Below are 67,055 nucleotides of genomic sequence, written 5' to 3' on the forward strand. Positions count from 1 at the left end.
TCCATAAATGCGTGAGCACTGCGGGTGAAGCACTTGCCCGGCTGCACCAGGAGGGTGTGAGAAGCCAGAAGCCTCCTGCCGGGAGAGGGGAGAACCCAGGTGTCGGGAAAGAGAAACAGAGCAGAGGGGTAAAGGCCGAGACGGAGAGATAACCAAGTGAAGTGAGTGAGAAAAGGAACAGGAGAGGCTATGTCGAAGAGAGATAAGGAGCCGGCTAGAGACGAGGAAAAAGCCTAGGGAGGTGAAGGAGTCCTGGCGAGAGGCGCAAGGCGAGGCTGGAGCACTGGCGGGGGAGCAGGCGAGCCGGAGAGGGGCGCACGAGCGGGCGGGACTCTGGGCGGGCCGCGCGGGCCCCAGGGCAGGAGGGGCCGAGGGGGCGCCACCCTGCCTCCCCGCCTTGGGGCGGGCGCCCGGCGGCCGGAGATTGGCTGCGGCGCGCGGCGAGGCCGGGGCTGGACCCCAAGGTGGGAGGCGCCAGGATCACTCGGTGCGCCCGGGAGCGGAGCGAGGCTGCCATCCACTCGGGCGACCTCAGCGGCAACGGAGTGTCGTGTCGGGGGCCTGCGCAGCCATGCGGGCGGCGGCGGGGGGCGCGCGGGCGGCCGCGCTGGCGCTGCTGCTGGGGGCGCTGCACGGGGCGCCGGCGCGGGCCGAGGAGTACGACTACTACGGCTGGCAGACCGAGCCGCTGCACGGGCGCTCGCACTCCAAGCCGCCCCAGTGCCTCGACATCCCCGCCGACCTGCCGCTCTGCCACACCGTGGGCTACAAGCGCATGCGGCTGCCCAACCTGCTGGAGCACGAGAGCCTGGCCGAGGTGAAGCAGCAGGCGAGCAGCTGGCTGCCGCTGCTGGCCAAGCGCTGCCACTCGGACACGCAGGTCTTCCTCTGCTCGCTCTTCGCGCCCGTCTGCCTCGACCGGCCCATCTACCCGTGCCGCTCGCTGTGCGAGGCGGTGCGCGCCGGCTGCGCGCCGCTCATGGAGGCCTATGGCTTCCCCTGGCCCGAGATGCTGCACTGTCACAAGTTCCCCCTGGACAACGACCTCTGCATCGCTGTGCAGTTCGGGCACCTGCCCGCCACCGCGCCTCCAGGTAGCGCTCCCGCCCCCGCCCCCTGCGCTCCGACTGCCCTTGGGTAGCCGTGAGCCGGACCCCAATGGATGCCACAGCCCTCTAGAGGTGCCACCTCCTCTAGACACACACACACACACACACACACACACACACACACACACACAGTCTTTGCTCAGCCCTGCATGTCCCCCCCGGAGCCTTCCAGCCTTCCCATCCCCCATGGCCTGCCAGAGTAGTGCCTCCTTGCGGCTCTGGACGTTCAAACTGGTTCTCTCCCATTAAAACGGTTCTGAAACCTCTCCTGGCTTTCCCTCGCAGCTTCCACCTTCCTAAACTTCTGGAATCCCAGGGGGTGGGGAGTGGGGAGTCCTGTCACCCCATCCTGAGGCTTCCGATAAATGCCTTATATCACTCTCTCAGCCCACAGATGCCCAGGGTTGCTAAAGATGCCTTTGGCCTCAGCAGCCCTGGACCCCCACCTGTGCTGGGATTTGGGGAGGGGCAGAGGCTAGGGGAAAAGATGTAGCCAAAGACTGGGGGCTAAATGCAACTCTGGCCTATGGTTTCCACCCTGCCCCTATTCTCTGAAGCTGGGAACCCTAAATTCTCCCACTCTTTCCCCAGTGCCCCAGGCAGGGAGACCGCAGAGCAGAATGGTGAGCAGGGTACCAGGCTCTGCCCCCAACAAGGAGCCCTTGGGCGAGTTGAGCCTCTGTCTCCTCACTGTAAAATAGGAAGCAATCTCAGGTTCCCCAAACTTCTAGACTCTTAAGTGGAACCTTCCTCCCCACCCCCATCCCATTACCCCTCATTCCCTGGTCTCAGCCTCCCCTTCACTGTGCACCCCCTTCATTCTTCTCCCCACTGGCTGCCAACCTCCTTTCAGACAGAGTAAGCCCCTGTTGGACACCAGACAGGAGAAGAAACAGTGGCACCAGGCAAGGAAGCTTCGCCTGGGTGGCTGATATGAGAATCTAGGACGCCCCTGGCTCTGGGACTCTTCCAGGGGGCAGCACTGCCCCTGTTTTCTATCTAACCCGGCCCCCCAAAAGCAACTGAACCCCACCACAGCCCACCCGCCCCTCAGAGCTAGCCTCACCCATGCTATCCCCAGTCCCACGCAACCACATGGGACCTGAGAGTCAAGGCTGGGTGGGGGTCTTGTGACCAGAGGGTGTTGAGAGAAGGGAAACTCCCTATTCTTGGGTTCGAAATGGGACCAGGAAGGGAGAGACACCCGCTCAAGCAGGAACAGCATGGCCCCAGCACGGATCCTGGCAGGGCTCTTTCATTCTGGTTTTCTTGGAGCTCAAACTTGGAAGGCAGGGAAATCCCATTCTTGGAATCCCACCTGGCTCTGCCCTCCCACTCCCACCCTCTTTGAGCCCCTCGCCCTGCCATGATGGGGCGGCCCACCAGGAGGCAGAGACACAGGGACAGGCCAGGCGCTATAGAAGAAGGCAGCACACATGATGGGCGCAGCTGCCAGGGTCACGGGGCAGCCGTGCCCACCTGGTCAGTTTCGTCCCTTCACAACCTCGTCTCTGGAATCTCACAACCACTCAGTGAGCATGATCATTACCGTCATCCCGACTCCTGATGGGGAAGTGGAGGCTTGGGCGGCAGAGGTGGCTGGTCAGTGGGGGAGCCTGAACCCTAAGTTTGGCTCTTTGGCCTCTGACCCCCTCACCCCACCCCTGCTTCTCTCTTCAGTGACCAAGATCTGTGCCCAGTGTGAGATGGAGCACAGCGCTGACGGACTCATGGAGCAGATGTGTTCCAGCGACTTTGGTGAGTGTAGAGCCCACATGGCCACTGCCCTCTCCCCAGAGAAATGCACTTTTTCTTTTTTTGGCATCCCAGGGACTTCAGAAGCCCCTCAAGGCCATGGTCCATCCCTGGCCAGGGCTCTTGCAGCCTTTCCTTGACACTGCCTACAGAAGGGCCTCCAGGGCTGGATTCTCTTTGTGGGAGGCAGGCTTGGTCCAGAGATGGATGCGGGCAGCAGAGGGGCGAGATGGGTTCCAGGACGGAGGAGCAGCCCCCCTGGTCCCCGGGCACCTCTGCCTAGTACCTGATGCATCTCTGGCTGGGGGTGCTGTGGTCCCCAGCCCCACAGCTTCATCCTGGAGCCTCCTCATTCCTGGGACAGTCAGGACCTGGCTGCTGTGCAGACCACACGGCCCAGCCTGTGGTCTTTGCCCGGTTGGTTCCCGTTTCGTGCCTTGGCCTCACTGTCTCTAAAAAAGAGAAAGCAACGAAACCCTTCCCGTAGCAGGTCTTTTATGTTGTCAGTCTGTTTGGGAAGAGAACATTATTACTGCAAGGTGTGTGTATGTCCAAGAGAGAAAAAGAGGGGGTGGGAGAGAAAGGAGATTTTTATAACAACGTCTCTCCCTGGGTGGCCAAAGGTACTCTCTGGCTTCTCCCAGAGATGGGGACCTAGAGGCCCGAAGGAGGAGGATGCTACCCTAAGTGACCACGCCCTGCTCTATTAGGCTCTTTAATCACCTCGCCCACTAGCCACACACTCCACAAACATCCTACAAACTCCTACACATACCACAGACATCCTCTTATACACAAAAACAGGCAGCACCGCACTACACAGTCACACACACGTTATAGAGGTGACTGCAGCGCTTCCCAACCCTGCGCATCACAGTGGGGAAATCAGCATGTGCTACAGAGCAGCCCCTCCCCAGAGCTGGCAGTCTAGCATTTGCCAGCCCACCCCTGCTCCAAACACCCTCCACACATATGCACACACACAGCCAGAAATCCTATTTGGAAGCATCCATCCCCAGGGTCACGAAGTCCAGCCTTCCTGCATTACAAGGACCCCCTCCACCAAACGCTCCCTCCAAGAGTTATCTCCACCCCCAATATTTTCCCTTCCCTGGGGAGCCCACGCCCAACTTCACTCCCCAAGGAGAGTTCTCCACCCTGCACCTGGTATCATGGAAAGGCACAGCCTGGATCTCAGTTCGAGCCAGGCTCTAGAATTCACGCCCATCACCACCTTTCCAAACCTCATTTCCCCACCACACCCATTCATGTCAGGATGAAAGCCGATAATGTCTGTACAAGTCCAGCACCTGGTGGGAGCTTTTTAAGTATACATGTGGAAGCCCCATCTCTCCAAGCCCCAGGCCTGGAGCTTCAGGCAGAGCACCAAGCATGGGGTCACCAGCATCCTAAGCAAGCCTGACGGTTCTCATGGCTGGCCCCCTGTCCACCCCCCACACACAGTGGTCAAAATGCGCATCAAAGAGATCAAGATAGAGAATGGGGACCGGAAGCTGATTGGAGCCCAGAAAAAGAAGAAGCTGCTCAAGCCAGGCCCCCTGAAGCGCAAGGACACCAAGAGGCTCGTGCTGCACATGAAGAATGGCGCTGGCTGCCCCTGCCCACAGCTGGACAGCCTGGCTGGCAGCTTCCTGGTCATGGGCCGCAAAGTAGACGGACAGCTGCTGCTCATGGCCGTCTACCGCTGGGACAAGAAGAACAAGGAGATGAAGTTCGCAGTCAAGTTCATGTTCTCCTACCCCTGCTCCCTTTACTACCCCTTCTTCTATGGGGCGGCAGAGCCCCACTGAAGGGCTCTCCTCCCTGCCCCACCCAGCCATGCCCTGTCCTCGGTCCCCATCCCTGGGGCACTCTCTCCTCTGCCCACCTGGCCTCCCCCTCCCCCAAGCTGACCCAGCCCCTGCTGCAGGGTGCTTCACAGAGAGCTGGGCAAACACGGGCACTAAGGGATGGACACGGAGCCAGGCTGTCCTTGACGGAGGGGTTCTGGGTCCTTGGAGGTTTGCTCCCAGAGAACCAGGCCTTTCTCAGTTCGGGGGAAGCCCCAGGGTCTCAGAAAGTAAGCCGAGAGGAGAGAGCGAGGGAACGGTGCAGGGGCTCGGAGCAGCTTGAGGAGGTGGCTTCCAGGGGAGCCGGTGGCGTCAGCCCCTCTGTTGGCGATGGGGCCTCGCCCGGGAGAGGGAAGTCTTGGCATTGGGCTGAGCTACTTGGGGGACAGTTCCCGGCCCCCATGCCCCTTCGTGTGTCATCATACCCCCAGAGGAAAGGGTCATGGTGCCCTCCAGCCACACTTTCCCACCTCCCCCATCTCTGCCTGTCTCCTTCCCCACTGGACTGGGGAGAAGCCCAGCCCAGCCCAGCCCCCTCCCAGAAGCTCGCTCCTCAGCCTCCGCGTGTCCCTATATCCTGATGACCATAAATTATTGCTTCTGCTGAGAGGCCATAGGTACTAGACTGATGCAGGTAGGATTTTGTTCTCTATTTTTTAAGTTTTTAATTAAATCAAAGAAAACAAACAGTTGATTTTGACCAGGTGACTTCTTTGTCAGCTAGTTCCAGGAGGGAGGGCCAGGGGCCATTCAGAAGGAACTTTGAGAAAGAGACCTTTTTGTAACCCACAGTCTGTCCACACAGACATACTTGGAATGCCTAAAAAGAGCAATTCCCATGTTTTTGCAGGATCCACTGAGAACACACAGCAAGGGTCACCCTTCTTATCCCCACAATGAGACTAAGTGAGCAATGGGGATGACTATCCTTTTGTCTCAGAGGAAGGACAGAGATGCCAAGTTCCCCAGCCTTCTCCCACACTCAGAAGGTTCCCGTGGTCCTGCAGCATCTCCCTGACATGGGTAGTGCCCGCTCCAAGGAGCCCCCAAGAGGCTGGGCCACAGGGAACTACTCTGAAGGGCCAGAGGCCTAAACTTGTCACTCCTACCCCTTCAGAGCTCAGACACCCCTGGACACTGGACGTGTAGGAGATGGTGGTGTGAACAGGTGCTACTCCAAGCTGGTCCCTGGAGCATCAGTATCGCCTGAGCTGGTGAGAACCGCAGAAGCTCAGACCTTTAACACTTTGAAGCACTTGGGGAGCTTTGACCAAATACTAGGCCCTACGCTAAAGCAATTAAACCTGAACCTCTGGAGGGTGCTCCGAAATCAGCATTTCCAGGTGCCCCCTGGGTGGTGTGCAGCCAGGGCTGAGAACTTCCATTCAGATAAGCCAATGGCTGAGGCCAGAGGAGGGTGAGGGGGACTGAGCTTCTTCAAGCTGGAGCAGTCCTGCAGGGAGGGGACCAGCTCTAATGCTTCCAGGGGCTTCTTTGGTGAGCTCAGAGAAAAGGGAGGCTGCTACCTTGAGCTGGATGAGGCAGCAAGGGGAGAAGCCTTGAAACGGAGGCGACAGGTTACTGTCACTCAAATGTCCAGAATACGGGAGGGATGATGCCAGGAAAGCATCCTGGGGTACCATCAGCAGATGCTGAGGGACAGGGCAGATGCACCGAGCAGGGGGGGCTGCAGACATCCCTAGACTGCTTTCCTCACCAACTGGGGTTCAGCTGGGATGCCAAGTCCAATCAAGACCTGCTGCTCCTCTGAAACAATGGAGCCACGTTCTCTCTCGAGATGAGGAAAAACCCTGGCTTGCTCCCGCAGCTCTCAAAGAAGCGAGAAACGAAGAGGACAGTGCCAGCTAACAGGTGGTCTGACAGCCAACCATAAATCACCTCCCTGGCAGTCAGGTGGCCCCACCACAGGTCAGGAGCGGCAGAGGCCCGCTTGTTTCTCCTTCCTCTGAGGACACCGCTGCCACCCACCCTCGCCCAAAGCCTGCCCAGCCCACCTGGCTCCCTGAATCCACCCCTTGTCTCCCAGCCTCCTACCCCGACCAAATATTTATGGACACTTCTATGGTCAACCAGGCCCAGGAATTATTTTTCCACTGAACACACAGGGCTTGGGCTGCCTCTGGCCGGAGTACAATACTGACCTCTGTCAGGTGCTGGCAGCCCGAGAGAGGAAGCGGCCAAGGAGGGGCTCCCTGAGCCCATCCTGGGAGGCCCTGGCAAGGCGCTCCTCACTCACCCCTACAAAGGCAGCAGGCTCCGCGCTGCACCTCACCTCTGTCCCCAACACCTGCTGTCAGAGCCCCCAGGACCCTCTTCCCTGGGACTGGACACCCAAGAGGCCCAGCAAGGCCTGAGCCCTTGCCCATTCTGTCCAGCCACAGAACACCCCCTCCTGGCCAGCCTGAGACAGGGGGTGGGGGCCGCCCCGCGACCATCTGCACTGCGTGTCGGTGACTGTGAGGAGCAGAAACCCCCAGAGACAGCGGGGCTTCCCCATGCAAGGGGGTCTGGAGCTGGGAGGTCCACGTCCCAGGCTCGTTCTGTGTTCCTGCTCTGCCTGGGGGGGCGGGGGAGGGGGTGCCTCCTCCTCCCAACTCCTCAGCCACATTCCAGGGAGCAAGGCAGGGAAGGGCTAAGAGCAAAAGCTGCCCGTCAGCTGCCTCTGGCCCTTTTGATCAGGAAAACAGTAATTTCCCAACAAGTCCCACCTGGTAGATTTCCACTTCTCGCTCACCAGCCAACACTCAAGTCACATGGCCAGCCCCAGTTGCAAGGGAGCAAAGAAGTCAAGTGTTTCAGCTGAGGACAAGAGGAGCGTTCTGACAGTGAACAGAAGGGATTCGGGGAAGGCCTCCAACACTCAGGATCTGGAGACAGAGGCGGCAGAGCCCAGCTCGGGTTCCAATGCTGTGACCTAACGACCATGTGACACTGGGACCACCACCCAGCCGGAAAATGGAGTAACTGTGTCTACTTCACAGGGTGGCTGAGCGTTAAGTGGAGAAATGCATGAAAAAGTGCCTGGAAACAAGGCCCAGCATTTAGAAAATGTTCATTAAATAGTCATTAGTACTTTTATTAACCAAAGGCCTTGACCTAGCACAGTGCTTGTGCAAAACAGTGCTTATTAAATTTCTAATTGATTTGTTAACCAACTAAGAAATGCTTCTGGCAGGAAGGCAGGAACATCTAAAGGCCACAACTGTTACTTCTAGAAAGGTGAGAGAGTCTACATTTGGGGTTTTGTATCAGAAAATACATACCCGGGTATGTAGGGCAGTAGAGCGGAGAAAACATATAACCACTACACTAGCACTCAATATATCAAGCCCATTAATATATAAATAACCAAGCACTTTGGCATTCTTACTTAAACGTCCCAGTGAAGGTACTATTATTATCCCCATTTGTTATTTTTTAATTAATTGTTGAATTTGGCTACACCGAGCAGCATGCAGAATCTTTAGTTCCTTGACCAGGCGCTGACCTTGTGCCCCCTGTGGTGGGAAAGTGCAGATCCTAACCACTGGACTCCTAGGGAATTCCTCGTCCCCACATTAACGATGAGGTGGCTCAGTGGTAAAGGACCCACTTGCAACACAGGAGACCTGGGTTCGATCCCTGGGTCAGGAAGATCCCCTGGAGGAAGAAACGGCAACCCACTCCAGTATTCTTGTCTGGGAAATCCCATGGACAGAGGAGCCTGGTGGGCTACAGTCCACAGCGTCACAAAAGAGTCAGATGCGACTTAGCAACTGAACAACAATTTTAATGATGAGGAGGCTGAGGTTCAGAGAAGTTAATGAACTTATTAAAGGACACACAGCTGCACTTAGCAGTGGGGTGAGGATTTGACCCCCACACTCTTAACCCTGGGGTCTACTGCCTACAGGGGGTAAAGCTGAAGACAGGCGGGCATGATCGGTGTGGAGGCAGCAGGGCTTCTGCTACCCTGCCTCACAGGAAGATTTCAGGGGGCCCCTGCTCAGATCCCACCCCAAGGGCCCTGTGAGCACCCCCCCTCATTCCTCCTCCCGTCTCAGCCCCGTCAGCATCCAGCCTCTTGGGTCCCACAAAGGAAGCTCACATCCCACAAGTGTTCAGTTGGCTGTAATCCTGGCTAAAGTTCACTCCTTGGGAAATCCAATGTCGGGGGTGGTTGTTGCCGGAATGTGTGTGGCTGGGACCCAGTGTCCCAGCCCAGACAGCAGGCTCTGCTGGGGCCAGGAGGACCCGGAATCCCCAGCCCCCAGCTGTGCCCGAGAATGCAATGTGCTGCTCTGGGTGTTGAAGAAGACTCAGCCAGGGAGGTAGGGCAGTGCTGGGAGCTGGGGGAGGAGCTCCTGCCACGAGACTGCCTCTGTTCCCCTGGAGGCTGAGCCCACTTCCCTAGGGCTGGTGGTGGGCAGGCCCCTTCCATTAGCTCAGCGTCTCAGAAACTCCTGGAGTTTGTGGGGGCAAGGCAGAAGAGAGGGTAGGTGACAGCCAGGACTGCTATGGTGACCCAGTTCTTCTCCGGTGCCCAGAAGCACCTGTGACACAGTTCTCACCAGGGCTCCAAGGTTTACTAGCTATGTGACCTTGGGCAGGTTACTTAACTCCACTTACTCATTGGTTAAGTTAATAACAGAACCTAGCTTTGAGGACTCTCATGAGGTTTAAATGAGATGACACACTCCGCACACTGCTCACTACAAGTGCTCAATAAACGTAGGTACTATGATCTTAAAGCCAACAGCTGCAGGAGAGATGCTGGAGCCAGAGCCCCTTGATGCCTCAAAGGGTCCACGGAGACAAAGGGATGATACTGGTGCTTCTCTTGGCTTCAGCTCTGAGGGCCAAGTGACCAATGACCACAAATCCGGAAGACCCCAGAAACCAGGGCCAGTTCAAGGTCTGCCAAGGATCACTGGAGACCGTTCCCCTCCATGAGCAGCCCACAAAAAATGATGGACAGAACCCTCAACCCAAGTCAGGCTGTGGGAGCTGGCTATCCATCCAGGTCTGCCCAGCAGGCCCCAGGGCCGTCCTAGACCTGGCTCCCGCCCCCTCACCGGGCCCCCGAGAACAAACCAGAAGGCATCTTTAAAGCCAGGCGTCCAGCTCTACAACAGACAACCTGCCTTCTAGGCTATGCCACCTTCGGTGCCGTCTACGCTGCAGACCCCAGAGAGCTGGAAGGTGCCATCCACTCCTCGTAAAGCCCTCCACGGCTCCATTCCCCATTTCCCAGTGGTACCTGCACTCTAAAGCTGTCCACTGCTGGCCTGCTCTGAGGCCCTCACATGCACCTCAAGGGGACAAGAAGGTACCCTTCCTTCTTCACTGACCCCAGATGAAAACCTTGTTGCTCATGCCCCTGAATCCTACGTCCTGAAAGCTCCTCAAGCTATAGTCTGGATTCCACCAACATTAGACATTGTTTTCATTTTCCCAACATAAAATATTGACTCTGCTTTTTCAAACTACAGTCTGGCCTCGTTCTTTCCTGAATAATAATCTATAATTATTCTCTGGTTTTAAGAAAATCGCTCTTCTAAGCCATGCGGGGCAGAGTTGTTTTGCTGTTCCTGAAGATTGCCAGGAAGAGAGAAAGAAGTTAGCGTTTATTGAGCATTTACTATGTGCCAGGCACCTAACTTCCCACCTAAAGTGGACTGTCTCATTTAATCCTCACAGCAACCATATGGGATAAGAGACCACTCTCCACTCACTTTACAGATGAGGAAAGCAGCACAGACAGGCTTGGGGGCAAGCCTCTCCCTGTAGCAACTCACTCCAGCTTGGGTGCAGTCACTGTAGACCAGGGCCAAGTATGGGGCTGGCCCATCCAGCACCGGCCTTTACTGCCGCTGGGATGCTCCCTGGCTAGGGCACACCGCTCCGGCTCTGAGCCAAGCCCTCTGGCTTCATCCTCCAACGTGGTGGGGACCGGATGCTCACGTGGATGCAGCGTGGCTCCCGCAGTGAGGGGCTGGACTGGATTAACTCTGAGCATCCCTCCAAGTGACCAACCAGGCCACATGCCCTCCACGAGAAGAACTTCCTTCCTGGGCCTGTGCTACCACTCTGCTCTTTTGCTCAAGGACCCTATTTTCCACTCCTCCAGCATTTCCTCTGGACTACCAAGCTGCTGAAGCCACTTTGGTACTGAGCACTGTGAACATGCTCTTCTGTAAAAACTGCCGGAGCAAGGTTCTGGCTGCTTCCCTGCCTCTTGGGGCTCCTCGGGAGCTGCTGGGGCTCTCCCATACTAGGGGGAGGTCCCAGACCAAGGCCTCAGTGCAAGGACTCCCCAAGCATCACAGTCCAAGGTGCACATGCATGGGGTCATGAGGATGTGGCTGCAACCTGACCTTGACCCCAAGGCAGAGTCCCTCTGCCCCCCTCTTTACTGCCTCAGGCCTACGGTCTGGCAGACACCACTCTGCAAGATTCCATGCCAAACCTTTTGCAGCCACTATCCCTGAGCCTCAGTTTCTTCCCCTGTAAAATGGGAAGAAAAACAGAACCTACCTCATAGGGCCATCTTGAGGATTAAATGAAATAATGTGTATGAAGTGCCACTCAAGGTGCCTGGTGACCAGCAAACAAACACCCCCCCCCCCAACCCCCTACCCTCAGAGCACTGCTCCCACTTCCCACCTCACAGCCAATCCTCTTTCTGGCTGGTTCTCAGCTTCCCCTGGAGCTGATCCTTTCCTGCTTTCTCAGAGGGATTAGCTAAAATCTTTCCATTCTAAACCCTGCGTGGCTTAGCATTTACTGAGTCCTGGTCCTAACCCCAAGCCCTGGCCCTCACAATGTGGTCACAAGACGGCGCCTCATGTCAATCCGACAGGCATCTCGCTGAGCGCCTCCTGCGCAAGGCACAGCTTTCCTCCAACCCCAGCTCACACACGACCTCAGCCTCCGTGGCCCCTCCGCCCAGTCCTGAAGACACAGCCCAGGTCTGCAAATCTGGCCAGCACTGTGGGGCACCTGGCTCTCTAGTCTCAGGGAGAAGGGGCAGGCAAGGACCAGAACAAAAACATAGGAAGCTTGAGGCCTTTTTATTGACAATTCTCCATATACAGACATCCTTGTAGTTCCTCTCCAATGTAAATAAAGCATGAGCACTTAACTCATATCTCAACAGGACCAAGGAACTTGAGGAAGGGGGTCTACCAAGGCCTGCCTGGCTCCCCAGGGACTTGCCCCTCTGGGCCTGGGGCAGGCCCCTGGCTCCTAGACTGGCTGGCCGGGAAAGAAAGCTGGCCTAGGATGAGCCCTGACCCCCAGCCTGCCTCCTCACGTCCCAGCTGAGAGTATAGAAATGTCTCCACCTCCCAAGCTCTGAGCTCCAGGCAGCCCATGAGTCCAGGGGAGCTCCCTAGGGCAGGGGAGAGGCCCCATCTTCCTGATCCCATTCCCTGTGCCCCATGTTCCCGGGAATCATGCAATAAATAAATAAATACTTCAAAAAGGCAGGGAAGTTCCTGGGGAAGGAAGGGGTGCCTGAGCCCGCTCATGGCTTAGGAAGAGACACTGAGCCCTTGAGAGTCCAGGGTGAACACAAAACTGTTGCCAACGGGATGCGCACCCCAGGTGGCCTTATCCCGTAACTGAGGCTGTCCTACTATAGATCAGCCCTGGAATCTGAGACCAGCCTAGCAAGACCCCACACTTCCCAGGCGCCCAGAGGTCAAGGGCTTCAGGACCTCTGCTGAGCTTACCTGGCCTCACACTCACTCCATGGGACGAGGGGCCAGTGAGGGAAGCTGTAGCTCTAGGCCAGAGGAGGGTGGCCAAGGCTCTGAACACGGGGAGCAAGAGTGACTGAGTGCCCAGCATCTTCCCGGCAGAGCTGAAAACACTAGGCTAACATGTGGGCTGAGAGTCTGTAAGCCAGGGTCCTGCAGGGTGGCGCTGAGAGTCTGTAAGCCAGGGTCCTACAGGCTGGGGCTGAGGCCCTCTGAGCTGCTGCGGCTCCCCGTGTTTTGCTCTGCTTAATACTGAAGGGTTCTGCCAGGCCCTCCTCTGAGAGAATCGGGGAACTCTGACCTTGTTTCTAGAAGTACTTTTGATCTTGATAGTCCTGGCCGTGCCCTCTGGCAGGGAAATGATGAGCTCCTGGCGCCTGCAGGAACACTCAAACAGCAGAACTGGGACACAGTGCAAGCCCTTCTGCAGGCTCTGGGAGGACAAGGGCCTGGCCCAGTACCCAGCGGGGGAAGAAGCGCTTTTTCTGATCTCTGACCTCCGGCCTCAGAGAACTCCCAGGCATGCAGAGATGCCCAGAAGACCAGTCCAGATCAGGCCTGGCTCACTGCTGCCCTCTAACTTCTATTTCCCGCCCAGCCCTGAGTTCCCTAACACCCAGATCAGAGCAGGGCAAACACGCCAGTCCTGGTCGGGACGCAACCACTACTGGCCATCCGCAGGAGTGGAGGACCGCTCCAGAACCCAGATGTAGACGGTGGGGGCAGGGAGGGGAAGCCTACCTAGCATTCAGACCACATCTGCCCAAGGCTAAGGATGGGGAGAGCAGGGTCCACTGGTGGCCCCGGGGACAGGCGGCCTCTTGGACCCTGGCCCCTCTTCTCACTTGCTCAAGGTCTGGTTACACGAGGCACACACAAACACAGTCTCTCTCTGGGCTTCGGGGGCTGAAAAGGAGGAAGAACTTGGTGAGATGCTTCCTCATGCCCTCTGGCTCATTGCCCCTCCAACTGGAACCACCTCCCCACCCCACCCCACCCCACCCCACCCCACCCCAAGCCACACACAGACCACCCTCCCCCAGCCTACAAGCTCACTGTCCCAGCTCACGCACTTGCCCTCAGAGACTTCTCTTTCCACGGGACCTGGGGGTTCCGGGAGTGACCATGCCAAAAGCAAGCCTCTCCCAGATGTTCTATGCGTTAAGACATTATTTTGGCACCAAAAGAATAACTTTTAAAATGCTTTTTAAAATAAAATACCAGGAGAAAATTTTCCAAAATGTTTTAACAGTGGTTATTATCTCTGGGTGGTAAGATTACAAGATTATTTTTCTCTTCCTTCTTCTTCTGTATAGTAATTTCCAAATCTTCTAGAATAAGCATATACTAGCATGACCAGAAGAATGAAAAAATAAAGACGTTCAATTTAACATTGTAACACAGTACAAAGCAGTCTGTAATACATGCTCCCTTTTTTTTAAGCACATGCATATGAATTTATCCCATGTGTGACGGCATTAATGACCCAGACGGGTCCACGCCTAACAATTCTTTTTGAGAGAGATTAGGCATGTCTTCCTTTCTTTGGTTTTTTTGTTTTGTTTACAATGAGTATGTATGGCTTTTATAGAAGGAAAAGAAACTATGCTTTTTATTTCATTAAAAACACTGCCAAGGCAATGGGAAAGAGACTGGGACTGAGGACTGTGGTCTCCCTGGGGAAGGCAGGCGTGGAGCTGGGGGGCCAGGGGAGGCTGCTCATGCTCTGTCTACTAACTGCAGTGAAGTGGTCACGGGCATTCACTACTGGACTTCATAATTCAGATACATTATATACATATGCTCTTGTCCATGCAGCAAATATTTCCATTTTTCCTTCTTTAATGGGAGATGGAGGAAACCCCGAGTTCCCTGGACCTCTCACTGACCCTGGCTCCTTCCCACATGCCGCACCCCTCTTAGAAGAGGGAGGCGGACCCCGACCCCCAGCCTGCACCACTCACCTGTGGCCCCCATGGAGGACCTGGGCACCTTGAAGGAGCAGCACCGAGAGCAGAAGCTGTTCCCACAGTTACTGCAGTTCCGCTGCGGATGAGAACCAAGGTCAGTCTCTGATTCCCACCCCCAGACACTGGGGACAACCACACGAGCAGGGCAGTGCCTGAGCAGGGCAGGACTGAGACCAGAAGGGACATCCCACAGGAAGGCTGGCGAAGGTGGGGACACAAGGGAGGGGAGACCTGCTCCTTCGAGTAACCGTCGTACCAGACCCCAGGCCTAACGTGGCCCAGGGAGTCAGACTTCATCTGTGACATGGCACTACGCCCCTGCATCTTGTCCCAAGTTCCCAGCAAACGCACCCTCGAGGAGACTTACCCTCTTCTTCAGCACTGAGAAGGTGGCCGAGCAGCCCGTACAGCTCCCTGAGAAACAGAGGCAGCAGCTCAGCTCTGACCCAGCCCAGACGTCTCAACTCTCACCTGCTCCAGGGTCCTCTACATGGGAACACCAAGGGCACCAGCCCAGCCCAGCTCCTTGGCTGGCAGCCGAGAGCAAAGTCCACAGCCAGAAGGAGAGGTTCAAACCAGGAAGGAAAAACCACTGTCCCAGACTACCCAGAGCTGCCGTCCCTGCTCCCACCCGGGGTTTAGAGACCTCCACCCCCACCTGCCGGTCCAGCCCAAATAGAAGAGCAGCCAGCAGAACCTCCCCCTGAAATGACACCAAGGTGGGAGGGACTCGACAACAGGCATCGCTCCGATGATCTCAGATGAAACTCGCCTGACACGACCCCTCCCAAAGTATCTCCTTACAAACACTCTGCCCACAGCTAGAGGGAGAAACGCCTCCTGAACACCAGACTCCTGCTTCCTGTCATCTGAAGATTCCAGGACAGAAGTTCAGAACCAAGTGCCAACCAAGAAGCCTCACAGGGCAAGAGGTGCAGGCATGTGTGTGGTGGGCAGGCCCGGGTGGATACCGCCAGGGGAAGAGATCCTGCCGAAGCTACCAGATACAACAGGACCACGAGGTTTCAGACCAGGTTTTAAACAGAAGAAGCAACCGCAGCTTAGAAAACAGCTGGGAGGAGGCAACGGGGCTGCAAGAAGAGATGAAGATGGGCAAGAGAGGACTGATCATTCTTTTTTCTTTTCCCCTTTCTTGGCCACATCACATGGCATGCAGGATCCTAGTTCCCTGTTCAGGAACTGAACCCGTGTCCCTGCAATGGAAGTGTGGGCCCTAACCACTGGACCATCAGGGAACTCCCCCGATCATTCCTTCAGATACTACATCAAGGCAAAGGGACTTAACAGAAGCTGTGCTTGCTACCCACCCATGCTTGCAGCAAAATTAAAGGGAAAGGTAGGCTGCGAAATGACACAGTCTGATGAGGGTGTACACACAGCCGAAAGAAAAAACCCAGAAGCACGGAGGAGAGGAAAGGCCATGCTGGGCCCTTGTGACTTCCAACAAGCTCCTGAAGCAGAAACTGATGAGAACAAGGAAGTCCCAAGGGTGCCGCCAGAAATACTGACCACGATTCAGCGCAGAAATCTCCGTGCAGATGGGGGTCACTGAGCCAGGGGAGAAAAGGCCGGGGTCCACACGAGGTGAGAGGGCGCTCACAAAAGGGCACCAGAGAGCCCAGCCAAAGGCTGTGGGAGGGAAGGGGGCTGGGCTGGGTCCGGGAAAGCCCTAACTGAAGGACATTTCTACAACTTGGGGCCTGAAGGCCCCCGATGATCCGATCAGAGCAATTACTAGGTTCAGGGCACAAGGCTGGGCTTCCAGGACTGTCTGGCCAGGTACAGAGCACCAAGCCTCACCTTCACACAAAGGCCCAAAGAGATATGGGCTGTCCAGCCAGAGTCCCCCATAGCTCCACTAAATGGGGACACACTGCCTACATTGGAGGACAGGGGACCCAGCTAGAGCAGGGAGAAAGCTGACACCAGTGGGTGTAAAGCAGATGCTGTTGCTGTCAGTCAGCTCACCACCGAGGCAGAGCAAAGGACACAGAAGAACACGGCACACCGCCAGCGGCTGGCGCCACCCCAGGAAACAGGCTGCTCTGGGACTCTGCTCCCAACACGAAAAATCAGGGCAAGGCAGCCCACCTCCGCCTCTCCTCAGCAAGCAGCATGGGCCGGGAGGAAAGCGCTGGGTCACAGACTGACACTCTGGCCCCTCTCAACTGTAAGGAGTACCAGGGCCAAGCACCCCAAGGCAGTCACGTGGGCTAACGAAACAGCCACGCACCACACGGGGCTGAGGCCAGGGCCGGTTCTGCGTGCTGACGCCGGCTCAGGCAGGCGTGTAGAGGAGAGCACCCCTATTCCTTGCCAAGACCTACCAGCTCTTCCTGCCTGCTTTCAGCAGAGGCCCTGACTCATCATGTGAGGATGCTGCAGGGGCAGAGAGAGCCTGAGACCACTGCCAGGGCGACGGCCACAGAGCCTCTAGGACAGAGGGGGCTCTTCCCGGTAGGACTGCCCCACTTGGAGGCCACAGAGCGGCTCACGAGCAGCCTGCCCTCCTCACTCCTCCCGTGGACCCCCTCCATCCACCGGCAGCCAAAAGAGAACGGCCCCCAGAGCAGCTCACTCACTCAGCCCTTCAGGACGCAGACCCCAGGACAGAGCTGCCGTACCTGCCCTCACAGCCAAGAGCCCGACGACGTCTCAAGGGAGGGCCAGCAAGCAGTCCTAAGAGTGGAGGGCTAAGGGGGCTTAGGAGAATAATTGTATGCTGGCTTCGCCACCCTCGTGGGAACCTGACAAGGCTTCACCCATCTCCGTAGGGATTATCTGAACCAAAAGCCAAATACAGAAATGGGATGGGCATAAAACTGGGGCACTTCAGACACCAGGGCCAAGGGAAGATGGCGAGCTAGAAAGAATGCGGGAGTGAGATCAGATAAGGTGGGTCTGAGTTACAGCTCAACCGTGTACTGGCTAAAGACTGGCCAAGCCACTCTTTTCAACCTCAGGTACCTCACCTATAAAATGGAAACATCTAAGGGGCTTTATTTAAAACTCACAAATATAAAAGTATAGTTTGCCAGAACAAGAGTATTAAGTCTGGGGCAATGTCATCTGGGACTTCTGAAACCTGGCTGCTTCTAAGGACTAAGTGAGACGGCGTATGTGAAAGCGCACTGGACGCAGAGCAATCGGCAGCATTCGGCAACAATCACAAATAAAAGGAAGGGATCCTGAAAGCCTGGAGGCATTCGCAGAGCAGAAAGAAACAGGGTGTCCCAGGATGTCTACCGCTCGGGAAACAACTGCCCTGGTCGCTGCGAGAGCAGGAAGGCAGGCCCTGGAGCGCCCAGGTCAAATACCTCACGATAAACCCCACGGGCTTCCTCAGGACTCTCTCCCACCAGATCTCATGGCACACCCAGCCCACCCTCCTCCCTGTCTGCTGACAGCAGGCAGAAGCCAGGCTCTGCTCCAGGACCAGGGAGAGCCCTGAGCCCCCGGTTCTCCAGGCTCTAGCTATAGCTTCATCCGGCTTGGCTCCCGCTCTCCTGATCAGAGCCAGGCTTCCAAGCTGGTTAATCAGCTCAGTTATGTCTGATTCTTTGCAACTTCATGGACCAGAGCCCTCCGGGCTCCTCTGTCCACAGGATTTCCCAGGCAAGAATCTTGGAGTGGGTTGCCACTTCCTTCTCCAGGGGACTCTCAAACCTGGGTCTCCTGCATTGCAGACAGATTCTTCACCATCTGTGCCACCAGGGAAGTCCCTCCAAACTGTGAGGACAATCAAGTCCACCTTTCTCCAAGGTCACATTCTTGGTGTGTATAAGGTCAGTATAATGAGGACTGGCCAATCTACGGACTTGGCTGGGGAGAAGGGGAGCCGGGGCTCTATCATCCCCAGAAGACAGTGTTTCCTTCCATTTGCTTCCAATCAGACTGGAAAGATCCAGACAAGTGCCTAGGCACCTGAGGGAAAGACCAGGGCCTCCCGTGATAACAGCGCCCCTTATGAAGCCCTTACTATGAACCAGCCAGCAATGTGCCAGCACTTCATAAGCATTATCTCTTTTGAGACCTACAGCAACCCTGTGAGGTAAGAACTTGTACTATTCTTTTCAGTCATTGTTTATTCGCTGTCACGTCCGACTCTTTGCAACCCCATGGACTACAGCATACCAGACTTCCCCGTCCTTCACCATTTCCCAGAGTTTGCTAACATTCATGTCCACTGAGTTGGTGATGCCACCCAACCATCTCATTCCCTGCCACCCCCTTCTTTTGCCTTCAACCTTTTCCAGCATCAGGGTCTTTTCTAATAAGTCGGCTCTTTGCATCAGGTGGCCAAAGTATTGGAGCTTCAGCGTCAGTCCCCTTTTACAGCAGGAAAGCTGAGGCATGGGGAAGTTAAATAATTTGCTTAAGGCCACCTGGCAGCACTGGGGTTTACCTAGACACTCAGACTCCTCACTCAACCAGCACGCTCCACAGCCCGCCGTGGCTCTACTGCCCCGTGGTCCCAGAGGAGCGCTTCCAGAACTGAACTCATCTTCCCACAAGAAGTAATGAGGACAGAGACACGAGAAGGAGCCCACGCTCCCTCCCTCGCAGCCCCGCTGTGCCTGTGCCACCTCCCTAGGGTGCCATGGACACAGCCCTACTCCTCAGAACACAGCACCTCTGCCCCGTGGCCAGGACACCTCCAACAAGCCCGCCCCCAGCCATACCAAAGTTGTTGGTCGGGTACCGCTTGCGGAGCCGCTCAGTGAGCCGCGACACCTTGCTGCGCAGCACCTCGTTCTTGCTCAGGAAGCCGTTGTCCTGCAGGACCAGCTCGTCCTCTGCCGGGCACGGGGCCCCCTCGTCATCCTCCTGCGGGAACAGCTCCTTCCAGTCCTGTCCCCTCGTGACAGGGCTCTGGGACCTGCATGTGTGGCGAACCCCGCGAGGCATGGCGACCTCGGCTCAGCCACCCATCCTCAACCCCCTCGGCCCCTGCCCACCTCACCAAGGCTCCTACTTACCAGCACCACCAAGTGGGTCTCCTGCCTCCCAAGGTGCAGGGGAGAAGAAAAGAAAACAGAGAGAAGATAGCAAGAAGGAAGCTGCCGGGAGGGGATCCCCAAGCGAGAGGAAGCACGGGAATGCTACTACACTGACTCTGGGCACGTACTGAAGGGCGATGTTAACAGAGACCCCGTCAAGGATCCCAACATCAGTCAGCTGGGGAGAAGCTGCGTACTCAAGAGTCACGACTTAGGAGTCCACAGTCGCACATTCAGGTTTTGGAGAAACCTCAGCAGTAGAAAATGGAAACGTCCACGCAGATGTGGCTACAGTAACAGCAGACAGCTGAAAACCGTAGGCCTGGAGCAAACTCCCGAGACCTCCATTTCCTGTATCCCCCACTTTACAAGAGTCATAAAAAGAAGTGAATTCCTACTGTTTAAGAAAAGCCATAGAGCAAACATGACACTAAATGGCAAACGCTGCCAGGACTCAGTGACCGGGGATGACAGGAACTGGTGGGGATAGTGTGACTTCTCTGAAGCAGACAGTGTCTCCTCAGCTACACTGACCGCTGCAGACTCAGGGCTCCCAGAGCTGCTGAGTTTTTAGAAAAACTGAAAAATCCAGAGTTTTTACTATAGTCTCTCCAATTTTTAAATATCGGCTAAAAAATTAAAGCTTTGCATGCCAAATAAAACACTTCTACAAACTACCAGTGTGAACCATTGTCCTAAAACCAGGCAGACTGTTGAACTTTCTCCAACCCAGCACTTGGCCATGCAACTGCTTTCTCCAGCCTCCCATTCTCACCCCTCAAAGGGACATCTGACGGACCTCATCCTTCAGAAGAGCAGGCAGAGACCGGGATGATGCCCTCCTCTAACTCTGCCTTCCCCACATCAAAGGCGCCAGGCCCACAGTCTCCAGTCAAGACAGTAAACGACCCACCTCCCCTAGCAGGGCGTTTCCCAGAGGCCTCCAGAGCCACCCCCGCCCTGGGCACCCAGGACAGACGCCAAGGTCAGCAAGAGGACGGGCAGAGGTTCAGTGGCATCCTTTCAACCAGTGAGTCTGAGCGCAGGGCACATTTTACCCTCTCACTTGGATACAAGAGAACTCTAAAAACCCAGACTTGGAATGTGAGAGGCCACATGGCTCCAGGACCACCCAACTTCTGACCTGGTCAGCTGGGGGTGCCGGGGAAGGCCACCCACCTCAATCGCATCTTTAAACTCCTCGTCGGGCTCGGCCTCCTCCGCCTCCTCCACACTGCCTGGCGTGAGGTCCTGGGAAGAGAGATCCTTCAACGGTCAGAGCAATGACAGCCCTGCCCCCAGGGGAGAGGCCGCCTCCCCAGAGCCAACACCCAGGTTTCTCAAAACAGCAGTTCATGCCTCAGAGGAAACGGCACACCTGCGGCAAGAAGGAAGTCAGGGGAAAGAGAGCGGTCTCCAACCGAGCGGGACAGAGAGGGACCACGGCCACGAAAGGACCGACGCTGGCTGCAGAGCATGGTGCTTCGGAGCAGGAGCTCTGGAGCCACGGGGCGGGGTCTAACTCCCGACCCCGCCGACTGCGGACAGCCACTCTGTGCCTCGGCCTTCTCTGCTGCAAGGAGAGTAACCTCATTCTCAGAAACATCCTGCACCTCCTGGGTCTATAAAGTATCTGAACAGCAGAGTAAACACTCAATAAAGCATAGCACAGCCCTTGTTACCACAGTTATTACTATTAAGCACTTCAGAGGAGGCGGGCCTGGGAAGGAGGAGGCCAGCCCAGGAGCTATACAGTATGAACAGGCTGGTAACAGGGAGGCCAGGCAGCCTGCCCACACCAGACTCTGCCCAGGCGGTTAGGGGTGCTCACCTCTGTGGGCGTGGGTGCAGGAGTGCAGTCCGCCAGAGCGCCCTTCCCCCCAGCATCTGACGGTGGCGGGCTCTCAAAGGCACTCTCTTCCTGCTTGGGGTTCATCCGCCGCTGCAGAGATGCCCTATACTCAGACACCACTGCCCAGGGTGAGGAGAATGGGGCGGGAGGCAGAAACAGGATAGAATGAGTGGTGTTCTGGGGATACCCACCACTGCACCCGGCTGCCTCCTCCGGCACCCACTCTCTGGTACAGGAAACAGTCACCCTCCGAAGTCTGAACGAGTTACCTAACCTAAGCCTCATAAACAAGACAGATGTACCAATAGCTACCCCAGGAGATTGTTAGAGAGATTAAATGCAGTAAGTGCCCGATAAATCATGGCTTCTATAATTAATTTCCAACCACAGGGAAGAGAACAAGCATAGCAATCACCCAAACATATGTACAGGCCCAGGCATCTGCGACTCAAGGCCTCTCCAGACTGCCTTACTGCTTCAGAAACCAGACGGCAGACGGGTACTCTGGGATCACACAGAGACGAGGCAGTGATTCCTAGGGGACTGCACCCTGGAGGTGGGTGGCAGCACTGGGAAAACATCCCTCCCTCGTCTCCCAAAAGCCACCATATCACATGGGCAGCGATTCATCTGCCTAGGGAAGGGAAAGGGACCCCTAGTAGCAGCCTCCCCTGGATCCCACCTCCCTCTCCAAGGCAGGACCCTGGTGTGGTGCTGCCCCCTGGTGGCAGGCACAGCAAACACATGATCAGCCCAGCCCCCATCTCTGCCCGGTTCTCCAGGGCTTACCTCGGAAGAACTCCACATTCCCCAGAAAGAGTGTGCTGTTTAAAAGGGCAAGGACCCAGCACAGAGGCAGCAGGTACAGCATGCAAACCGTGCCCAGAAGAGCCCCATAGAACCTGGACCAACAGAGAGGAACCACAGGATCAGAAATTCATAAGATCAGAAGGAAACTGGTTTAGGGCATACCCACAGGGGAGTCTGGGCAAGAAGTAGCTCTGGGAACAGTTAATATGCGGACAAGATCTGCTAGTCAAACGGGGGAACATAAAGTGAGGAGAAAGAATTAACAGCCACCAACAGACCACAACTGACACGTAGAGGCTGCAGTGGTGGCTGAGGATAGGGCCACCTAAGTAGGTTTAACACACGTCACTCTTCAGGATCTAGACTCTGAAGTCTGGAATAACACAGATATGGAGCCGGTACCATGGAGAGCACTGAGCACAGTGTCTGGCACCAGGAGAAGCTAAACAAGCACTAGTCGTCGTGAGTATCACACACGAAGGGCCTCAAAAACATTCATTTCACTTGATCCAACAGTTCCATCCTAGAATTTATTTTACGAAAAAAAGTTTCAAAAGACTAAAGTTAAACCCATAAAATGTGCACTACAGGGTTAGTAATTAAAAGTAGAAACTTGACTAAATACACAACAGGATGTATAATATATAATTTCATAAATTACAGTATAATCACTATCTATATCGGTGTGGTATTACAAGTAATTCCAAAAGCTATGTAGCACCATGGAAAACCAATTATATAGTACAATAAGTGGGAAAAAAAAAAAAGAGTCTCACCTACACTCTGAGCTATAGACAGCACGTGCCTATGACAAACTCTAGCAGGCAATCCAAACGTGAGATCAGCTGCTATACCAGGCTGGGAGATTACACGGTTAGTTATTTTTCTATTATTAAAATATTTTGAGCATACTGCGCAAAGAAGGTGTTAAACCAAAGCAGGGCGTTAAAGCCCACAAGCCTACGTGCTGATCTGCACACAAGAGCCTAGAGGGCTCTTTTCCTCTGAGCTAGGGCGACAGGGCGCCTCTTAAGGCAGCGGTCTTTGCCTGGGGTCCTTGGGGCAGGGGCGGTGGGGACAGAGGGGCACTCACTGTGAGGACACAGCGGGGTTCTCCCAGTGCAGCACGCGGTAGGCAGCTTCGCAGGTGCAGCACAGGCGGCTCAGGAGGGCCTCCAGCTGGATCAAGCTGCAGACACAACACAGGGGGCTCACGCAAGCTGTGTACCCTGCCTCACCCACCCAGGAGGCCTAACAGAGCTCCAGGGCAGCAGAGCCCAGGGCTTCGCAGGCACAGCCACCTAGGTTCAGTCAGTCCCTTCACACCCCTCGCAGGGGTCAGGGAGTTCAGGGAAACTTCATACATCTCAGGCCCCTTCTTGGAAAACTTGCTGAGGTTCCTGCTTTGGTCTCTTCCTAGCTGTTGGTGTTGGGCCAGTTACTTAACTTTTTCAAGGATACAATTTTCCACTATACCATGAGGAGCAGGGTGCCACCTCCCAGATGCACTGGAGCTGTGAAGATGGATGGCAGGATGTACAGCAATGTGTCTCCACCTAGGGTTTCAGGTAGACTGACCTGGAGAGTTTTTTAAAATGGATCCCCCACCCTCATTAAGAGCAAAGAGAGCACACCTGTGCAACAAGCACCCAGACCTTGGTTTCTGAAGGGCTCCTTGGAAAAATGGCTGATTCTAGAGCAAGGCAGGGAATGCGGAAGATGAATTTGAACATTCTACTGTATCATAGGGCTTCCCTCATAGCTCAGTTGGTAAAGAATCTGCCTGCAACGCAGGAAACCCAGGTTCGTTCCCTGGGTCGGGAAGATCCCCTGTAGAAGGAAATGGCAACCCACTCCAGTACTCTTACCTGGAGAATCTCAGGGACAGAGGAGCCTGGCAGGCTACAGTTCATAGGGTCGCAAGAGTTGGACATGACTTAGCAACTAAACCACCACCACCACCACTGTATCATAAAATTAAAAAAGTGAAAGTTGCTGTCATGTCCGACTCTTTTCAACCCCACAGACTATACGGTCCATGGCATTCTCCTGGCTAGAATACTGTAATGGGTAGCCTTTCCCTTCTCCAGGCTATCTTCCTAACCCAGGGATTGAACCCAGGTCTCCCTCATTGCGGGTAGATTCTTTACTAGCTGAGCCACAAGGGAAGCCCAGGAATACTGGAGTGGGTAGCCTATCCCTTTGCCAACAGATCTTCTCGACCCAGGAATCAAACCAGGGTCTCCTGCATTGCAGGTGGATTCTTTATCAATTGAGCTATCAGGAAAGCCCAAACTGAGGACAAAATAAGATCAAAATTAATAATCATAGTAATGGATTATAACCCATTGAATAAAATTTTAAAATCCTGCATTCATATAGATAATAAGAAGGAAAAGCTCTTTCTTACAGAATGTCAGGTAATAATGACACTTAGGAAATCACCTATGCAACTATCACAGTAATAAACTGACGAAAGCAAGACCCAACAGTGGATTTCAATGTAGTGGGTGAATGTTTGATGAGGAACAAGATACTTAACGAAGTCTCAAAGTACCCCCACTCAGATTACTAACTCTAGAGGGTAAAATAAATAGTCACTTTACAGTGGAGAAACTTTCACCAAGGTAATCGAAGTTACTATCTCCCGTAACAGACAGTGACATCATGTACCTCTTGATATGATACAATGACAACATCACGTTTCTGCCAAAGATGCAAAACCTGAATCCAATCATGAAGAACCAAATTACCAAAAGAGAAGGGAAGTTCTACAAAATAATAAACTTGTCCTATTTTAAAATGTCAAGGTCATAAGAAAGACTAAGGAACTGTTCCAGGTCACAGGAGACTAAATGTCACGTAAGAGTCTGGACTGGAGCCCAGATCAGGAGAAATTTATATAAAAGACCTTATTAGTACAACTGGCAAAATTTGATCATGAACAATTATTAGATAATGGCACTAATGCTAATGTTATCAATGTTAAACTCCCAAAATCTGATGACAGGACTGTGAATATAGAAGAGAATGTCCTTGTTCTTAGAAAATATATACTGAAGTGTTTGGGGTAAATTGACAGGATGTCTGTAATTTACTTTCAAATGGTTCAAGAAGAAAAAAATTATGTCTTAGTGTAGGGAGATGGATGAAGCCACTGTGGCAAAATGTTAATAACTGTTCTATTTGGGTGAAGGGCAGATGAGAGTTCTTTGCACCATTCCTAGAACTCTTCCATAAGTTTAAAATCATTTCTAAGGAAAAAGGTTTTTTGAAAAACTGCAGATATGCAGCACCCCCGCCCCCACGGATACTTGACTCAAAATTTTTTCAGAGGAGCCTAGCCCTCCACTTGTTTATAATCTTTTTTTTTTTTGAGCTCCACAGATGTCTCTGCTGCCCAGAAAGAGATGAGAACCCCTGCTGTGTGTCACGGGAGCCACTGAAGCTGCTACAGTTGTTGTTTGCCAACAGTCTGAAGGTGCTTCCTCAGGAGCTCCAGCTCTGCCACATTTAGGAAGTTCCTCCACAGTGGAGCGACGATGACTAATACTTAACTGAACACTTGCTGGGCACCAGACGCCCATTAGTCTTCACAACCACCTAGGAGGTAGGCCTATACTTCTCCCATTTAACAGATGACAAACCTGAGTAACTTGCCCAGAGTCACACTGGAGGAGCTGGGATTTGAACCCAGGCAGTGGCTCATGCGAGCATGTGCTCAGCCAAGACCCTAAACTGCGGAATCAGCTAGATCTGGCTTCCCATCCCAGCTTGGTCACTTGTCTTTTTCCTCCTTCATCAATGGAGGTCAATCATAGTAGCCATCGCCCAGAACTCTAACAAAGACCAAAGAGAATACCATCCACGTTTTGCCTTACACGATGTCTGGTGCCCAGCAAGCACCCAGTGTGGTGGCAGCTGGTACCGTCACCATCCCTTACCCCCTGGCCCCTCTCATACTCACAAGCTCTTCACCTCAGCCACGGCCTCGGGGCGAGACAGGCGAACTCTCTGCAGGTCCTCCTGCCTCACGCTGTGGTACTTCCTCCTCACCAGCTCAGACTCGGGCAGCCGTGCCCGGCAAACCTCCTGAAGGTAGCCCAGCAGGGCGGGCACTGAGATCATCAGGGCACCCACTGAGTACCAGGCCCCTGTGGGAGCGACAACACTGCAGCTCAGCGGGCAGCGGTGCCAGGAGCCGCCACCCACCCAGATGGTGCTCCCTTGCCGCCGCCAGGCCTCTGCCCAAAAGAGCCCGCCCCAGACCACCTGGTATGAAACAGCATCTCCCCACTCACCCTCCAGCCTCGTTTTCCTCACAGAACTTACCACCACGAGGCAGACTACAGGCATGGCTGTTGGCCTCTCCATGAAGGTAGGCCCCGAGGGCTAGGACTTTCCCCATCTGGTCACTGCCATAGTCCCAGACCCTTTCAAAAATATTAAAAACCCCTCTAATAGCACACAGCACACCGTAGGCAGCTCGTGCCTGGGGTCTGGCCATGGGGAGCTCCCGATGTCTGACATTCTGACCTTTGGGTCACAGGGGCTGACTGGAAGCCTTCCACTGGCATTTAGAACACCACTGACCACTTTGGATCGAGAAATGGTGAGGCTAAAATAAAATCCAAGGAAGGAACTTCTTCCGTGTTAACATGGAAGCAAGCTAACAGAGCACTGGGTACAAAGTAATGAAGCATCTGTCACCTGAACTAATTTACTGTGGAAATAGATTCAGAAAAATCTAACAGCTTGAGAAGGATATCTAAGTTTCAGTGAGGCGGAAAAGCATCCTACTAAGACACAGAAGATGAGGTCTTATGTGAAATGGGTTTATTTTTCAACTCACTGAAACCACAGGCAGCAAAGGAGACACTTGAGAAATGGGAATTCAATAGAACAAAGGTATGAAGATAGGACCCAGCTCCTCAGAACATTCTATCCCAGGCCCTTCACTCATTTCCCTTGACAGGCTTGGCTTTTTCTGCAGCCATCTGCCAGTTCTGACCAAAAGGGCTGGGTCACAGCATGCCTTTTCATAAAAGGTCCCCAGGAGACATCACTACCCAGGACCCCTCCAGCTACCTACCTGTCCACACACCGATCTCAAAGGCTGCACGCTACAAACCCCTCACTGCTGCTGACTGCCTGGCAGACCCCACCAGGCTCACTTGCTGAGCCAGAGAAAGTCAACAGGCAAAAATGCCTCATCAGTTCACCTTCCTAGTACCTTCACCCCAGGTCGTGTCCTCAGAAAGCAAACTGGGAAAAGTTCAATGCATTTAGTCCAGAGGAAACAATAATAATAGCTATAACGTACTGGCTGCTTATTTTAACTGTGTTAAGTGTTATACATAGATTATCTCATACTTCACAACTACTCTCTGAGGAAAGCACTTCTATTATCCCCCTTCAGAGAAAATGAAATTTAGTCACTCAGTCATGTCCAACTCTTTGTGACCCCATGGACTGTAGCCTGCCAGGCTCCTCTGTTCACGAAATTCACCAGGCAAGAATAATACTGGAGTGGGCTGCCATTTCCTTCTCCAGGGGATCTTCCCAACCCAGGGACTGAACCCAGATCTCCTGCATTGCAGGCAGACTCTTTACTATTTGAGCCACAGGGAAGCCCCATTCAGAGATGAGTATGATTAGGCCTTAAGAGACAGGCTAAAGAACTTCTGATGTCACACCAGTGGCCCAGTCGGGATTCTAGCCCCAGGTGGGTCTCTCAGGAGCCTGTGTCCTGACATTGAGCAGACACAGAGGGAGGCTGACCCCACAGCAGGACAGGCGGCTCCCTCATACAGGGCCGATTCTCAGAATTCCTCTCCACCTTCATTCACAAAAAGCCCTGGAAGCAGTTCTTACCCTCGTTCAAGGTGAGGAACAAGATGTTGAGGCCCAGGCAGGTCAGCAAGGAACACAATGGCATCTCCCACCTGCAACACAAGGCTGAATATTGTCACCCTGTTTAACTAACTTATGTGCAGAGTATATCATGCAAAATGCCAGGCTGGATGGAGCACAAGCTGGAATCAAGATTGCTGGGAGAAATATCAATAACCTCAGATACGCAGATGACACCCTTATGGCAAAAAGTGGAGAAGAACTAAAGAGCCTCTTGATGAAAGTGAAAGAAGAGAGTGAAAAAGCTGGCTTTAAAACTCAACATTCAAAAAACTAAGATCAGGGCATCTGGTCCCATCACTTCATGGCAAAAACATGGGGAAACAATGAAAACAGTGACAGACTTTATTTTCTTGGGCTCCAAACAGCTAAGTTGCAGATGGTGACTGCAGTCATGAAATTAAAAGACACTTGCTCCTTGGAAGAAAAGCTATGACCAACCTAGACAGCATATTAAAAAGCAGAGACATTACTTTGCTGACAAAGGACGGTCTACTCAAACCTATGGTTTTTTCCAATAGTCACATATGGATGTGAGAGTTGGACCATAAAGAAGGCTGAGCGCTGAAGAATTGATGCTTCTGAACCATGGTGTTGGAGAAGACTCTTGAGAGTTCCTTGGACTGCAAGAAGATCAAATCAGTCCATCCTAAAGGAAATCAGTCCTGAATATTCATTGGAAGGACTGATGCTGAAGCTCCAATCCTTTGATCACCTAATGCAAAGAACTGACTCCTTAGAAAAGACCCTGATGCTGGGAAAGACTGAAGGCAGGAAGAGAAGGGGATGATAGAAAATGAGATGGTTGGATGGCATCACCAACTCTATGAACATGAGCAAGCTCCAGGAGTAGGCGATGGACAGGGAAGCCTGACATGCTGCAGTCCATGGGGTTGCAAAGAGTCGGACACGACTGAGCGACTGAACTGAACTGAGCCTGCGATACAGAGCATCCTGGTCACTGAAGGCGGCTGGCCCTCCAGCCAGGTCTCCCAAACCAGGAGCAAGAGCAGGCCCCGGAGCTGAGAGGTAACTCAGACAGTCAGCAAGAAATGAGAAGTGGGCAGGCGACCGGGAGAGAGACCTGAGGTCACACCCCAGGCCCCAGGGTGAGAAAAGGCAGCCTCTGGAAACCACAGGAGGAGGAAGAATTTATAAAATTATCTCCTAATGTTATAACTTTGTTTAACCTGTGTTGTGTAAGGTTTTATTCTCTTTAAGAGGTGTCAATGACATTCTTCTTTAAAGGTTTCCTTTATTCTTTGTATTTACTGAGACAGAGTTGGTATGCAATATATATATTTTTTTAATTTTAAAGGAACATATACCTACTGCACAAGATTGATCTAACATGAAAATTGAGTGAACAAATGTGAAGGATTTCTTTGATCATATCTGTGATTTTCTTTTCTTTCTGTGAGTTTTAAACATACATTAATTCCAAAGGAATGAAAATTATAAAGATTTCAATATATAAAAAATGAAGACAAACCAGGGTTGGCATTCTCTCAGCAAACATGCCCACAGTGAACTGGAACTCTCAGAACCAAATACAGACCTGGCTTCCACCACCACCAAATGGCAACGCAGAAGCCCCCAAAGACAGAGGAAAGAAAATCAGAGTCAGGGTACTGAGTTCAAGCAAATGCCGGTTAGCCTTGATAAAGAACATTTAATAGGATAAAGGGAGCACAGATGTAATAACAAAGCCACTGACACCTACATTCTGAAGAGCAGTGTCAGTGTATATAAGGTGAGCCCTCAGAGGAGAAAGTCAAATATAAAAATCAACAGCTAAGTTGCAATGCATTCTGAACTTCAATGCATGTTCTTTTGCTCTAATTGGGGTATTTCACAGTTACAAACTGAGGTTAACTAATTCACGAGCTGCTTTTATTTTTTAATGAGAGTTATGAGTAAGGGAGTGAAATAATCTCTCTCTGCCTTTGTCTAAAATTGCAAACACTCCAACTTACACCACCCTAATTAGACCTCAGACCCATCTACTGGCTCTATCAGAGCCAAAGCAAATTAAAAGTCAGGTCTAATAAAGCTCAACATTCAGAAAACAAAAAAAATAAAATAAAATAAAATAAAAAAATAAAAACAACAACAAAAAAAATAAAATAAAAGTCAGGCCTAAGGCCAATCCCATCTCAGAAATAAAAACATTACACAGCCACTGAGGTCACTTTCATTGAAAGCCTTTTTTTTTTTTTAATTAAAATACAAAAAGATGTTTGTTTTTCTTTTGGCCACACCGAGCAACATGTGGGATCTTAATTCCTCCACCCCCAGGGATTGAACCCACGCCTTCTGCAGTAGAAGTGCAGAGTCTTAACCAATGGACCACCAGGGAATTCCCCACTTCTTCCATTCTATCTGATGTGTCTTTATTGACACTCTATTCATGGAGACCCACTTACTGGAATAGCCGATCCCAGAAGAGAGAAGTCTTAAAAATCAACTGTGGCTCCAGGCTTCAGACCTCAAAGAATCTCAAGATTAGGTCCTTCTTCAAAGTCAAATCCTCTTTACTGAGAAAGAACAACCAAACACACAAACGAACCTGACAGCCACTTTCACAGACCAGTGCTTCATCTCCTAGCGGCTCAGAGACCACAAGCTCTTGGGAGCTTTTTAGGCCCAGTGCTCCTCCCCCATCCAACTTTATCAATCCCACCACATTCTCAGACTTGTAATTTCATAAAATGGAAAAATCCTAACACAGTAGTGCCAAGAAGTGCTAATAGACCTGTGCCAGAAAAGGAAAAGGGCAGGATATATATATATATATTTTTTTTTTTTTTAAAGGATATATTTAACTTTTGCACTTGGCGACAAAAAGGCAAAACACACATACATACACATGCTTGCGTGCACAGGTGCACACACGTACACACAGTAGAAACCATGAGACAGCACAGCCCTGTGAAGCCCACACACTCCCCTGAGGAAGACCATGGTTCATCTCAGCTAGCTGGTCATGATGGAATTACAAAGCCAGCCCCTTCTGACACCAACTCCCTACCCCTCATGTTGACAGCACAGTCATCTAAAAGTAGAGAACGTTGCTCTGGAACCCTGACAGCTCATTTCTAGGGATAATGCCATAAATTAAAGGAGTTCTGGGGCAAACAAGAAAGACTGGGGGCCTTGGACAGAGTTAAAAATAAAGCTCCAATTATTTCCAGACTGAGGTTAAAAATGAATACTCTGTAGCACCTCGAGAAATTAACCCAACTCTACTCACCCTGTCTCCAACCTGTCTCTCTCAGGCATCTGAGCTGGTTGAAGGTCTTTATTAGAATCTGATGAACTTCTCCCTAGAAATACACACATGTGCCTGCACAGCTTTACAGGCAGGTTCAAGAAAGTCAATGACACCTACAACGCCACGCACTGGCTCTAGATGAAGAATGACCGCTCTTTAGGACAAGCTGGTTTTATGTGACTCCCATTACCATGCAATATTAAGAACACATGACCTTTGAAAAAAAAATAAAAAACTTTCTTTTTTTAACTTGAACCTAATCCAACTTTTAAATTTAACCTCCAGTCTGCACCAGGAAGAAACATCAACCAGACAGATCTAGGTAGGAAATTCTCCAGCACACTCAGCTGAGCCTCCAGCACATCAGTGTCATGAAGAAGACCATTTCAACGAGAAAGATCTAAGGTACATAATAACTGCACAGAATGCATGGCCCTGGATTGGAGCCTGACTGGGGCAAAACAATAGTAGATGACATTCTTGGGGCAACTGAGGAAATCTGAATATGAACTGGGTATAGGGTGATATCAAGGAATCACACTGTTAACTTTGTTCAGTATGATGTTATTTTTTTTTTTTTTGGATGTTATTTTTTTTTAAGTCATTATTATTTAGAGACAAACCGAAGTGTTTTGGGAGCAGAATTGTATGTATCTGTAATTTTAAATACTTCAACAGAAGAAATAAAGAGAGCTGAAAGGAGAAAAAACTTACTGAAGATGAAAATCAAAGCAGAATAGGAACAAAAAAATTTGAGAGCCGTAATCCTAAAGGATTAGTGAAAATAGTACCTGTTTATTCATAGATACTTGTTTGTATCCTAACTTTAATATAAATTATGCTAATATTGGGAGAGAAGGAAAAAGAAAAAAGCATGCTTCAGATAGAAGGCCCAATGGTCAAGGCTAGGTAGCAGTCCTGGGATACGAGCTTATTCAGCCACAAAGAAGAAACTCTGGTGAAAGACCAGATGGTTGCCAGTGCCTGCCTCTCCTGGGTTGGGTCTGAGATAGGGGGTGGACCAAGAATAAGCCCAGAGGGCCAATGGACCCCCCAGAACTACTCCTCACCAGGGCAGAAAGGACAGCCTAGCCACTGCCTAAGTGGCCAGTGCAACTTAGGAAGTTTTGCCTTCCTAAAAGCAGGAAGGCAAAAGGCCCAGCAGGCTAGAGTACCTCTGAATAAAATCTGTACCTGAGCAAATACCGGACCCCATCGCCGGCGTCCTTCAGGGGTTCCAGGTAGACCTCCAGCCTCTTGTAGGACAGAACCAAGTTGAAGAGATCAAATGCCGGCGACCTGGTAGCAACAGGTAGAGACTCCAGGGTAGCCTCGGGGACGGTGCTGGGGCTCACCTCCGGTCCACAGCCCTCTCGCTCTGAGGTCTGCATCCTGTAATCATAAGAATTCCTGACATTTGCACTGCATTTCTAACGCCCAACACATTTCTACCTGCATTATTTCATGTGGTGCCATAAAAAACCTATAAGGTAGGCAGGGCTACAGACGGAAAGCCCATTTCACAGAGAAAGACATTCAGCAAGGCGAAGTGAATTACCCAGATAGAGCTGACTCCTGAAAACTTGGGTTTGAACTGCACGGATCCACTTATATACAGATTTTTTTTTAACAGTAAATACTACAGTTCTAAATGATCTGCAGTTGGTTGAATGGTGGATACCGAGGAATGGCAGAAGGGCCTACTGTAAGTCATACTCTGGTTTTTGACTTCGCAGTCAGCACCCAACCCCTGCATTGTTCAAGGGTCTGCTGCTGCTGCTGCTGCTGCGTCGCTTCAGTCGTGTCCAACTCTGTGCAACCCCATAGACGGCAGCCCACCAGGCTCCCCCGTCCCTGGGATTCTCCAGGCAAGAACACTGGAGTGGGTTGCCATTTCCTTCTCCAATGTGTGAAAGTGAAAAGTGAAAGTGAAGTCGCTCAGTCGTGTCCGATTCTTAGCAACGCCATGGACTGCAGCCTTCCAGGCTCCTCCGTCCATGGGATTTTCCAGGCAAGAGTACTGGAGAGGAGTGCCATTGCCTTCTCCGTGTTCAAGGGTCAACTGTATAAAATCCTGCTCCTCTGACTCTCCATCTACAGTGCTTTTCCTTCACAGATCAATCAAAAGTATAAGCCATAAAGACCAAACACACGTGGCTACCGGTCGGAGGCAGCCTGGGGTCTCAAGAGAAACGATGTCCTGAAATAATTTTCTTCCACTTTTTACCAAGTTAATTCCTATTCATCCTTCAGGTATCAGCTTAAGCATCACTCTCTGGCTCTGAGAAGTCTTTGCCAACATCCCCAGTCTGGACTGGGAGACCCTACCATGCTCACAACAGATCATATACTCACCCCTAACAGCACTTATCACACCAAAGCAAAACTCCGTGCTTTCTTCAGTCATCCCTCTTAACCTTGAGTTCCACAAGGTCAGAGACTGTCTTCCATTCATCACTGTTTATGCACACAGTGGGCATACAATAAATGCTCGCGGAATGAAGGAATCAACTGCTTATCCTCCAGGAACCCAGAGCTTTCTTCCGCCCGGCTTCAACCTCTAACCTTTCCCCCGCTCCCTTTAGTTACCAACAACTTCCTGTCCCAACCCCGCCGGTTACCCTCCTCCCCTTTTCCCCTCTTGAACCCCACGCGGCCATCATCACCTTCCACAACACTCCATTCCCTTCTCCCTTCTCGGATGCGGAGAGCCACAGGCGCTCTCATTCTCTTTCCTAATTTCAAGCTCTACCCAAACGCTAAGTAGTAAGCAAGGAGGCAGAACCTTGGCGCACAGCAACAATAGGGAGTCCAAGGGTAGGGGCTTCGATCTGGGACGGCGGGGGGAAGCAGGTGTTTGAAGGGGAGCGTGACAAAGGGGCCATCAGGAACCTGAAGTCCCTGCAGGCGGAGCTAGGACGAAAGGACCCAGGGCGGGCGCGAGGTAGGAGCACAGGAGGAGGTGAAGCACGTCTGCCCCGGCAGGGGCCGGGCCATCATCTCTGCAGGCCAGGGAGCCTGAAGCGGCCCAGAGGACCAAACCAGGGAAGGCCACACCTAAGGTCCCTGGGCCAGCAGGTGGTGGCCCCCGTGGCGTTCTGGCGGACGCACCAGGGTGGGGAGGGGGTGGCACCTCACTTACCCGGTCACTGAGTTGGTGGGGAAGGGGCGGGGACGGCCAGGAGGCACTTGATAGGGCCACTAGACCCCGGAGCGTTTCCTCAGGCCCGCCCCACCCCGAGGACGAACCTCTTCCCAAGGCCGCTCTGAAGTCGTAGGACTGAGAACCTCCTCCGCCTCCCCCGCCGCCGCCACCACTTCCGGGACGCGATTGCTCTGCGACGCCGAGCCCTGACGTCATCGCGTCCGCCCCGCCTCCGGCTCCGCTACCAGTGTAGCTCCGCCCACTGTGGGACAGGTGAGCTCCGGCATCCGCACTGCGCCTGCGTACTTTTTCTTCCCCGCCCGGGGTCCTGGCTTAACTCGTCTTCCCCGAGGTTCGCTAAACCCTGGGAGCTTGAGCGAGGGGATTCTGCCCGTCGTGTCCCCCGCGTCGCTTTAGATTCTAGCAGGGAACAGTTGGAGTGAAGATAATCTGAAGAATTTATGTCTGCATCCTCTCCCCACCAACTTTGGACTCCCTGTTGACCATGAGCTTACAAACGGCAGAAACCATACTCCTGCTTGCCCGATGCCTAGCAGAGAATGCAATTCTGTTCAGTGTTTCCTGAGTAGCTACTGTGTACAAGGTCCTGGGTAAGCCCTTCCCAATTCAACCCACTTCTCACTGTGTTGCCCAGTTAATCGCCCTTAAAGCTGCCTTTGCATCAATAATAACATTAGCCTTTATTTACGGAGGACTAACCAGGCGCCGGGTACTGGACTAAGCTCTTTATGTGCGTGCTTGCTAAGTCACTTCAGTCGTATCGGACTCTATGCGACCCTATGGTCTTTAGCACGCTAGGCTCCTCTGTTTAAGGGATTCTCCAGGCAAGAATACTAGAGTACCTTGCTGTTTCCTTCTGCAGGGGATTTTCCCAACCCAGGGACTGAACCCGCATCTCCTGCATTACTGCTGCTGCTGCTGCTACTGCTGCTAAGTTGCTTCAGTCGTGTCCGACTCTGTGAGACCCCATAGACAGCAGCCCACCAGGCTCCACTGTCCCTGGGATTTTCCAGGCAAGAGTATTGGAGTGGGTTGCCATTTCCTTCTCCAATGTATGCATGCATGCTAAGTCACTGTGAGACCCTATGGACAGCAGCCCACCAGGCTTCTTGGTCCACAGAATTCTCTAGGCAAGAACACTGGAGTGGGTTGCCATTTCCTTCTCCAATCCTGCATTACAGGCAGATTCTTTACCACTGAGGCATTAGGGAAGGCCCAGTCTTATCTAGTTCTCTTCCAACAACCCAATTATTAGGGTTATTGCCATTTCATAGATGAGGAATCTGAGATTTGTCAAGGAACTTCAGTGTCTCTCAGCGAGTATGCAACTGTGAGCTGGAATTTTAACCTCACAGGTCATCTGATCCTGCCCATCCCCCAACTATACCATCACCTCCTTAGTCTGTATTCACTGGCCTCATCCCCTGCTACTCCCTTCCCAGGCCTCTTCACTTCATCAGACTGAATTCCTCCACTGTTACCTTCAAGTACCCCTTGCACTCTGATCTTACATTGCTTGTGCTGTGCACTCAGGGAGGAATGCCTTTCTCCCACTTTTGGTTGGGTCCCAATCCAACCCATTCATCTAAGTGAAAAGTGAAAGTGTTCATCACTCAGTCAGTGTGAGACTCTTCCTCATCCTGTGCACGGTAGCCCGCCAGGCTCCTCTGTCCATGGAATTCACCAGGCAAGAATACTGGAGTGGGTAGCCATTCACTTCTCCAGGGAGATCTTCCAGACCAATGGACAGAACCTTCGTCTCCTGCATTGGCAGATGGATTCTTTACCATCTAAGCCATCAGAGAAGCCCATTCATCTAAGCAGGAGTCAGATGCTGCACTCCTTCCCTGATTGCCTCAATCGGAAGTAATCACTTCCCCCTCCAAACAGCCAGAAGGTAGACGGATCTAAATGCCCCACTGACCACTAAGCTGTATTTAGCAATCTCTCTGCTCCTGCTTCTTAGAGGAATGGGCCAGGCTTTATGGCTGGGCCAGGCTTTTCTGCTGGACTCTGCTTGTCCTTCTTTAGAATGAGGCTAGGAAAAGCAGAGAAAAGAATATTGTTTATACAGTAACTTTACCTGAAATTCCACCATCAGTAATTTACTCCAAAGGTAGATTTCAGATTCTTTACAATCCCTCTTCCTTAGGTCTGTCTGGACCACTGGCCTGAAGCTGACTGTAGATAGTAGTTTTATTGGTTTTCTCTCTTGGCAGCTATGAAATTGAGGGGTATCATTCCAGAACTCCCAGACATTATTTGAGGAAAACATTGGAGGATTAAAAAAAGGCTCTAGAGATCAAAAAGGGAAAACAGCCACAGCCAACATCAGCAATCAAAGACTTCCCTTGGTCAACTGGATTCTGCTTTGGGAGCCTGATTCTCATTTTTCATAATCAAGTTCTCCAGGTTCCTTCTTTGCCTTCACCAGCATTCTGAGTCTTCACTTTTTGCCTCAAATCATGGTGCCATTGGTGTTTTCCCCTGGATAGCTGATAGGTGGAAGAGGCTAAAGGAGAAAATAAAATAGAAAAAGAGGTTAATTAATACCTTGTGTGTGTGTGTGCTAAGTTGCCTCAGTCATGTCCGACTCTTTGCAACCCCATGGACCATAGCCTGCTAGGCTCCTCTGTCCATGGGATTTCCCAGGCAAGCAGAGTGGAGTGGGTTGCCATGTCCTCCTCCAGGGAATCTTCCTGACCCAGGGATTGAACCCAGGAACTGTCTCTTACATCTCGTACATTGGCAGGTGGGTTCTTTACCACTAACACCACCTGGGAAGCCCAATTAATACTTAATGTGACATTTTTCAAAGGTTAGTCTTTGCATCTATAAGCAAAGGTGTATGTGATCCACATAATTGAACTTCACTGTGGCTCTTGGGCTTCCCTGATAGCTCAGCTGGTAAAGAATTCGCCTGCAATGCAGGAGGCCCCAGTTTGATTCCTAGGTAGGGAAGATCCCCTGGAGAAGGGGTAGGCTACCCACTCCAGTATTCTTGGGCTTCCCTGGTGGCTCAGATGATAAAGAATCCACCTGCAATGCAGGAGACCTGGATTCAATCCCTGGGTTGGGAAAATCCCTTGGAGGAGGGCATGGCAACCCACTCCAGTATTCTTGCCTGGAGAATCCTCATGGACAGAGGAGCTTGGCGGGCTGCAGTCCATGGGATCGCAAAGAGTGGGACACAGCTGAGCGACTAAGCACACACACGCCCATGGCCCTTGGAGAAATGTTAGGTAGAACTATTAATTGCTGGAAAAATAGAAGCTAAGAGAAAGGAATGGCTAAGCACAGCTTTCTCCACCAGGTGGCGCTCTCACCCACTCTTATACAGACGTTTCGGAAGCCTTTCTAAAACTGGGGTTTCTGGCGGTGGTCTCTCATGCCACCGTTTCCACATATACCAGATCTTCTCGTGCTCTTAGCCGCATTCGTTATCTCTCGTTGTGTCACAGATTATTTCAAAACTTAGTGGCTTAAAACAATACAGTGACAGTGAAGTCGCTCAGTCGTGTCCGACTCTTTGCGACCCCGTGGACTGTAGAGCCCACCAGGCTTCTCTATTCATGGGATTCTCCAGGCAAGAATACTGGAGTGGGTTGCCATTTCCTTCTCCAGGGGATCTTCCTGACCCAGGGATCGAACCCAGGTCTCCCGCATTGCAGACAGATGCTTTAACCTCTGAGCCACCAGGGAAGCCCCTAAAACAATAATAAATATTTATTATTTGGCTTTGGGGTGGTTTCGGCCTGGAAATTACCAGCATGTCGGTGAGTAGTTTTGGCTGGGGGGCTTTGTGAGGTTGTAGTCAGATGTTGGCCAGGGCTGCTGCCATCTGATGGCGCTGCCGGATTTCCCTTCACATGTGGTGCTGACAGGCTGGCAGGGGCTTCTGTTCCTCTTCACCTGGGACTCTGCAGAAGGCGTCTTGAGCATCCTCATGACATAGCAGCTGACTTCCCCCAGAGCAGGAAGCCACAAGGTCCCCTATGCCATATCCTCAGAAGTCACACACCGTCACTTTCACAGCATCCCACTGGCTTTACGGGTCAGAACTAGTCTATGTCCAGTGCCTAATGGGAGGAGTATATGAAAGCATACCCACCAGGAAGGGAGAATAATTGGGGCCATCCTCGCTGCCGTCTTGGAGGCTGGCTACTGTGTGCTGCTCCTCCTGCTTCAATTACACTCCCTTCCACCTCAACTCCTCAGGCTCACCTTTTAACATCCAGCTTGAATATCAGGTTCTGAGATTTGCCTGTATCATTTCTCACTTCCTTCTCTGTGTTTGCACAGACTCTTTCATCTCTAGAGAGCCCTATCACCTTACATTTCTTTTTTCTTTCCTTCTTTTTTTATTTTTTGACCACACGGCTTGTGGGAACTTCTTTCCCCGACCAGGGATCAAACCCAAGCCCCTGCAGTGGAAAGGCAGAGTCTTACCACAGGACAGCCTGTAGGAAGTCCTTCAGCTTGCATTTCAATATTTCTCTTGAACATGATTATCTCCCTCACTGTGCCCTGAGATCCTGAGAGCAAGGGAGACTGTGACTTAACATCTTGCCAGTCCCGCTTCCTGCCAAGTATGGAGCAGAGCCTTGGCGTAATAGGTACTCAACAAATGCTTGTTTTAAAAATAAATGAGTAAAACAGAAAACAAGTGTTCATGAGGATGTGGAGAAAGCAGAACCCTTGTGTGCTGTTGGTGGGAATGTAAATGGTGCAGACAGTATGGAAAACAATTTATGGCAGTTCATAAAAAATTAAGCATAGAATCACCATATGATCCAACAATGCCACTTTGTGTATATATGCAGGAGAGGAGGAAGCAGGGTCTCAAAGAGGTATATGTACACTCATGTTCATAACAGTTTTATTCACAAAAGCTAAAATGTGGAAGCAACCCAAGTGTCCATTAAGGGATAAATAGATAAACAAAATGCAGTATATATGTATACAATGGACTATTTTTCTTTAAAAAGTTAGGAAATTCTGACACATACTACAGTGAATAGACCTTGAAGATATTAATGCTGAGTGAAATAAGCCCCTCACAAAAAGACAAATACTATATGATTACACTTTCATGAGGTACCTAGAGCAGTCAAATTTATAGAGACAGAAGGTATTGAATAGTGGTTTTCAGAGGCTGAAGGAAGGAGGAATAAGGATTTATTATTTAATGTGCATGGACTTTCAATTTTGAAAGATAAGAAGAGCTCTGGAGATGGTTGCCCACTAGTATGAATGTATTTAAAACCAGTGAATTGTACATTTAAAAAGTGATTAAGATGTTATATTTATTTTGCCACAATTTAAAAAAAAATTAAATGAAAGAATAATCAAGTGTGACGTACCCTTCAGTGGACTATTATTTATATTTCTCATAAAACGTAACAAAATATTGATATGTGCTACAACATAGATGAGCCTTGGAAACATTATGCTATGTACACACAGAATATCACATACTCTTTAACTCCGTTTATATGAAATGTCTAGAATAGGAGAATCCATGGAGACAGAAGTGGATTGATTAGAGGTTGCCAGTGACTGGGTAGAAGAAGGGACTGGGTGGAAGGAAGTGGTGAGGGAAGGAACTGGTACAGTGTTTCTCTTTGGGGTGATGGTGATGGTGATGGAAATGTTTTGCAACTGGATAGTGGTAACAGTTTCGCAACTTAGTGAGTATCCTGGAACCACTGAATTCTACACTCTACTATGGACAATTTCTTTGTGAAATTTTACCTTAAAGGAACTGTTTCAATTTTTTAAATAAACAAATAAAGGAAAGAAATATTTGACTGGTATGTATTTTTAGATTCTCTTTACTATTTGGATTTTCTCTAGTATTTAAATTGATTATTTGGGTATATCTTTGGATTAATAGCTCACTGCCATTACTCTGAAAAGTGTTCAATAAATATATCTTTATGTTCTTGTACCTGGGAAAGAAGTCCTCATGAGTAATGAGTTTTCCAGCTGTGACACAGTGAGTTGTCAGACAAACACAGCAAGGAAATGAATGTCTGCTGATACACTCTTACTCAACAGCTCTTGGCAGCCATGAAAACAGCCATTCATCAAACATGGGCACAAAAAAAGTCTCACAGAGTAAGGCAGTGAAACCCTCAGCAATAAAACCTGTGGACTGTCCACCCAAAAGTTCCTTTCCCTCTTCCAGGGTATAGAGTTGGAGCTGAGCAGCTGATGCCCCACGAGGGACTACATTACATATAGATTAGGTCATGTGACTCCCCAAAAGAAGAGTGTAGTGATAAATGCCACTTCTAGTAAATTCAGAAATCTCCCAAATGCCAGCTCAATGCAGAAGTGATGGCTGGGCCACAAAGTGGGAGGAGCCTTAGTCCCTGAATCATCGCATGGTGGAAACCTCCCACTGGCCTGGAATAGCCATAATGGACAGCTAGGTGAGGAAGAAATAGAATTATATGTGAACAATAAATAGGCTTTTATTATAGTTTAGACACTGAAATGTTGCGGTATGAAATGTTTAAGTTGTTACAGCAACTTAAAACCAATATTCATTCATTCCACCAAATAACCACTTATCATGTGTCTTTCATGGGAATATAGAGAAGAATAGCCTAGAGTTCTTCCCTCAAAAAGTTCTCATTTTATCAGTAAACTGGAGAATTAGATGAGAGCATTAGTGGGAGAGACAACCTAAATTAAAATGCCACCAATGGAAGAGCAACAGATAACCCACAGAAAAACCTGCAAAGACCAGCTACCATTAAGACATCGAGAAAATTAACCAAGAACTTCCTCAAAGGGATTTCTCTGGTTTCCTAGTGATTAGAATTCCAGGCTTTCAATCCCCAGGTTGGGGAACTGAGATCCTGCAAGCCATGCAGCTCAGTCAAAATTAAACAACAAAAAACCCCCAAAGCTTTCTAAAAGGCACCAGGTTCAAGTTAATTTGTAGACAATTTTATTAAACCCATCAGTAAAATTATACAAACTATTCTGGAAAACAGAACAAGACAGAAAACTTTCCGATTTATTCTGAGTGTAGAATAACCATCCCTGATACAAATGTCAGGCAAGAGCACATACACACAAATAGACAAATCACGCCTGGAACAAGGCCAATAAAAATAACAGCAACGGCAAAAATACACCTACCACATAGCTGAGCCATTCCACTGCTAGGTATCTACCAAAGACAAAGCATATGTCCACACAAATATTCGTGCATGAATGTTCACAGTAGCTTTATCTGCAATAACCAAAAACTTGAAACAACGTAAATATACATCAACAGGTGAATGGATAAGCAAATTGTAGTATATCCATACAAAGGAATAATACTCAGTGGTAGCTAAAAATAAATGAACTAGCATTACAACAGTAACATGAATGAATCTCAAAATGATGGAGTATAAGAGGTCAGACTGCCCTCTCCACCGGAAAAGAAAAACACATATTGTACATTCCATTTATATAAACCAGTCTACCATCACAGGACACAGATGAGTAGGTGCGTGGGGTGGGGAGATGGGAAAGGGGAAAAGATATTACAAGGGGACACAAAAAAGCTTCGGGGCACTATGGATATGTTTATTGCCTTAATTGTGAAGGCTTCACAAGAATAGCCATGTCAAAACTCACCAAAATGTACATTTGAACCTTATATAGTTTAACGTACAAGTATACCCTAATAAATCTGTGTGCATATGTGTATATATATATATGTGTGTGTGTGCGCACGCACGCATGCGTGCACACGTGTGCACTAAATCACTTCAGTCATGTCCCACTCTTTTGTGACTACATGGATTGTAGCCTGCCAGGCTCCTCTGTCCATGGAATTCTCCAGGTAAGAATACTGGAGTGGACTGCCATGCCCTTCTCCAGGGGATCTTTTCCACCCAGGGATCAAACTCGCATCTCGTATGTCTCCCACGCTGGGAAGCAGGTTCTTTACCACTAGCACCACCTGGGAAGCCATATATATACACATATAGGCAACCACTTTACCTCTCTGAGCCTTATCTACAAAATGTGGTTATTCTTTATGCTATCTTTTTATATGAGCATGAGATATAAATAATGTAAGACATCTTTGCAAACTGTGAATATAAGAGATTGGGACATGTGCCATCTTTATAAATGCCATTGTCAGTAGCCATATCATCATTTTTATTGTCACGATCACAGTCACTACGAAAAAGACCCCATCCCCTCAGTCTTCTGGCCCACTATCTTAAGATCAATGACAGAGTTCATCAGTTTAACTTAAAAGGAAACACAAACTCAGCAAGTTCACTAGTTCCTACGGACGGCTGGGAGGAGACAGAAACAAGCTGGAAAATACAATAGAGTTGACCAGGATGTGAGAAAAGGTTGTGAAATGCCCAGATACGCAACAGCTAGGGCAGTCAAGCAAGTAACTGTTGCTGGAAACATCCCATGTTCCTGGGCTAATTTTGACTTGAATGCAATCATCGAAGAGCCTGCAGACACGTAATGAGAAGAGTGTGTGAATGTCCCATTACTGACACCTGAAAACTCATGGTCAGTTTGTCTCTCCAGATGGACTGGAACCCCAGAAAACAAGATGAGAACAGTGAGTCCTTTCAAACTGAGGAGTCAGCACTGCTTGCAGCATGGGGGCTCAGCCAGGAGACTGCCAAAAGGAATTAAAAGGAGAGCAAGAAGGATCTCAGATTCCATAGGAAAGAGGGCAGTATTAAACTTCAGGAAAGTAGCAATAATTTTTTAACACTTCAGTGCCATCTTTTCAAGAAAACTTAAATCTGCACACAAGAAAAAACAGGTAGAGGACTCAATCTACGGCTGGTGAGATTGTGAATTCCAACCCAGAATATAGGACAAGATTGTAAAAGATGGAGTTCAGTATCCAAAAGTTCAGGGTCGGGTCAGATGATCAAACCTATGGCACAAAGTTTTGAGAGGGAGAAGGGCTGGGTGGAGGAGCAGTTTTATAAATGCTTCTGACATCTGTCTGGCAGACAGAGGGACTGTCTCCAGGGCCTTAGGAGAGTGACCTCAGCCCAGTGAGCTGATCAAACCTGAAGGCCAGCATCCAACTTCATTTTAAAGCAGGAAGAGAGAAGATGAGATAATTCAGGTCTATAATAATATAGCTTTCCTTCCTGCCTTAGCTTAAGACAGAACTATTACAAAAGCTAGTGCCGCTCTGGGTGAAGTCTTTGGATGGCCAGGAGAAACAGTCTGCTGGGAAATTCTCTGAAACAGCAAAGCGTGGTAGCTTAGATCTGAGTTTGCCTCTTGTTTCTGTTACTTAGTCAAGTGCCCTGGGGAAATCAGTTTACCCTTCTGAGCTTGTCTCCATGTCTGTTAAATAGGAGCTTTTAATACCACACAGGCTGGTGAGAATGGTAAGGATGTTACATGAGGCATCCAACATGTTCCTGAAAAGTGATAGTGAAAGGGACTCAGTCCTGTCCGACTCTTTGTGACCCCATGGACTATTCCATGAAATTCTCCAGGTCAGAATACTGGAGTGGGTAGCCTTTCCTTTCTCCAGGGGATCTTCCCAACCCAGGGATCGAACCCAGGACACCCACATTGCATGCAGATTCTTTACCAGCTGAGCCGCAAGGGCTGCCCAAGAATACTGGAGTGGGCAGCCTATCCCTTCTCCAGCATGTTCTCGGCTCATTGCGAACACTTGGTAAAGTTAGTTCACTGTCTTCCCCCTTCTCATCTTTCTCAGAAGTGCTTTACCTGGGGCATCAGAGAGCCCCCTTCTGGACTCCTGGAAATAGCAGCAAGAACAGCCTGCACACCCATCCCTCCCCTCTGCCCCACCATGCTGGCATCAAGGGGCAGAGGGACTGCCTCTGGGAGCTGGCCCTCACCGCAGTGCTGGGGAAGAAACATCACAGCCTTGGTGCCTACAGGATCCCAAATAGCCCCCCAGTTCAAAAAGAATTGGGGTCATGGAACAGGGAGGGCAAAAGGGCTTACTGGAATTTCCACAGGCGGATGAAGTTGGTGTGGAGGCCCGCACCGTCCTGCGGGCTGTTTCCAGAGTGCTCCCCTGAGGTTCTGGCCACCTCCCCAGCATACCTCCCCTTTGCCATGTAGGGTCCAGAGAGGGCCAGGCCCTGCTCGCCTCTCTTCAGCTGCGCCTACTCACCCCAGTCCCTGGTGCTCCTTTCCCCAGGTCTGGCCGTGAAGTGGAATATGGCCATCCCTCTGCTCCCTCCCCCCCTTGCTACTCTTGGCACTCTGAGCACAAGGAACACAGAGCTGGGCAAGTCACGTCCCTCCCAAGTTTTTAATTTTTCATCAGTTTGAAAAACACGAAAGGACCCGTTTTTACTATGATATCCATGGAAAGCAGCCTAGGCAGTAACAGAGTTAGCCAATACTAGATACTACACTTGATCTTAGACAAAGGCTGAGAAGCAATAGCCAATATTAGAATGTCACAAAGGATCCTGAAAGCCCCCCAAATTCTTGCAGTTTCTGACTATTTAAACAGACATTTAAAAAGGGAAGAGTTGACTCATTGGAAAAGACTCTGATGCTGGGAGGGATTAGGGGCAGGAGGAGAAGGGGACGACCAAGGATGAGATGGCTGAATGGCATCACTGACTCAATGGACGAGAGTCTGGGTGAACTCCGGGAGTTGGTGATGGACAGGGAGGCCTGGCGTGCTGCAATTCATGGGGTCGCAAAGAGTCGGACACGACTGAGCGACTGAACTGAACTGAACTGAACTGAGGGCTTCTCAGGCAGCACTAGTGGTAAAGAACCCACCTGCCAATGGAGTTGTAAGAGACGCGGGTTCAATCCCTGGGTCAGGAAGATCCCCTGAAGGAGGGCAGAGCAACCCACTCCTGTATTCTTGCCTGGAGAATCTCATGGACAGAGGAGCCTGGCGGGATACAGTCCATCGGGTCAGAAAGAGTCAGACATGACTGAAGCGACTTAGCACATGCACAGAGCTACATTATTATATTTATAGAACATGTAGAAAGGGTTAGAACTTTATTATTGTTTAATTTTTAAAGCAAGCTGCGGAAGAGTCTAAACGTATGTGTATGTGTGTATGAGTAAGCATCCATATGTTTAATTAGTTATAAAAATTAAGGAAGAAGGCTTAATAGTGAACAATAGCTTATCTCTCAGATATGAGATTAGGATGATCGAATGACATTTACTTTGTATACATAAAAAAAATTAATAGGTATATATTGCTATTTTATTCTACAAATAGCAATTGTAACAAACAAAAACAATAAAAATACAAATACTGCTAACAAGACTTTTCTCTCATATCCCTGCTCCTTCCTTTTATGTCTGGAAAGAAATTCTTTTTTCTTTTTTTTAGAAAGAAATTCTTAATTCTTCGTCACCACTGGCCATCCCACTCCCTATCCCTAGAAAAGCAGGAAAAATAATAGGAATGAACAAATCCCTCAGATTCCCCAGACCCAAATAGTCTCAATTAAGTCCCCTAGGGGCAATGTCTTATTTAAAAGTGCCCCTGGCATTAAACAGGAAATATCAAATTAGGCCATTCCTGCACACCTGGTCTCCACAAGCGAAAACCAGACTCCCCCTCAAGCTCAGAGCCTGCCAGAGGCCCATGGGGCTTAGCAACTGGCTGCCTGCAGAGGGTAGTGAAACAACGTCTACCTTCCAGGCCCACTCTTGCCATTTCCAGCTGTGTGGCCATAGATCGAAGAAGGCAATGGCAACCCACTCCAGTTCTCTTGCCTGGAAAATCCCACGGACGGAGGAGCCTAGTGGGCTGCTGTCTATGGGGTTGCACAGAGTCGGACACGACTGAAGGGACTTAGCAGCAGGAGCAGCAGAGCCCATAGATAAGGCCCTTCTCTCTGCGACTCTATTGCTTCTATTGAACAGGCAGTGCCAACCTCTAGACTGGTAACAAGATCAAATAAGGTAATGCAAGTAAAAGCACATTTTCAATTGCAAATGCTCCACCAAGCTAAAGTAGAGCAGGGGCTTACCTGCCTTTGCATAAAGGCCACTTTTTATTTTCATGATATTCATGAATTGACACAGAGGGAAGAGGGGAGAAAAGGAAGATCCTGGGCAACTGGTAGCATTTTCCTCCACCTGGAAATCCAAACCATAGAGAGGACGGGGAAAGAGAGAGAGAATCAGAGAGAGTCAGACTGTGCTGTATACTGAGGTGGGTGCTTCGGAAGAGAGTGGGTATGGAGCACACACAGTATCCAGTCTCTGCCTGGAGCTGTTTTAGATGACTCTGCCAATAGAACTCTATGTCCAGGCTACAGACTTCAAGCCCAGGTCACAGGAGGAAGGCGCCAAAAAGGAAGTCTGTTAACTACCCTCCAGCCCTTTCCAGGGCACCTCAGTCTGCGGGCTGTGGCTGGAAGGCAGAGACAGGGGACCAGATTGGGTGTGTCCAGGAGGCGACACCAGACCAGGCACAGGGGCCTGCAGGAAATACCCAGAGCCTGGGCTCCAGGAGACCCCACTGTGGCCCCAGTCAGCTCTGTGATGTGAGGCAAGTTCCCACTCCACCCAGAGTGCATTTCCCCTTCTGTAAAATGATGGGTTTGCACCAGAACAGGGTCCTCTGGCTCTGTCACTATAGTCATTCCGTTCCTGTCCATCAGGCAGCAGAGCTTCCCAAACAGAAGGCCCATTGAGAGCCAGGGCAGGAGCTTCTGGAATTCCCTCCAGCCCCAATTAGGGACAGACATAGTTCTATCCCTGTGATTTCTGTGTCCTGCCTTAACTGGAAACCTATGACCTCATTTTTCTTTCCCTCCCAGAAAGAAGGGGAAGCCAGGAAAGCAGAAAGGAGGCAGATAAGTGTGGCAAAAGGTGCTGATGGAGGGAGGCTGGGGGACCTGGCACAGAGTGGGCAGGAGAGAAGACACATACACTCAGATCAGACAAACCAAAGTTTATTCAGAAAAGCGTATCCATCATCACCACTAAACTACTGAATGAGGCACTTCGGTCCCCCCTCCCTACCCTTCCTCACCCACCCTCTCTTTTGGCCTTTGCTGAACACCAGAGAAATCCTCTCCTGGGCCTGCAAGTGGTCCCAGACTTTTGGGCTGGGGGCAGCCCACAGCAGTCTCAGGTTGGATAGAGTCCTGGAGTCCAGAGCAGGAGGCCAAGGAGGCTGCCTCCAGAACCCAAAGTTCCAGGCCAACTTCAGACGGCCTTGCCCACGGCCCGGGTCCTGGAAGGGAGCAGAAGATGGTGTGGAGCCGTCTTCAGGTCCTTCCCACATCTGGAGAAGCAGTGGGAGGCCAAGCAGGAAGGCACAGTTAGCAGAGCCAGTGAGCTCTGGAATGTTTCAGGCACATGTGGCTGGATAAGGTACCATGAAGGCCAGGGAGATGTCTGCTCCTGAGTAAGGTCACCTGGTCACAGACACAGCACCACGGGCTTGGGGCTAAGAAGAGGTCCTCAGCGGGCTGGATCTGAGCTGCAGATGCAGCTTCTGTGATGATCTAAAACAGAGAAAAGGAGCACGTGCTGGAGCTTAAAACCCATTGTTTAGGGTTCAGGGGTGCATGGCTCAGTTCCAGGTGTCTGGAAGCTTATGCCCAAGTCACAGACACAAGCAGAAGGGGGATTTCTCTATGTCAAGGCAAAATGAACCTTCACCATCTTGGCTCTTCCACTGAATACGTCATACCCCAGGAAAGGGAGCTGCTGAGCAAAGACTGTTCCCTCTTTCCTCCTCCCTCCATGGCCAGTGAAGACACTGAAACCTTCTGCTGGTCCAGGGAAGCGGGTCCTAGGAGACATCGGCATGACCCGCTCTGGGAGTCTCCATGGCCTCAGCAACATGGAAACTCGCAACAGAAGAAACAAAGTCGCTCGGCTTCCAGACACCCCCAGCACTCCAGCAGACCCCACCCCCAGGCCCTGGCTGGCACCAGCGGTGGCGAGGGGGCAGCGGGGCAGGCCTGGCAGCAGGACTCAGCCTAACTGAGACGCTAAAGGGCTCAGGATTTCCCAGAGGACAGAAAACAACGGCAACAACAATAACATGAACAATCACAATCGTAATGGATATAGAATTTTAGTTTTGCAAGATGAAAAAGTTCTCGAGAAGGATGGTGCTGATGGTCGTACAACAAAGTGGATGTATTTAACGCCACTGAACTGTTTGCTTCAAAGATGGTTTCAACAATCAGTTGCATGTTAGAAATAGTCCACCACAATTACAAAAACTTTTTTTCTCAAGATAACCATGGGGAATTCCCTGGCAGTTCATGGCTAGGACTCAGCATTTTCACTGCCAAGGGCACAGCACAGGTTCGACCCCTGTTCAGGGAACAAAGACCCTGAAAGCCACGTGGTTTGGTCAAAAATTTTAAAAATAAGTAAATCAAAAATCAAGATAACCATGTTAATGGTATCTAACATGTATTGACACCCTATTGTAATACAATACAGCCTGGTTCTGAAAAGGTCAGGCTGCCAGGTTTCAAATCTGAGCTTCACCACTCTCCGGCTGGGAGACTCTAGGTAAGTTACTTAACCTCTCTGAGACTCATATTCCTCATACAGAATATGGAAATAAGGGTTATTGAGAGAATGAAATAAATACACTGAGTCCTTTGAGTAGTGCCAGGCACACAGTAGGGCTGGATAGATGCAAAGTGGTGACTGTAAAACTTATAAAAGCACTCCACATCCCCACTTAGATCCTCATCACTGACAGAGAAACCTAAGACAGCTCCACCTAAGCTTTACAAACATGCTCACAAAAACATATTCTGACCTCCTCTATTCTAGTTTCTAATCCAGAGGGGGTCAAAACTTTTCCAAAGAGCAGACTTCTGAGGATTTAGCAAAAAAGTGAATTGTCACACCTCTGGACATTGTGGTTATTACTGACACCCCTTCAACTTGCTCTCTGAATAAAAACCCTTTAGCTTTTAGAAAAGAAAGGGTCTCTGAGCTTTTTTATTCAAAGGTCTATGATCTCTCCAGAAAACCAAGAAGCATCTTACCTTACAGCTGGCCAGCTGTTCATCCCAGATCCCGAGCGTTCTGTTTGGTGTGACCCACTGCTGTCAGTTGCTCCTGGTCAATGCCAGCATCTCTTATGGGTGGTATTTCTTTTGACTGGGAAACCATCTGGATAACCTTGGCTTCATCTCCCCAAAAAAACGTAAAGTGAAAGTCACTCAGTAGTGTCCAACTCTGTGACCCCACAGACTATTGAATTCTCCAGGCCAGAATACTGGAGTGGGTAGCGTTTCCCTTCGTAAAGGAATGTTCAAATCCACTGTCCCCCAGGCTACCGTTGGCCTGGCAGGGGTGGCTATCTTATCTTTTACAGAGGGAGTCGAGGGTTCTCTCTGCTATAGAAATTCCCTGGGAAAGAGAGGGAGTGTCCCACCTCTTCAAACAGACCACAGCCAACGGGCTGGGGCCCTTGCTGATAAAGGAGAATCAGGACTACTTGGAACATAAGGTGGGAAAAACTGGTCCCAGTCCAGAGGCACTTAACACTGTAAATTCCATTACTCAGGGGCCTCTTTCAGTGCAGGACTTCTCAGAGCCTTTGATATGCTAATGAGCATTGTGAATCTTCAAAAAAAGGGAGACAGCACCTTTGACAAACCCCCTTGGCCTTGAAACCATCCATTAAATAGCTCCAGAGCCGGGATTCCTGGGAACATCCAAAGCTTTAAAGTAAACACTGCTAGACAACTCTTGACTTGGGGTGGGAAGATGGGGTTCTAATCTTTTTCTGGCTGTTCCCAAGGGCACGATCTTAGTCTCCATCTGCAAAAAAGGGTGCGGCTCGCCTAACATTCCTTGACGGTGACGTGGGACCCCTAAAGCAAAAAGACACAGGGAGGTGGGGATGGAACGGAAGCCGGTGAGAGGAAGGCTGGGAAGGTGAGGCCAGGAAAGCTAGTGGGCGGTAGGGCCTGACCTCCTTGAACCCCGACGACAAAGGAGGAACAGGCAGAGGAGAAGGTCACAACCCACGGGCACTTCCTATCCGTCTTCACCGTTGCAGACAGGCCCCACCTCAAGACATCAAAGCACCGAGGGATGGCCCCAAACAGCTGCGCCGGGTACCCGCGCAATCCCAAACTAAAACCACACCCGTCGCTCAAGTTGAGACCAGCGGAGGCCGGTCCCCGGCTCCGCCCGCGGCGGCATGCCTGCTTTTTTCAGCACTCGGGGCTGTAAGGAGGGCCAGGGCGAGGGGGCGCTCTGCCCAAAGCGGGGCGGGAGGGAGGGGGCAGCGCCGCCGCCAGTACACAGATTCCACTTTGGGAGCCTCGCCCGGATCTGCGCGGCGCCTGTCCACGTCTTGCTCGCGGCCGGGAAGGGGAAGAGGAACCGCGAGGCTTCGCCTCAGGGCGGCCCGTCTGCGAGTGTGCGTCCGCCCCCTCGGATGTAGCCCACGGGGTCCCAGGAGACCGCGCAGCTGTCCCGGCTCTGGGCCGCGGCGATGCCTTGGGGGCGGGAACTGCGATCGGGGTTCCGGGGTACGGGAGGCGGCGGGAACGCGGGGCGAAGGGAGGGTGCCGGGGCGCCCGAGAGCGGGGCGGCGGCAGCTGGAAGGACGGGTGCCCAGCCCCGCGGCGCGGCGGCCTCACGCCACCTCCCGCTCGCCTTGGCAGTGGCGGCAGCCTCCGTAGAGCGCCGAGAGCAGGTAGAGGCCGAGGCAGAGGCCGCCGCAGACCGCGGCCGCCAGGAAGGCGTGGTAGGCGCAGGACATCTGGTAATCCTTGAGGTTGCAGTAGCTGTGGCTCCGCGTCTGCCCGATCATGACGCCCATCGCTGCGCCGTAGAGCGCGGCCGCCAGCAGGTCGTGCGCCACGTTGACCACCAGCCAGCGCGAGCCCAGCACCGGCACCAGCTCCTGCTTGCCCAGCAGCGTGAGGAAGTAGAGGGCCAGGGTCAGCAGCCAGAAGAGCACGGACACGAAGAGCGCGAAGTGCACGGGGCCTTGGTACCGGCTGGTGGCGATGGTGATCCAGAAGGCGGCGCCCGCCAGCAGCTGCAGCAGCCGCAGCACGCCCAGCGGGCCGCGCAGAAAGGCCCGCTGCAGGCTCACCGCGCCGCGGGCCGCGCGCGCCTGGGGCGGTGGCTGGCGCGGGGGCGGCGGGAGCATGGCCCCCGGGCGCGGCGGCGGCGGCGGCGGCGGCGGGGCCCCGAGCAGCGGAATGGCGGCGTCTGGCTCGCGGGGATGGCCCGGCGGACGTGCCCCTGAGCTCGCTGCGGCCTCGTCTCTCCTCTCCGAGTCCTCCTCTCTTCCTCTCCCCCTCTCCCCTCCCTTCCTCCCCGCTCTCCTCCCCGCAGCCCTCTCTTTCTCCCTCTCTCTCTCTCTCCACCCCTCCTGCCCGCCCTCTCTCTCCCCCTTCGTCTCCACCCCCACGCGCTCCTCCCGGCTTCCTGCCTTCTCTCTTTTGGGGCCTCGTCCACCAGTTGCCAAACTCCCAACTCGGATTCCTTTCTCCTCGGGGCAGGGCGGAGCGCACCCGCAGCCCCAGCAGGACGCAAGTCTTCCTTTCCGTCCGACTGGCAAAAGTTTATACCACATCTGCCCGCCCTGCCTCTCTGCCTCCCTGGCTCTGGTCCAGTCTCGGAGCAGAGAGCTGTCTTCTGGAGCTGGAGCGTCCCCCGCCCCCACCCCCACCCTTAGGCTGGGCCCTTTTCTTTCTCCTCTCTCCTTTCTGCAGCCCGCTGGGGCCTCCCAGCCCTTCCTTGGCGAGGGAGCAGAGCAGTGCTGGGCTTAAGCTGCCACCTATTCTCACCTGGACATCGGAGTATCATACCCTGCCAGTGCTCACCTCAAACTTATTCTTTCTAAATCTGGGCTCAGACTTGGACTCAGCCATCCGAGTCCTTCTGTCACTGAAAGGGACCATCACCCACTCCAGGCCTCCACTTTGCTTCCCACTGCACAAAGCAAAGTCCAAGTTAGTCCAGTCTCTTTTCCAGCCTTCTTTGCCATCAAGTGTATTAAAAGTAGATTTCCCAGCACGACCAAGACACAAACCCAGCTCTAAGAGATAGCAAAGCCCAACAATGCTTTACATTATTGCTATTACGGTGCTTTGCAGGAATTCTCATTTATGAAGTCTCATCTGACAGCCCCCAAGATACATACAGGGGTTTCCCAGGTGGCGCTGATGGTAAAGAACCCACTTTCCAAATTAGGAGACATAAGAGACATGGGTTCCAACCCTAGGTCAGGAAGCTCCCTTGGAAGAGGGCATGGCAACCCACTCCAGTATGCTTGCCTGGAGAATCCCAGGGACAGAGGAGCCTGGTGGGTTACAGTCCATAGAGTCACAAAGAGTCACACGACTGAAGCAACTTAGATAACTTATGCACATAAGATACATACAATTATCTTTCTCATCTTGCTGAGGAGAAAAAGGAAGCCTAAAGGGGTTAAGACTACAAAGCTGGTAATTACTGCCGGTCTTTCTTCCCTCCTTTTATGAACTAACCTTCACGCACTGTGGCATCTTTCTAAAAGAGACCTGGTTGTGTATATACACTGCTTCCTGCTGACCACACGATATAGGTTTCTATCTCTTCTATGGGCATGTTTCACAATCTGGCCCCAACGGACTCCCAATTTCCTGGTTTCCCTCTTCTTTTCTTACCCATGCTCACATCCAGTATGCCAACCCCACCAAACCTCTTAAGGTTCCCAAATAGGCTCTCAATCCAAAGCTTCCCTGCTAGCTCAGCTGGTAAAGAGTCCATGTGCAATGCAGGAGACCCCAGTTCAATTCCTGGAGAAGGGACAAGCTACCCACTCCAGTATTCTTGGGCTTCCCTGGTGGCTCAGACGGTAAAGAATCCACCTGCAATGCAGGAGGCCTGGGTTGGGAAGATACCCTGGAGGAGGGCATGGCAACCCACTCTAGTATTCTTGCCTGGAGAATCCCCATGGACAGAGGAGCCTGGCGGGCTGCAGTCCATGGAATCACAAAGAGTGGGACATGGATGAGCGACTAAGCAGCAGCCCTGCAATCCCAGACCGCGTTTGGCTGGCAAACTCCTACTTAACCTTCAATGCCCAGTTTAAATGTTCCTCCTTTGGTTTGTTGGCTCTTCTAGGCACCTCATTGGAGGGTCCCTCTGCATAGTTCTAAGCCAGCTACATCATCTTTGCCTGTGCCTGGCGCATAGGAGATTCAGTAAATATCCATGGAGTGGATGACTGGGTGGCTGCAGACACGGCAGTGGAAGTGAGAAGACACCTGTTGTCCTGGGAAGTGTGCCTGGATAAGACCTCCAGCTTATCCTACCCTGCAGAGCTTGTCCCTCATCTCAGTCATGGGATGAGATTGCTGGTCTCTGGCTCCCCTTGAGGGAGAAAAGCTGCATGGTTTTCAGGGAGCTAATGCCTCCTACTGCCAACTCAGCCCCACCTACAGATACCTGAGAAAACTCCGAATGTAAATTTTAAATTAAAAAATGGTGGTGTATACCACTCACATTTTTTTTTTAAGATTTAAAATGTTTTATTTTATTTATTTATTTTTTAATTTTAAATCTTTAATTCTTACCACTCACATTTTTGTAAGACAGCATGGCATAGACCCTCAGGGTGCAAGCTGAGAGGCAGACTGCCTGGCTACTTCTCACTGCCTCACCACTCCCTGGTGCTGGGACGTGGTGTGTGTGATGTAACCTCGTTGTGCCTCAGTTTCCTCATCTGTGAGATCCTTTTATTCAGCAGATGGATGTTAGCACTTAGTAATGCTCGGCACTATTTGAGGGGTTAGGGATACATAATATATATGTGATTGTTATGAACTGAATGCTTACTATACACTAAGCATTACTGTGAGCACTTCATATTTATTGTGCTACCTAATCCTTATACCAACTTTTTAAATAACTGGTATTGGGACTTCCCTGGTGGTCCAGGGGCTAAAACTCCTAGCAACCAATGCAAGGGGGCCCAGGTTCAATTGCCAGTCAGAGAATTAGATCCTTCACATCGCAACTAGGAGTTAGCATGCTTCAACCACACCTCCTACCTGCTGCAACAAAGATCGAAGACCCCACGTGCCACATCTAAGACCCAATGCAGCCAAATAAACCTATTTTATAAAATAAGTAAAATAACTGGTATTAACTGTGATTCACTGATGGGGCAACCAAAGCTTAGAGAGAGAAGGAAGAGGACCATGGTCACAGAACTGAGTGACAGTTTAAACAGCAGCCCAGGTGTGGCTGACCCCAGGTCCACATTCAGTATGCTTTTATATAGTTTCTCATATTTAATTCTCAGCTCCTCTCACAGGGACCCAGAAAGGTTGCAGGACTTGCCCAAAGAAACACAGCTACTCAGTGTGGGGACTCAAACCTAGGTCTTCTAGTCCCAATTTCGGATCTTTTCCCTCAACATCCCTGAGCAACCCTTGGAGAGACATCCTTCAGTGTCTTCAGGGTGCCAGTCTTGAGTGGGGCTGGGACTAGAATGTGCAGCTGAACGCTGAATCTTTGTGCTGGACCAATGACAGGGAATTACGCCACACAAACTATCTCTGTAAGTGGGGGACCTAAGCCAACAAACATTTAGAGGCAGACAAGAGAATCCCTTCCCTCTAAAAACGGCGTCTGGAGAGTTGGGGATGGGGCGCCACCTGGTGGACATAAACTTTGGGCTTCACAAGGCAAATCCTACTCCTTACAAGGAAATATCCTTGACAGCTTTGAGGAGGTATTTTTAGCCTCTGGAATGTTGAAAATATTCCAAAAGGCAGTCCATCAGACTTTGCAGAAGCATAACCATGCCCAAAGATCTAGATACCTCCAACTCAACAAATACGGTCTAAGCACCCAATGGATGCAAACAAGCTGGGTGTGGAATACAGGAATGAAGAGGACCAATGCCTGCCCTCCAAGTGTTTGCACTCTGTTGGTAAGAGAGGGACAGTTGTGGACACAAAAAAGAAGCGTAGACAAGTATAAGGAAAATACAAAAGCGAAAGTGTTGGTGATGCGAGGGCTGGAGAAAGATTCAAAAACAAAGTGTCATTTGAGGATGGATGGGATTTTGACAAGCAGAGGTGGAGGGTAGGTGTCTTGGACGAGGCAGTTCCCCATGAGGGCAAGCCTCCTTGAGTGTTATCACCAGGCGTGTGTGCTGAGAATGCAAGGCCATGACCGCTCTTTCCCCCACCATTTCTCGGGGTTGTGTTTGCAGTCAGGGATTTCGAGGGGTGAAGGGACATCTTCTCCCAGACACGGCAGATTTGCCTATTGCTTATGACGAAAGTGGTGAGGCAGGAGGGGACAGCGGTGGGTCTGCCAAGCTCAGTGCTCCCCAGCAGTGACACAAACCTGCTGCATGTGTAACATCCACCTGGGCCCCTCCGTGGTGTCCCCGTGAAACTTGAAAACCAGAGAAGACGTGCAGCAACAGTGCTGGTGTTGCTTGCTGTGCCAACAGTGGTCAATCCTTTGTCTCCGACCCAGGAACGCTGTGTCTTCTGCCGGTATATATGAAACAACAGCAGATCAGCTTATTCGCGTGTCAATTGGGTATATAAGTCCTGACAGGCGTTCCAGGCAGAAGGAGCACTGTGAGCCAAAGCAAGGCTAGACTGTTTAGGAACAAGTGATGACTCTTGACAGTTGCTCTGAGCCCCGATGCAAGGAGGCAACCTGTAACAAGAAGGACCACATAGCCCGCCCTGACATCCTAGGACTGGCTCCCACTGCTCACAGTCAGATTCTGTTTTGTCTTCAGTCTCTGGGCTACTGTAAACATACTGCATATATAGACGCAACTCACACCTATTGTGTCCCAAGCCCTAAGCTGGCACTTGACCCAAATCAGCTAACAGCAGAGGCAAAAAGCATAGTAAGAAAGTAAATGGGAGGTGGGAGGGGGGTTCGTGTTTGGGAGCTCATGTCCACCCGTGGTGGATTCATGTCAATGTATGGCAAAACCAATACAGTATTGTAAAGTAAAATAAAGTAAAAATAAACATGAAAAAAAAAAAGAAAGCAAATGGGTGCAGGGACCTAGAGAACCCTGCCTTAAATCAAGTTAAATTACTAGGTAAACATTTCCTAAACACGTACTGGGTACTGGCATTATGCTACAAGAGCATGCCTGAGCTGGAAGAGATCTTAAAGAATATTTGCTCCAGGCTTCTCATTTTTTTGGAGGGGGTAATTGAGGCTCAGAGAGCGTGAGTGACTTGCCTTAGGTCACACAACTGGTTGATGAAATGAGTACCAAATTTAGAGCTTAGGACTCCTGATTCACAATCCAGCCCGTCACACCACTGGGATGGTACCTAAACAGGAAGTCCCCTACAGCTGCAGGACAGGGGGCTCTACTGGAGCTCTGTGAGCCAGGCCGGAACCCACATTCTCACCTGTGGGTCTCGAGGCTTGTTCTCCACATGGCTCCCACCAGCCTGCAGGAACAAGGGCTATGGGGGTAATGGGTGGGGGGTCTTCTTTGAATGGAGCTAGGTGGGATTCTGGAGGTTCTTGAACTTGTTGGGCTTCCCTGGTGGCTCAGAGGTTAAAGCGTCTGCCTGCATTGCAGGAGACCTGGGTTTGATCCCTGGGTTCGATCCCTGGGGTCGGGAAGATTCCCTGGAGAAGGAAATGGCAACCCCCTCCAGTATTCTTGCCTGGAGAATCCCATGGACGGAGGAGCCTGGTGGGCTACAGTCCATGGGGTCGCAAAGAGTCGGACACGACTGAGCGACTTCACTTCACTTGAACTTGTTAATCTAGCTTTCAAGGAGTGCCTAGGCCTTTGCAGGAGATGTGAGGTATCTTTGAGCAGAAGCAAGGGGCCACGAACTAGGCCTGGGCCAGCAGTGAAGGCGTTTGACTCTGGCAAAGCTCAGCCCTCCTCCCCAGGGGGAGGCTGGCCAGGACCAGACCTGGAACCAGATGTACCCCCTGAGGCCCATCTTTGTGTGAAGCCACCCAGGACACTGGCTCAAAAGGCTGCTTCCCCAGGGCTAAGTGACTGTGGGCTGCCAAGGTGGGTGGCCCTGAGACCACACCCTTAAGGGGCTGCCCCCTCCTGCTGGGATCTGTGATGCAACGTGCAGACCCCAGGGAACCCTGATTCTGGGGCAAAGAAGAGGCCTCACCTGTGAGGATGGACCTCTGAGTCAGGATGGCCCAAGTCAATCCCACCACTGCCCTTTAGTCTTGGATAAAATTGGAAATGGCCCAACAGGAATCAACCGCTGCAGAGTGCTGTCTGGCAGTCATGTACCACTTGTCTCAATACTTCCCCCAACAACCCTGTGAGGCAGGGCTGTTAAGCCACTTCTGCTTGAAAATGAGGAAATGGAGGTCCAGGGAGGTTATGTGACTTATTGACTATCATGCAGCTTTGAAAGAACCAGCATCAGGGGAAATCTCCATGATTCACCATAACCTTAAGAGGCCCCAGTGGTAATGGGAGGTTGGAGACCCAAACAGTAGTGGAGGAGAGATCAGATTTGCTTTTTTTTTTTTTTTTTGGCTGTGTGGTGCGAGGGGGTCATGTCTTATAAAGAGTCTTTTGTAAGACTGGGGAAAGTTCACAGTTAAGGTAGATTCAGGGACTTTAAGATAGCTGTAGCATTTCTCAGTTCAGTTCAGTCGCTCAGTCGTGTCCAACTCGTTGCGACCCCATGAATCACAGCACGCCAGGCCTCCCTGTCCATCACCATCTCCCAGAGTTCACTCAGACTCACATCCATCGAGTCCATGATGCCATCCAGCCATCTCATCCTCAGCCGTCCCCTTCTCCTGCCCCCAATCCCTCCCAGCATCACAGTCTTTTCTAATGAGTCAACTCTTCGCATGAGGTGGCCAAAGTACTGGAGCTTCAGCTTCAGCATCATTCCTTCCAAAGAAATCCCAGGGTTGAGCTCCTTCAGAATGGACTGGTTGGATCTCCTTGTAGTCCAAGGGACCCTCAAGATTCTTCTCCAACACCACAGTTCAAAAGCATCAATTCTTCCACGCTCAGCCTTCTTCACAGTCCAACTCTCACATCCATACATGACCACAGGAAAAACCATAGCCTTGACTAGACAGACCTTAGTTGGCAAAGTAATGTCTCTGCTTTTGAATATACTATCTAGGTTGGTCATAACTTTTCTTCCAAGGAGTAAGCATCTTTTAATTTCATGGCTGCAGTCACCATCTGCAGTGATTTTGGAGCCCCCCAAAATAAAGTCTGACACTGTTTCCACTGTTTCCCCATCTATTTCCCATGAAGTGATGGGACCAGATGCCATGATCTTTGTTTTCTGAATGTTGAGCTTTAAGCCAACTTTTTCACTCTCCTCTTTCACTTTCATCAAGAGGCTTTTTAGCTCCTCTTCACTTTCTGCCATAAGGGTGGTATCATCTGCATATCTGAGGTTATTGATATTTCTCCCAGCAATCTTGATTCCAGCTTGTGCTTCTTCCAGCCCAGCATTTCTCATGATGTACTCTGCATAGAAGTTAAATAAGCAGGGTGACAATATACAGCCTTGACATACTCCTTTTCCTATTTGGAACCAGTCTGTTGTTCTATGTCCAGTTCTAACTGTTGCTTTCTGACCTGCATACAGATTTCTCAAGAGGCAGGTTAGGTGGTCTGGTATTCCCATCTCTTTCAGAATTTTCCACAGTTTCTTGTGATCCACACAGTCAAAGGCTTTGTCATAGTCAATAAAACAGAAATAGATGTTTTTCTGGAACTCTCTTGCTTTTTCCATGATCCAGCGGATGTTGGCAATTTGATCTCTGGTTCCTCTGCCTTTTCTAAAACCAGCTTGAACGTCAGGGAGTTCACGGTTCACGTATTGCTGAAGCCTGGCTTGGAGAATTTTGAGCATTAGTTTACTAGCATGTGAGATGAGTGCAATTGTGTGGTAGTTTGAGCATTCTTTGGCATTGCCTTTCTTTGGGATTGGAATGAAAACTGACCTTTTCCAGTCCTGTGGCCACTGCTGAGTTTTCCAAATTTGCTGGCATATTGAGTGCAGCACTTTCACAGCATCATCTTTCAGGATTTGAAATAGCTCAACTGGAATTCCATCACCTCCACTAGCTTTGTTCATAGTGATGCTTTCTAAGGCCCACTTGACTTCACATTCCAAGATGTCTGGCTCTAGATTAGTGGTCACATCATCATGATTATCTGGGTTATGAAGATCTTTTTTGTACAGTTCTTCTGTGTATTCTTGCCACCTCTTCTTAATATCTTCTGCTTCTGTTAGGTCCATACCATTTCTGTCCTTTATTGAGGCCATCTTTGCATGAAATGTTCCCTTGGTATCTCTAATTTTCTTGAAGAGATCTCTAGTCTTTCCCATTCTGTTGTTTTCCTCTATTTCTTTGCATTGATTGCTGAGGAAGGCTTTCTTATCTCTTCTTGCTATTCTTTGGAACTCTGCATTCAGATGCTTATATCTTTTTTTTTCTCCTTTGCTTTTCGCCTCTCTTCTTTTCACAGCTATTTGTAAGGCCTCCCCAGAGAGCCATTTTGCTTTTTTTCATTTCTTTTCCATGGGGATGGTCTTGAGCCCTGTCTCCTCTACAATGTCATGAACCTCAGTCCATAGTTCATCAGGCACTCTATCTATCAGATCTAGGCCCTTAAATCTATTTCTCACTTCCACTGTATAATCATAAGGGATTTGATTTAGGTCATACCTGAATGGTCTAGCGATTTTCCCTACTTTCTTCAATTTGAGTCTGAATTTGGTAATAAGGAGTTCATGATCTGAGCCACAGTCAGCTCCTGGTCTTGTTTTTATTGACTGTATAGAGCTTCTCCATCTTTGGCTGCAAAGAATATAATCAGTCTGATTTCGGTGTTGACCATCTGGTGATGTCCATATGTAGAGTCTTCTCTTGTGTTGTTGGAAGAGGGTGTTTGCTATGACCAGTGCATTTTCTTGGCAAAACTCTATTAGTCTTTGCCCTGCTTCATTCCGCATTCCAAGGCCAAATTTGCCTGTAACTCCAGGTGTTTCTTGACTTCCTACTTTTGCATTCCAGTCCCCTATAATGAAAAGGACATCTTTTTTGGGTGTTAGTTCTAAAAGGTCTTGTAGGTCTTCATAAAACCGTTCAACTTCAGTTTCTTCAGCATTACTGGTTACGCATAGACTTGGATAACTGTGATATTGAATGGTTTGCCTTGGAGACGAACAGAGATCATTCTGTCGTTTTTGAGATTGCATACAAGTACTGCATTTTGGACCCTTTTGTTGACCATGATGGCTACTCCATTTCTTCTGAGGGATTCCTGCCCGCAGTAGTAGATATATTAGTAGTAGCATTTCTAGTGGCCTGGAAATCTAAATTTGGTTCCTAGCTTAGCCTGTCATTTTCCTCAGTTGTCAAGTGGAGATAACCTTGACCTGTCTCTCAAGGTTGTGGGAGATGCAAGAGACGTGTGTTTGGGAAGATCCCCTGGAGGAGGGAATGGCAACCCACTCCAGTATTCCTGCCTGGAGAATCTCCATGGACAGAGGAGGCTGGCAGACTACAGTCCATGGGGTTGCAGGGAGTCAAACATGACTGAGGCAACTTAGCACGCACAAGGGAATGGCAGAAATGACATTGTGACTTCGTCAGTTCAGTTCAGTTGCTCAGTTGTGTCCGACTCTGCGACCTCATGGACTGTAGCATGCCAGGCTGCCCTGTCCATCACTAACTCCTGGAGTTTACTCAGACTCATATCCATTGAGTTGGTGATGCCATCCACCCATCTCATCCTCTGCCATCCCTTTCTCCTCCTGCGTTCAATCTTTTCCTGCATCAGGGTCTTCTGACTTATGTCAAACCTCTTGTAGCTTAGTCAGTAAAGAATCTACCTGCAACGCAGGAGACCCAGGTTCGATTCCTGGGTCAGGAAGATCCCCTGGAGAAGGAAATGGCTTTCCACTCCACTATTCTTGCCTGGGAAATCCCTTGGACAGAGGAGCCTGGTGGGCTACAGTCCACGGGGTCGCAAGAGTCAGACATGACTGAGAGATTAAGCCACCAAACCACGACCAAGTTATGTCAACAAAAACAAGGCAGCTTCTTCCTGGCTCACCAAAACTCAGGTAGCCCTGAGCCATCAGGAAAGAAGGAAGACTTCCAACCCTCAGCTCTCTGGTCAACCTCTGCATTCAATACTTCCAGATGAAGTCCTGACATTGCGGAGTACAGACAAGCCACTCTCACTGGACTCTGAATTCCTGTGTATCTATCATGTTTTTTAATTTGCTGTATTGTTTCGTTTCTGTGATGTTTTGACACGTGGGACCTTGCAAACCTAGGGAGGGATTCCCCACTTCACACACACCACCCAGAGTTAGCTAATTTCTAGAGACAGCAGGCATCTTGTCTCTTTAATATGCACACCAACCCATCCCGGTAGAACCTGCTGGAAATCTGCCATCTGTGGCACTGGGGGAAGTTCTTCACAAGGAACTGCTGCACCTCAAAACTTACTACAGAGCTTCTCAACTGGGGGCCAAGGGAAGCTGCTAGCCACTGTGCACTGCTGGCTGCCATGTGCTGTGAGATACAAGTGATGAAGAAGCCCCCCACGCTGCAGGAGCCCCTGAGCAGGACCTGGCCCTGAAGAGTCCATGCGTGCTCCACCTGTGCGCCGCTGCAGACGCCTCAACCTGAAGGAGCCGGTTGTGAAGAGCGCTCCAGAACCAAGGAGAGAAGCCCTTTCACCTGGAGTGTCTTGCCGGCTCCCTCTACCGGCGAAGCTGAGCACTGCAGCAGCTGGAAAAGGAGAAATATCCAATGGACTCACTTATGGCGGAGGTAACTGGCGCAGTACATAGGCAGTTCCGTATGTATTTAGGGACTCAACTTCCATATGTAACCTTCTGTCTACATCTGGACTTCCATACAATGATAAAACAGTTCCATATGTCCACCTAATGAATTACAGCTATCTTTGTTCAGTTCAGTTCAGTTCAGTCGCTCAGTCGTGTCCGACTCGTTGCGACCCCATGAATTGCAGCACCCAGGCCTTCCTGTCCATCACCAACTCCCGGACTTCACTCAGACTCGCGTCCATCGAGTCCGTGATGCCATCCAGCCATCTCATCCTCGGTCGTCCCCTTCTTCTCCTGCCCCCAATCCCTCCCAGCATCACAGTCTTTTCCAATGAGTCAACTCTTCGCATGAGGTGGCCAAAGTACTGGAGCTTCAGCTTTAGCATCATTCCTTCCAAAGAAATCCCAGGGCTGATCTCCTTCACAATGGACTGGTTGGATCTCCTTGCAGTCCAAGGGACCCTCAAGAGTCTTCTCCAACATCACAGTTCAAAAGCATCAATTCTTCGGTGCTCAGCCTTCTTCACAGTCCAACTCTCACATCCATACATGACCACAGGAAAAACCATAGCCTTGACTAGACGGACCTTAGTTGGCAAAGTAATGTCTCTGCTTTTCAATATGCTATCTAGGTTGGTCAAAACTCTTCTTCCAAGGAGTAAGTGTCTTTTAATTTCATGGCTGCAGTCACCATCTGCAGTGATTTTGGAGCCCCCCAAAATAAAGTCTGACACTGTTTCCACTGTTTCCCCATCTATTTCCCATGAAGTGATGGGACCGGATTCCATGATCTTCGTTTTCTGAATGTTGAGCTTTAAGCCAACTTTTTCACTCTCCCCTTTCACTTTCATCAAGAGGCTTTTTAGTTCCTCTTCACTTTCTGCCATAAGGGTGGTATCATCTGCATATCTGAGGTTATTGATATTTCTGACAGAATGTGGTCCACTGGAGAAGGGAATGGCAAACCACTTCAGTATTCTTGCCTTGAGAACCCCATGAACAGTATGAAAAGGCTATCTTTCTTACACGTGAGCAATTCTCATCTCTCTCCAAAACCAGGAGATACAGTGTCAACTAAATACTTCTCAGATTTTCTAGTAGTTTGGAAAATATAGTGTTACATAAGGACTAAATTGTAACATTAACTTCCAACAACTTACTTATAAAATGAAAACATAAAGAGGAAGAAAAAAATGTCAGTATATATAAAGATACCATGTATATAAGAGGGAAATATGCAAAACTGCTACAGTCCTTGTTCTTGTAATTGGCCACATGGCTGTTTTAGAAAGCATTAGTGATTTCCCAACTGCATTGCTCCCTCTGCGGTTGTCAGCTGGCATCATACTATAAGCTTTCTCTTCTCTTCTGTTTACTTATTTAATGGTTACATTACTATAAACATATACTCTTATTTTACTCATTGGGTTATAATCTATTACTGTCCTATTTTATTTTGATGTTCCACATTTGGCTAATGGGAGCCCTTACAATCTGACTCCTAGTCCTTTTGACACATCCCCATCATTCTGTGAGTACTTCCTTATTTTCTTGCACAAGATGGTCTAGGGTCATCTTGAACTTTCTCAATCCCAGAGGTAGAATTAATCATTTACCCAGGGAACCCTTTGTGGAAATGATATTGAGAAATCAATAACTGGTGCTAAGGGTGCTCATTCCTCTTCGAGCGCCATTGCTTCTAGGCCCTTTCAGCAGACAGATGGGAAATGTGTATGTTTGTGTATGTTCGTGGCTATATATGTGTACACGTGTACAGATGCATACATGTACACATATAAACACATTTATAGCTATATCTATTCTGTATCTATCTATATTTTTATTCATTTATTATTGTTTCTTTATGTGGCTGTTCTGGGTCTTAATTGTGGCACTTAGGATCTTTGATCTTTAGTTGTGGCATGCGGGATCTAGTTCTCTAATCAGGGATTGAACCTGGGCCCTCTACATGGGAGTGGGAAGTCTCAGCCACTGAACTGCCAGGGAAGTCCTGGATGACATGAGTTTGAGCAAGCTCTGGATGCTGGTGATGGACAGGGAGGCCTGATGTGCTGCAGTCCATGGGGTCACAAAGAGCTGGACACAACTGAGCGACTGAACTGAACTGATGGACTGAATTGTGTCCCAAATTCATATGCTGAAGCTCTAACCTGTGAGTGTGTTTAGAGTAATGAATTCATTAAGGTTAACTGGGAGCATCCATAAGAGTGGAGCCTGATCTGATAAGATTAGTGTCCTTATAAGAAGAAACGTCAGAGAGCCATCTTTCTCTTTCTCACCACCATGTGAGGACGCAGTGAACAGGCACTGTCTGCAAGTCAGGAAGAGAGATCTCACCAGAAACGGAGTCAGTCAGAACCTCAATCCTGGACTTCTCAGCCTCCAGAATTGTGAGAAAATAAACTTCTGTTGTTAAGTCACCCAGACACTGTAGTATTTTGTTTTTGCCTCCCAAGCAGACTAATACAATACTGACCTTGAATGTTAGATTACCATGAATGATGTATTTTTAAAAAGATGTTTCTATAATGCACCATTTGCCTATAGGACTTTGTTATTTTCAGCCTCTTCAGACTGTTAGTTCAGAGAAGAAAGCTGTAATAAGTTGCTTCATGTAATGCCCTAAGCAGAAGGGCATTTTTTAAAAAGTTTAAAATGTCCAGGTTGTTTATCAAGAAAAATGGAGTTGACTCAAGACTCACTGTTGCTTGTCAGCTGAGTGTGGGAATTCTCTCTGTTCTCCCCAGAACAGAACATTCAGCAACAACAAACCCATGGGAATAAGCCTCAACCCCACTGGGGGACCATTTGTGACTGTACAGCTGCTGGAACAATTCCTGCAGGACAGAGAGGGTAGACACTGAATGCTGCTTTAGTATCTGTAGCAAGGTTTATATTAAGGACTGTGCCTATAGCACTCACCTCATCCTCACAGCAATGCTCAGAGGTGCGTATTAATATAATGATTCCCATTTTATAGATGAGAAAATAGAGAAGCAGAGAGGTTAAGTCATTTGCCTAAGGTTGAGCAGCTAGAATCCCTTTCCTAGACTCTACTCCCCTAAAAATGAGCACCTTGCTGAGCCATACTGGAGCTCAGGACTAGAGGAAAAATGTGCACCCCCAGATGCAGTTGTCAAAACATCTTTCCATATTTTGAACCAAATGAAAAAGTGGATGAAGGCTCTATGATTTAAAAAAACACAAGCATATGTAAATCTCCATGTTGCCAATCTATTCCTACACTATCGTCAACACTCATAACTCCAATTGGCAGGGGACACAGTGGTGACCTGCCTGGGAACCATGGGCTGATTGGAAATGACTGTTCTCAATGAAAAATGAGGCAGGGTCAGAAAACAAGCAGCAACCTGTCTTTAGGTTGTGCTGTGCTAAGTAGCTTCAGTCGTGTCTGACTCTTTGTGACCACATGGACTGTGGCCCACCAGGCTCCTCTGTCCATGGGATTCTCCAGGCAAAAATACCGGTGTGCGTTGCCATCAAATGTCGATATTTTATTCATCATAGATATTTTGCATTAATTTTAAAAGATATTGCATTAAAATATTTATCTCAATTACGGCATTTCTTGGTGCCCCTCAAATATTTTTCCCAAGGAGATTCTACCCAGTTAAGATTGTCTCACTTTAATCTGATCCCTGGTAAAACCAGGTGTTGGTCTGAATTACCCAGGACTCCATTCCCCAGAGTAGTAGTCCTTCTTTCCTTCTTTAAACAGAGCCCTGTTGGGGAGTGGATACCAGAGGCATTCTGTGGATCCCAGATGCCCCACTCTTGCATGCCCACATGATTATGGAAGTGCCTCATCTTCTCATCAGAAATACTGAATCATAAAGCTGCAATAATGGAAACTGTTCCATTGTACGGTAAGCACACAATGGTCACATGCCTGCAAAGATGTTTGGAGACACCAGATATTCTCCACCCAGCCTTAGTCACATCTGACCCAGAAACCACAAGCTCCTATCCTGGCATCAGAGTTCCTAAGCTCTCCAAGCACCAATATGCCAAGAATTTGGCCTTCCTATTGCTGAGAATGGGGTAGAAGGAGCTCCTGGTTCAGAAGCCCAGCATCTTGGTTTAAATGTCTGCATAGTACCCTCCTTAGCCAAGCAGTTGACTGAAAGGTTTTGCAATACTTTGTATTGAGGATGAACATTGCTGATTTCTTTGTTCTTTTCACTATTTCCACAGTGCTTCAGGAACAACAGAGAAACCACTGTTAAAACCCTTTAAACTACAACAAAGCAATTGCCAATGTTTTTGTGCAGGACACAGGAATTGGAGACCACGGGATGAGGAAGAACAGCTCCCAAATATACCCTCCACCTAGCCAAAGGGGACCCACAGCCCCACGTGCTGGCTCTTATTCTTCCCCCCTTGCAACTCTTACAGAAGAGAACTCAAATGACTACAAAGGTCAGCTCTGAAGTGAAAAAGAAGCCAGGGAGACCCAGCTGCCTATTCCCAGGCTCCCTTTGTGCCATTTTTAAACCAGTGCACAAATAACTTATCTTCCAATGAAGCAAACAAGTACTGATCAAGGGCCTACTGGACACCCTACATCCACTCTTGCCCTTCCAACCCAAGTTTCAAGCTGTACTCAAAGTGAATTTCTGTAAACACAAATTTGTCATGAGGATGAAATGAGTTAATATTTGTAAAGTCTGACTGGCATTACTGGCACATTGTAAGTGCTATAAAGTGTCTATTAAACA

At 50.1% G+C, this 67,055-nt stretch overlaps 3 protein-coding genes across 6 annotated transcripts; 1 reads left to right on the forward strand and 2 right to left on the reverse strand.

The window, feature by feature from the left end:
• Positions 527 to 5,401, forward strand: SFRP5 (secreted frizzled related protein 5). The gene is made up of 3 exons (XM_005698387.3): positions 527 to 1,094; positions 2,790 to 2,867; positions 4,329 to 5,401. Exons 1-3 carry the CDS (start codon positions 572 to 574, stop codon positions 4,673 to 4,675), a joined length of 948 nt encoding a protein of 315 aa, XP_005698444.3. The 5' UTR covers positions 527 to 571; the 3' UTR covers positions 4,676 to 5,401.
• On the reverse strand, positions 11,769 to 34,638 carry ZFYVE27 (zinc finger FYVE-type containing 27). Of its 4 annotated transcripts, none has more exons than XM_018041488.1 (13): positions 34,567 to 34,638; positions 32,512 to 32,709; positions 28,005 to 28,075; positions 26,098 to 26,284; positions 23,224 to 23,319; positions 22,110 to 22,222; positions 21,300 to 21,439; positions 20,648 to 20,719; positions 19,448 to 19,468; positions 19,151 to 19,295; positions 14,815 to 14,861; positions 14,442 to 14,523; positions 11,769 to 13,383 (listed from the first exon to the last, which is right to left on the reverse strand). In XM_018041488.1, the coding sequence occupies exons 2-13, from the start codon at positions 32,706 to 32,708 to the stop codon at positions 13,319 to 13,321; spliced, it is 1,236 nt and encodes a 411-aa protein (XP_017896977.1). In that variant the 5' UTR covers position 32,709; positions 34,567 to 34,638; the 3' UTR covers positions 11,769 to 13,318. The 4 variants fall into 4 exon arrangements, with proteins under 4 accessions (XP_017896977.1, XP_005698359.1, XP_005698360.1 ...); XM_005698302.3 differs by having other exon boundaries at positions 34,460 to 34,638; XM_013975137.2 differs by lacking the exon at positions 11,769 to 13,383 and adding an exon at positions 13,501 to 13,824 and having other exon boundaries at positions 34,460 to 34,638.
• Positions 47,403 to 51,797, reverse strand: MARVELD1 (MARVEL domain containing 1). Its single transcript, XM_018041312.1, has 2 exons — positions 49,492 to 51,797; positions 47,403 to 47,976 (listed from the first exon to the last, which is right to left on the reverse strand). Exon 1 carries the CDS (start codon positions 51,618 to 51,620, stop codon positions 51,099 to 51,101), a length of 522 nt encoding a protein of 173 aa, XP_017896801.1. The 5' UTR covers positions 51,621 to 51,797; the 3' UTR covers positions 47,403 to 47,976; positions 49,492 to 51,098.

The sequence above is a fragment of the Capra hircus genome, chromosome 26 (genome assembly GCF_001704415.2).
Source record: "Capra hircus breed San Clemente chromosome 26, ASM170441v1, whole genome shotgun sequence".
Taxonomy (NCBI): Eukaryota; Metazoa; Chordata; class Mammalia; order Artiodactyla; family Bovidae; genus Capra; species Capra hircus.

What these genes read in the sequence shown, in the direction of transcription:
- ZFYVE27 (XM_018041488.1), bottom strand. Translation starts at nt 32,708, where the DNA reads ATGCAGACCTCAGAGCGAGAGGGCTGTGGACCGGAGGTGAGCCCCAGC. An exon ending in CTGCACCCACGCCCACAGAG is followed by an intron (nt 20,720 to 21,299) that starts GTGAGCACCCCT and finishes CTCTCTTCCCAG; the next exon opens with GACCTCACGCCAGGCAGTGT. An exon ending in GTCCTCCATGGGGGCCACAG is followed by an intron (nt 13,384 to 14,441) that starts GTGAGTGGTGCA and finishes CCTCCTTTTCAG; the next exon opens with CCCCCGAAGCCCAGAGAGAG.
- SFRP5 (XM_005698387.3), top strand. Translation starts at nt 572, where the DNA reads ATGCGGGCGGCGGCGGGGGGCGCGCGGGCGGCCGCGCTGGCGCTGCTG. An exon ending in GCCCGCCACCGCGCCTCCAG is followed by an intron (nt 1,095 to 2,789) that starts GTAGCGCTCCCG and finishes TTCTCTCTTCAG; the next exon opens with TGACCAAGATCTGTGCCCAG. An exon ending in GATGTGTTCCAGCGACTTTG is followed by an intron (nt 2,868 to 4,328) that starts GTGAGTGTAGAG and finishes CCCCACACACAG; the next exon opens with TGGTCAAAATGCGCATCAAA.
- MARVELD1 (XM_018041312.1), bottom strand. Translation starts at nt 51,620, where the DNA reads ATGCTCCCGCCGCCCCCGCGCCAGCCACCGCCCCAGGCGCGCGCGGCC.